The following is a 72,089-nucleotide window of genomic DNA, read 5'->3' on the forward strand; positions in this document are numbered from 1 at the left end:
TTACAAAGTATACATGAATAGCATTTTCTTCTAGTGAAAAACTCAAGCTAATAACAGTAGCTACAATGCATAATAGATATCTAAGACCCCCTCTAGTGTTTTGTAGGGGGTTTTTGGTTTTTTTGAAGCTTCATATGTTCACACCTAGGATTCAGATCATGTTGTTTCCTGATGTAGCACACATGATGTAGAAATCCAAACTTTCATTCAATACATCACATTGGACTTTTAGTCACAAATATAGTAATGCAAAGGCTTCAGCTTAAATGATTAAGTACTATTTCTTATTTTTTTAGGGGTAGTTTAGCTTGATAAAACTTAATCTCAGCTCAATAAATTATAATCAATATATTTATTTAATAGAATGCTTTCCATAGTAAAGCTAAGCTAGTGGAAAAAAATGAAATGGGATTTTTGTTTTTGAGAAAAGGTAGTATAGCATATGAAATGTACCCAAAAAAAAAGGCAGCACTTGGGAACTTTTATTTGGGAGTACCCAAATACAAGTTTTACACACTCAGCTAGGACAAAAACATCTTTTCAGAACTGAGTTTTAAGTCTCATGAGACCAGTTTATTTTGCCTGGGCTTCCACGGGTGTATTCAGTACAGAATCACAGAATATGCTGAGCTGGAAGGGACCCACAAGGATCATTGAGTCCAACTACTGCCCTTGCACAAAACTACTCCAATAGTCACACCATGTGCCCAAGAGCATTCTCCAAATGCTTCTTGAAGTCTCTCAGTCTTGGTGCTCTGACCACTTTTCCCTGGGGAGCCTGTTCCAGTCCCCCACCACCCTGTGGGTGAAAAACCTTTTTCTAATATCCAGCCTAAACCTCCCTGTCACAGCTTCATGCTATTCCCTCAAGTCCTGTCACTGGTCATCACAGAGAGGAGATCAATGCCTGCCCCTGCTCTTCCCCTCCCCAGGCAATTACAACTGCAGTGAGGTCTTCCCTCAGTCTCCTCTGCTCCAGGCTGAACAGACCCAGTGACCTCAGCCACTCCTCACATGGCTTCCTCTCAAGAAACCCTTCACTAGCCTCCTTTGGATGCTCTAATAGTTTAATATCTTCCATGTATTGTGGTTACCAAAATTGCACACAACAAAACAGGCTTGGGTTGGTTGGTTGCAATTTTGTTGTTTCTGGAATTGTGACAGAGCTGGAGAAAAGATGAGTAAATATGAGTTAGAACAACCTTATATGGGTTTCTTGTGCCACACTGTGATCAGAACTCTTGCCCCAGGAGTTCTTCTGATGTATCACTTAATATTTCCTGAAAACTATAGAGCTGGTGGGTATTGAGAAAATCATGCCTTTATTTCTAAAATTTTATATCTCCTCTGTCATCCATTGTTTCAAAGAAATGGACTCTTATAGGGTGGATGCAGAATAAAATCAAGGTTGCATGGATTTAAGCAAAGACAGTTTGCCTTGGTGAATCACTGCTACTAGTGATATTACAGGACAGAAAAGTGACTGAACCCTGAAAACCAACAGTTAGAAAATTTAAATACTGGTTTTTACTTATGAACTTCTTGTTTTGACTGTGGAGTATACTTTGAGAGAAATATGGATCTCCACATATTCATTCTTTACAGAGGAAAACACATTAAGTCACATTTTTGCTGACTACTATTTTTGAGAAAACTTCTGGTGTTGCAGCATGAAACAGAACTTTCCACATTCCCAGTGCATATATGTCAGAAATACCAATACAAGTAATTGTTTTGTTATCCTCAAGGAATAACTATGAATACATTTACCTTATACATAATTTATACACATATTAATACAAAGCTAGCAAGACAAGACATGAAATGAGACACATAAAACCAACAGGTCAGTAGCTGGAAAAACTCATTACCATGTTACCCTTGAGCTAGGACATTGGCCTTTGATATACTTGTTCTTTACGTTCAGATGAGACAGATGTGCAAATTGTAAAGCTTACTGATAAGGAAATGAAAATAATGTACCATGATGAGATGTATTTATCAAGTCACCATCAATGCATTCTCTGTTTGGCACATGATCAGAAAAATGTTAATTTTAACATTGGAGATGTTACATGGTACATTTTGCATAGAGTTGCACCAATCTGTCATCAAATAGCAAAGGAATATTAGCACCAGAACCTTAAGGCTTACACGCACTTCAAATTCTTAGGAAATTTTAAAAAGGAAAAATCTCACTCATGAAGATTACATATCAAATTCATATGCTTCCAGTGCAAACTTGCACAATTTATATTCTGATGTTTGTGCCTTAAGAAGAGCTATGCCATTGTTGATGAAAGAGACAAGTTTTGTAAATAACCTTTTCATGGAAGCATAGATCACTAAGGTTGGAAAATACCTCCAAGATCAGCGAGTTCAGTAGTTAACCCAGAACTGCCAAGTCCACCACTAAGCCATGTTTCCAAGCACCATATCTACAAGTCCTTTGAAAATTTTCAGGGATGGCCATGCCACCAATTCCCTGGGCAGCCTGCTCCAATGCTTGACAACTGTGAAGAAATTTTCTATGAAGAAATTTTTCCTACTATCCAACCTAAATGTCCACAACTAATGGCGAAGCTTGGCCCTACTGCTTTTTCCTTGGGAGAAGAGTTGACTCCCACCTCACTACAACCCTCATTCAGGTTCTTTTGAACAGATGCAGATCTTTGTATATACTTTTTGTGATAAACCAGAAGCATTTTACCAAAAAGTTCATCAAATGAGTGAATTACTGACAGCTGACACATTCACACAGGAAGTGAAGTGGCCACTACAAAAAACCAAAAAAAAAACCCAAAATCAAACCAAAACAAAAATCAACCAACCAAAAAAAACAAAAACCAAAAAACCCACACCAAAAATGCATCAGGAAATAAAGAGCATTGAGCACCATAAAGTACATCTAAAGCCCAGTAGAAATTTACCAAACAAAAGGGAATCAACTGCAAGGAAATACATACCTGAAAATCAATTTGCTTAACTTCTCTTTTATGAGATATGAAAATGTATTTTATTAATTCACAGACTTTTTAATCTCATCAGTGCTTCCATAGACAGAAGTGAGTTGATTGACAAAGCTTCAGAAATTCAATCATATAGCTGAGAAGTTTCAGGACTTGTAACTTTATTTAATATTTCCATTAACAAGTCTGCAATTGTTGTTTAAATTAAGTTAATAATTAAATCTGCTCATAAATCTGGTCTGCATAAAAGGTACTTTTTAAAAAAATCACTCCAAGCTATAAAGAGTACCAACTTTAGTGAAAACAATATGCATTTAAGTAGTTCTGCAGCTCTGACATGAAGGCTGTATCTTGTTTCTGCTTGTTCATCAGGAACAGAATTGGCCACCAGGGATCTGATCTTTCAAACTTGCTTAAAGTCAAACACACCAAGAGTTACACTGGCTTCAGTGGAACTACTCATATCCCAAAAGCTACACATGCAGAAATCCCTATCATCTTACAAATGTGCACAATCAACACGAGATCTTTGTGTGGGTTTGCTCCCAGCTGATGACTGGCTTTCAATGAAGGAGACAAGCATGGTACATTAGATTCCTGTAGCATGGCTGTAGAGCATCTGAGGGCTGAGCTAGAATTGGATCAGATACTATCATATAAAATACAGCAACCCATTTCTTTAGATCTCTATTGGACACGTGACTGTGTGGTATAGGGATAGACAGAGAGTGGCTGCCTCATTACATGGCAGAGTTGAGCTGCTGTGACCTGCTGCGTGCTAATGCAGCACAGCAAGAAGTTTCAAACAGGTTAATTCCCAGACCTGTTGAAGGAACAGGTCCTTGTATTAAATAAGACTCAAGAATGGACCATCAGCTCAGTTTGGGAATGGACATTCCTTAGATAATTTTTACTACTCAAAAAGTACAAATTATGACATACAAAGATTAATGAGATGAGATGCCTTACATCCAACAGGCAAATTTTGAAACAAAACCAGACAAATGACTGATGGAAAAGTAAAGATGAGCAGACAACTTTGGACTCCGACAACAAATTTCTACTAAATCCATCAGAGGGAAAAGAGGCAGAAGGGATTAGAACACCACCAAATTAAGCTAGTAACATTAAAAGAAAAATAAGGACATTGAACAGAACTGTGTCCAACAGATGCCACTTGCATTATTACACAATTTCTCTGATGTAATTACAGTTTTAGGACAGATGTAGAAAGCAAAAATCTTACATTTGAAGCAAGGAGGATTTAGAGTCACAGGACTTAAATTGACCTGAGGCTGAAAACAAAAAACACAAAAGACTAACAAGAGCCTATATAAAATAACGACAGCAGGAACAGGATAGAAATAAATCTCCCACCACCACCAACACAAAAGAGAAATAAAAGACAGATTTCAAGACCGGCTCACTCAGGCCACAGTGAAATAGCAGTAAAGGCAGTGTGCTAGTAACCTCTGATCCTGGCAAATCCTGTGCTCACACAGCAATGAAAATTGTTAAATGGAAAGATGTAGTAAGACTTCTGGAGCTTGGTGGAGGAATGCACCTGCCTGCAGGGAATAGCCTGGAGGTTGATCTGCACATAGTCCTCTGCATAAATAACAAGCTCACCTGTACATATAAAAAAATGCTCCTATGTTTCTGTCCAAGCAGGTACTAAATGTAGGTACAAGTGTAGGAATCTCATCATGCTCTGGAACCTAACCAAACTCTTTTATGGCCTTTGAGACCCCCCATGTTTTTCACCCTGATTAACAGAGAGGCAATACTGGTGGCTGGTTGCATATGGTGGCTGGATCTTTCATTATCATTACATATTCATGGGAAAAGCAGTAGTATTCCCAGCTTAGAAAATTTTTCATATGTTAACAAATTTCCCCTACATCAAGTTTAAGTAGTTTAAAAAGTTTTAGGAGGGGGAAGGTAAAGACCAAACTAATAGTCCAGTGCTATTTGTTGGCACATTTGGATTCTATTTCTGTTATAAACACATAGGACCTTATGTGTTGAAACTTGCTGTTTTCAGGTGTCTAACAGAACATGTATTGTGAACCATCTCAAAATAAATACATTCAGATGTGTTTACAGTTTGATGAGTCATTCTGCAATAGAAAAGCTTTATCAACCAATACCTGACCAGTCCCAACTTAAGAGTATCATGGTCCTTTGAACATCACACTATATTTTTTTAATGAACTAGAATTAAAAAATTAAGGCTGCTCTAACACATCTTTAAAAACTGACACTCTGGGACATTTTCATGCCAGATCTACCTCTCAGGTTTGCATTAGCACTGTCTGTCACATTCAATCAGATGCTTTAAAAAATCATCCAAAGGTGAAGCAACCAGTGCATCCAAAGGTGAGCATCCTGTGCAACCTAACACTGGTGGAAGACATTAGATAACTCTGCAAATGATGCTGACAGAAGACATATCTAAAAGACAGAATTGTATGTATTGATATACATACAGTAATATTTTCTCAGCACATTACAATAAAAATACTTAATCTGTATCCGTGATAAATGCTTACTTAGAATACAACACATTCAAATCACAGAGTCAATTAAGTTGGACAAGACCTCTGCAATCATTGAGTCCAGCCTATGACTGAAACACCACCTTGTCAACCAGACCACGGCACCAAGCGCCACATCCAGTCTTTCCTTAAACACCTCCAGGGACGGTGGGTGACTCCACCACCTCGCCGGGCAGCCCATTCCTAATTCCAAATCTATTTCGAAAGGCTAATTAACCAAACGGCGCGGCGCTGCGCAAGAGCCCGCGGCGGGGCTGCCCGTGCCCGGCACAGCAGCGGCGCCCGGCGGGGCGGGAGGCGCCGGGCGGGGCGGCCAAGGAAGGTGCGGCCCCCTCGGCCAGCGCTGCCGCCGCCGCGCTCCGCCGGCCCCGCGAGTTACGCCATGCAGGGGCGACCTCTGCTGTTCCTTCTGTTTCCTGACCTACAAAAGCGGAAGAAACCCCAAGAAAACAAACCAAACTGAACCACCCCTTTCCTTTCGCGGAGGAGGGGGAAGAGGCTTTCGACATTCTTCCAGTGTGTCGCAAATCATCTTCCCTGCTCCTCTGCGCCAGCTTAGTCTGTTGGCCTCAATATTAGACCTCCGAATACGAGATCATTATTTGAGACAAATATATGGTATTTACATACATGTATTTACATAGCAGATGTCTTATTTGGACAGTGAAAACAAAAGAAATAAAATCACTTGTCCATGCTGACGACAGTTAAGGAACTTCAACAAAAATGCCAGTTAGCTAATATTCTACATGAGCTGGGATTCTACATTTCAAATCATGTCTTATATTCACAGGTTTACTTGGAATGACATTTGGGCAGCTTGATGCAGGAAACAGTTTTCACAAACAGTACTAATTGTGAAACCTCTCTGGATGTTCCCTCAATATCTCCACAACTTGCAGTACAAAAAAGCCACATTTCACACTGAAAGAATATAACAAATTCTGCTCTATTCTTTAGTAATGGAAAAAAACAACAGTAGCACAACAGTAGCACTCCCCATCCCCCCAAATAACCAAAGCTTTCTCCTTATTTCTGTTTAAAGTGTTTTGTTGGCCATCTAAAGCAGCCTTCTAAAATTTTGTGTCTTTCTTTGCTATTTTAATTTAAATTTTATCTAAATTGTGTAGGAAACATTTGCCTGCAAGAACATAAACCTAGAATCTTTTCAACTCTTTAGGGCATATAGAAAATTATCTAAAGGTAACTCCAAGGACTTCTCTACATTCATTGTAAGGAGGTACAAAACACTAAAAAATACTAGACATTAATGTAAAGAGAGGATCAGGACTTCCTTTTTTCACTTATGTAGCTAGGCACAAAAGTTTAAGGTCTTTGCACTTTCAACAAATTTCTTTCACTGGCCATCAAGGAAAATGAAACAAAAGAAAAAGAAAAGAAAAAAAGGAGAAATAAGTTCTATCCGTTTTCAACACATCTACAATGGTGTGAAAACTTACCTTTGACCTTCTACCTTAAGCAAAAAGTATTAATTTCCCCGTTAAATATAAAGCTTTTCCAAAAGCCAGAGTAGAAAAACATAATTGCTGTGCCATCATTGGAAACTACTGTTAAATAGAAACTTGACTTTGTTTCATAAAAATCACCTGGTTTTTAAAGCCCAAAAGAAAAGGACACCACCAGCAGCATTTATATTGACAAGAATGTTCCTAAATGCCTTATCAGGGTGATTTGATTTTCCATCTGTCTGCTGGATTTGCTTTGCATGAAGATCTGGACACATACAAGAATGTGTGTGTTTTCTTTTTCCGCCATACTACTAAGAAAGTAACTCAGGATCACAGAGCAGCCTTTTGCTGCAACTAATCCCTCCGGATCTGGCCGAGCCTTTCAGGCTGCGCTTCCTGTCTCAACCCGCCTATGCCTTCTGAAAGCAGAATGAAAAAACCGAAAAATTTGGCAAACAGCCATTTAAAAAAAAAATGACAAAACATTTGCTATGTAGGTCGAACTTCAAAGAATGCTTAACCCCCCCAAAAATGAACAGTACAGAATCCTAGTTATTCCTTGGTTCGTCACATAGTGTCAAGGTTTTTCCTAGGGTCAGATTTGAACCCTCAGTAGGGGGAAACCCCAATCTCTGTATAGCATTGGGAAGAAAATGCAGGGTTTGCATCATCAGAGTTAAAACAACTTCACTGAGACAAGGCTAAGGACCTGATTATTTTTCCATATGAGCAAGAGTTGATTGAGAAATCCAAAAAATAAACCAAAAAAGCTATTTTTTATCTCTTAAAGTTATCAGTAAGTTATTTAAAAAATATGATTCTTCTCAGTATTTAAACACAGTAGTAGTGACTAATATATGTGAGAACCACATTTACTAAGAACATAATCACAGATCAGAATCCAGGACCAGACTGACCACCTCTGACACAGCAAAGAATCTTATGTTTGCAATTTTCAACTGATTGAGATAATCCCTTATATGGGCAGCAGAGTAAGGAAAGATGTGTGAACCTATCATCTCTTTCTTGGCCCCTATTTTAACTTCAGGCTGTTATATGCAAATACAAATGACAAATGCAAGGTCTTCAAAGCATTCAACAGATCTCTATAGTTCACCTGCTGTGTTTAGGTAAGCAGGCCTTATACAGAAGTGATCAAATGACTGTCACTTGGTGAGCTCTCCTGCGAAGCACCCTCTTATGATTGAGAGGCTATAAGGTCTCTCTCTCTCCCCCTCTGAATTTATGATCTACCCACTCACACTGATTCGGGCAGCCTTGTCACAGCATGGCTAACTTCCCAGCCCACAGTAAAAGCAATAAAGAAAACTCCTCAGTGCCTCAGAAGTCACTAATGTCCATGTGATGTCAATGCTAGCTTTTCCAACAGAACTCCTATTATTAGCCTGCTCCCTTCTCCCACTTATAAAAAGAGAACACAACAGTAAGGAATTGACCAGACCTTACATTTCCATGCACAAGAAGTTGTGCATTCTCCCTTTATATCAATATATGGTGTGTCAACAATACAGAAGTTACTGGTTTTTCTTTGTTTGGGGATGTTGTTACGGATGGGGTTGGGTTTTTCTGTTTGTTTGTTTTGGGTATTTATTCATCTGGTTGTGTGTGCATTTTTTCTGGTTGGTGTTTAATAGTGCCAAGACACACTTCTACTTCCTAAACGGGGCAGAACATTCTATTTAGCTCTCAGAGCAGCATAGATCTCCCTTCATTATTCTTTGGGAATAAATCAGACATATGTTTTCCTCACCTTTTTTGTTTTTCATGATAGAAAGTAAAAACAGTTATTCTTGCCATGTTCTGAAGTTTTTTAAGCTTACAGAAGTGTTTACAGATAGGATGGCTTTTATTTTCATTACATTTTCTTAATAACAAAGAACAAGCAATAGCACTGCAGGTAATGCAAGAAGGCAGCAGAAAAAACCAGGCAGGTGAATATGAGAAAATCGTATCAGTATTCCTTCCTCACAACACAGGAAATACCTATTGTCCATACCACTTTTCATCATGGGCACTGAAGCAGGATTAGAAGAGTGCTTAACCAGACTATTTAACCTTCACTGAAAGAGATAGAGTAACCCAGAAAGTTCCCACTCTGTCATTACCTATGCCCTCCATACCATCTCCTTCCATGGTATGAAATATAACTAGTCATTTCTTTCCTTCCCAGTGATTTACTGTTCTGTAGATAAAATTAATCCTCTCCACTGTCTCCCACATAGTTTTTCTGCAAAAACTTGGATCCAGGAAAGAATTCTTAAAAGGAATATAGATTTGCTATTATAAAGAAAGGCAACAGCCCTACTGCCCCTTAAGCTGTGCTCAGAAGGGTTCACCACACATTGCATTGGCATGTATTGCTCTGTATGTCTCTTGCAGGTTTAAGATTAAAATATTCCTTGGCAAAACAAGGATTGTGGCAAAACTAATGACAGTGGCAAAGAAATGTGATACACACATATTCTGTAATTTTACATGATATTCATAAACATGTTTTATACCAGAATCTCTGATGTAAGGGGAGAACGAAACAATGGCATTTTTTGCTTCACCTTTAAAGAAAATGAGACTTCTCAATGCTTTGGAAGTTTTTTTCTCTGAGGAAAAAGGAATGGACTATTTCCTATGATTGCCAAAGAACTGAGGTCTGCCAAGGAGGCTCATTTTGCTTGCATCATCTTACAGGAATGATCCACCAAGGTATATACTGGCCAGCACAGCATCTGGAAACTTTGCAGCTAAAATTGAATGCCAGAGCTCACTGAGGCAAAATATAAGAAAGCTATTTACAGTGATACATATGACAATAAAGATCAGAACATAGTTTCGGCACAGAAGAAAATTCAACCCTCAACTTTCGGTATGTTTGCCAGTATCTGGTTTAGTACAATTATTCACTTAACAAGGCTATTATTTATTCATCTCAAGAATGAAGATAATGGCCTCAAGTGTTTAATTACAAAGGCAGACTAAAGGGGAAGAAAAAAAACTCCTTAAACCACGTCTTCAGAAAAAAAAAAATTAAGCCAACCCACAAAACCTTTTCAAATACTCTCCTAAACTGTCCCAGAATTCTTTTTATTGATGTTTATCCTATCGTTCTCTGGAAATTCTCCTCATTTTTCTCCAGAATATGTACAATACAAATACTAGGCAGAAACTGAGTAAGTAAGTAATACACACCTACACAAATGGATACACAATTGCTAGATACTTTAATATTCTGTGCCATGGGAAGTGCACATTCTGTGTACTTATGCAGATGGATAGATAAGAAACCAGTTGAGTGGAGAGTACTAAAGAGGAAAATTGTGTCTTGAAATATGACTGGGTGATTATATTTAGACTCAAAGATCCACTGAAGGGGGAATCATCTGCTAAACTGGGTAAACTCCTGGAATAAACACTGGTACAGTATTCATTTGCAACCTAGCAAATCATTGCAATGTAGGCCATTGTGTGGATTATGAACATGCATTAAATTAAATATTTTTATGGACTTTTTCTCCCACCTTAGGATGCACTCAACACTTTCCTCCTTCCTGTCTGACAATATGTTGCCATGCTATAAAAGCTCTAATGCCCATTTCAACGATTAGCTGTACATCAGCATTACTACTTCAAATCCACAAGTTTCACATCAAGCATTAAATGGGATGAATATTGATCTGCTAAAGAGGATTTATTTATTTCTAGCTCTATCCAAAGATCAACTACTAGCAGCTTTTGGTGGATCTGTTGAGCTCTCACAGCACAAAGCTACTGCATACATGACACCGGACTTGACATTTCAGTTCTGGAAGAAAACCAAACAGTAAATTCACTGCAATAATCCTAGATAAATGAGATGATCACTGGAAAAGCTGAGATAGTTAAGTGGTCTATCAGAAAAGTCCAAAGGATGATATTGAATTGTTGCTACATAATAACCTATCTCATGACAACATGGCACAAGATCATCATATCAGATGCCAATATTTTCACCTTATAAAAGCCCCATGACTTCAGATTATCTTGGAATACTTCACAATTATGTTCTGAGCTGAAAATTTTATACTCAGCATGATTATAATCAGATACATATCAATATCACAATATTTACCCGTGCATTCCTTTTTTTGTCCGGTTCAGTCAATACCACACTAATAACTGTATAATGCATTCAAGAAACACAGATAGCTATTTCAACCCTCCCAGCACAGGCAGGAGTTAGTGCTGCCCTCAAAATGTTCTTTTCACTCTATGTCAGTGGGGATCACTTTTTACTTTTTGGCACTGATAAAGGAGGAAAACATACAAATGGGTGGATGAGGACCGCAGGCAGATTAGAGAAGAACTGGCCTTTCCTTTTATACTCAGAAGGCAAGGGCATAAGAGGATGCTATGTTTCCACTAACTTTGACAAGGAGTGCTTCAAATGCCAATGTAAGAAGCAATGAAATTTTTCCTGTGTCACTCACACAGGAAGCTGAAAAAAATCAGTCAAAATATTGCCTCAGTGCTATGATTTCATCAAGACATAATTTCAGTAGCTAATAACATTAATAGTCATCTGTTAAATGTTTCACTTCCATTTATCTTATTCTCTGCATGAACTTTCCCTTATGAGACTATTACTTTAAAGAAAACATGGAGAAGAAACATAAACAATGACATACACTGAGAATATTTGCTGCTTTTAAAGACTGCCTAATTTTTGTCTTCTCATACAAGCACAGTTCTCAAAAAAAAACCTTCCAAAAAACATCAGGAAAAAAACCTGTGCAGCATCTTATCGAGACCAGATCTGAAAACCAATGCTTTGTTTTGTTTGCTTGAACTCTGTGAATTCCTAAATGTCCTTGCCAGAAGTAGCACTCAGTTTAATTAGGTTTTTGTCTGTAGAACAGTGTCTGCTTCACCAAGGATAGAGAATTTTGGGCCAGTTCCAAGTGTCAATGAAAGAGGAGCAAGATGTATTTCAAAATTAGCCCTGCATTTCGACAAACCTAATCTGTTTTGTTCTTTTGTTTTTAAAAATATATATCTTCCATTTCATCTGTATAAAAAATAAGACAGGCTTCTGAAGACAGCATTTAAATGTTGAAATATACTTCAAAGGAAGAAGCTTGTGTTATTTATAAAATCTCTTAAATTAAACAAATCAAAAGAAGTTTAAAAAGGTAATCTGAAATCTGCCCTGGGTAATCTCTGCTTGGTTAAATATCTTTAATGGGATATCATTACTGCAGGGCCCCCAAAAAGTTTTATCTTCCAACAGCCTATGTCATTCTTTTGGAAAAACAAAACAAAATAAAATGAAACAATATAACCATAAGTAAATAGTGTTAGGAGAGTCAGTTCTATATTGCCTGAAGCTTTCAGGCTATTTGTATCTGGAACACATGATACAATACCAAATTCATATCCTGAGAAGTATGAATCTTTTTCCTGTCATTCATATTCTCACAACATGGCTTTTATAAACTACCTTCTAGGAACAGTGTCTACATTTCCAACATAATTTGGTAGAAACTTAATTAAAGTCACTAATTCTTTCAATTTTTTTCCACTACTAAATGAATTTAAAACAACAGTGTAGTATAAGGAAAACTTACATAAAAAGATCATGCCTATAAATATTTCTGTAGTTTGTTTGGAGTACCTATCAGAAGGAAATAGTATCAGGGATATTTGCTTTAATGTAGCACATAGTGCTTTTACCTAGCAATAATTCCTTTCTTCACCAGCACTTCATAACACTTATCAGTCTGAAAAAGGTTGCACTGCTCATGGTTTGAATATAACTGCAAAATTTCAGGCGCGGTGAAACTCCGTATTCTATCTTTTATCCTGACAGTGTCCTTTTGGCATCCCTATGGTAATTTCTGCCTCTGCAACTTGCTGTACAATTTAATTAAAAAAGGCATAAGCTCTTTCTTCTTCCTGCCCTTCCCCCCAACCCTCTGCACTAAATTCCAAAACTGTTGAAAAAGGCTCACATTTTAAAATTATTTGATAGTGAGTTTAAAATTAACCTTTTTATTTTCCCCCTCTACCCCCCTAGATTTACTTACTCTTCCTTAGATCACATCTAATCCTCATGCAGACAATGAAAAAACAAAGATGCCATAAAGCAATATTTGGTGTTGAAACAGAGACACCAGTCATCCTTGGAATAATCACCAACAGAGGTATCACCAAAGGCCAAACTCTTCTGCAGAGCTTCCACCAAGTCATGTGAGAAAAAACCTCAGTGAGCAATTTATAACAGTGCAACTTCTTCAGGCAGCAGCATCTCTCAAATGTGCCACATTAACATGTAAATCACAGATTCTTTTGCGAGTCATATTTCCACACAACAGAACATTTTCTCTTTTGGCACCAAACAACAATTTATATAACTTTATGTGCTAATTAGGAATTTTGTGAAATGTCAGTCTGTCCCATCCCACCTTCCCACCCCCCAAGTACTCATTTTAAAGAATGATCACAATCCAAACAGCACTATATGATGAACTCTGTGTAATACATACACCACGTGAAATACAGATGAGGATTTTTTAATATATTGTGCTACAAATCAAAAATTCTAACACTGCCTAACAAAACTCCTAGCTGCATAAAAAGATGCAATAAACCTCTCTAACAGTAGCTGATTTGTATGCAACATTGACCATAAGGGTAACTCTTCAGTAAACCTGAATCTCATATATAATGCATAGCAGTTAATAAATCATAGTAAAATCAGGTGGCTTAAAGCCAACAATACCCAACTAGTAATGGAAAGGAGGGAAAGATTTATAGAGAAACAGACTCTGTCTGGATTTTGCTTTAAAGAGGCTGACACAGTGCAGTAGGAAGATCTTGCTGTGGTTTCCAAGTGGACACAACTGTGTCATGCTGACTCACTTCATCCTTCCCCCAACATTGCTTCTCACTTACCAGTGATGCCTCTTCTCCAAAATCATCATCTTTGACCTTCCACTGGATTTTTTGCCTATCAGCTCCGCAGCATCTGAGCTGAAAAGGAGAACAAAAACATCCCAGGCTAGATTTCAAACTTAAAGAACACTTAAAAAGAACCTCCCAAAACGGGCTTCTCAAGCCTCAAAAAGCCATGCTATGAATGATTAAAAGTATCACACATTTCCCAGATCCAAAATCCAGCTGCATAGAACGGAGAAAACATACTTCAGCGCTTAGGATCGGAAGAATGTTTTTTTGCTTTAAATATCAAGTGTAAAACTGTTCGCTCTCTTCTCATTGGAGATCCAGAGGAGCAGGATATTAGAGACGATTGCTGCTGCAGAGATCTGAGAAAATTCTTTTCTTGTTGTTTTAGACCTTGTCCATGATGACCAGAGGCACTTAGCCAGGCAAAAGCATTAGTGTAAAGTTAAGGTGCAGCATTTTCACATTAAGCATGCTTGCAGCTTCATCAACAGATAGTGCAATGTCAACTACATATGTGTCAAAACTGGTACAATACACTTATTTCTTAGGAAGCACATTCTGAAGGCATAGATAAATAACTAATGCTGAAGTTCTTCAGTTCTCAGGTACCTTTGTTTATATCATATGCTGACTAAGGGGAAAACATTTCTCTTTTTTGTTTGGTTATGCTAAATTTATGGTTATCACTGCTGAGACCATCCTGGTTCAGGATTTAGCTTGGGAAAACTGCAGCAAAATTTCAAAATCAAATTAAAACCAAATCCCCACTTCTCCGCACTTAAAAGCAAATTACAAAACATCTACGTATGCCAGGTCTTTAAAACTGATTTTGTCACTAAATTACCCGAGTGTCAGACTGGTACCACACCACCACAAGCTTTTTAAAACTAAAAGCCCCTTACAGCGCGTCTGTCCAACGCACAAATACACCACGGCCACGCAGCCAAAACCAATCCAGGTTAGAAGAACCTGGCACAGAGGGAGAGCCTTTCCCCTTGCGGGGTGCGCTCCCGGAGCCCCGTGAGGGGGAGCGAGCTCTGCCCGTGAGGGACCCCGGGCGCGGCGCCGCTTTCCCGGCCGGGAGTCCCTCAGGACGGCGGCCCCGCTGCCGGAGGGGCCCGGGCGGCAGCGGGGCGAATCGGGGGAAGGTGCCCGGGAGCATCGGCCGCTGTCCGGGCACCGCGCTCGGCCGGGGTTCGGCGGCGATCGGCGGCCTCCGGACTGGCGCATTCCCGGCCCGGGCACGAGATGGCAGCACCCGCTTGCGCAATGGCGGGATGGCGGGCAGCGGGCACCGGGAGCGGGCACGGCCCGGCCTCGGCTCCCGGCTGGAGAGCTCAGGCCGGCCTGCGCGGCTGCCGCACCGCCCTGCACCGGGGTACGCAGGGCAATCACAGGATTAATATAAAAAATTACAGCCCCCCCAACCACAGTGAGACGCAGACTGGAGACAAAATGACCACAGCGAAACTGACAGAAATGACGCGAATCTACCATTTCAGACTAGAGAGAAATATTTAAGTATCACCTACTGCCAGGGAAGAGAGTAGGATTTTCTCCACTGATCTCAGTTAGCAGTAGGGTTGAGTGCAAAAGAAGTGGGCACACATGTTTTTCACAGATATCTTGTTTTCGACAAAAAAATTATTCTTTTCTTTACACGAGAAATTATTTTCTTGAAACTTATTTGCAGTATCAAACAGCAGCAATGAAGTCCTTTGAAATGATGGCTAAAAGCCAGTCTCAATAATATTTATTTAGGGACGATCATGATGATAATAGTAAACAAATGAGAGTTCTTACAAAGTGATTAAGTTTGTTCACTGTTTGTGTATAGTTTGGTCTAGTTCATTTTGCAGATTTTTTTGTGATGTAAAGCAAAACAACTAGAACAAATGGTTACCAGCCCAGAGTTTTCCATCTCTGCTGTGCTTTAAAAAGGTAGGAAGATAATTCATGTGAAATAACCTTTACATGAAAGTGTTGTGCAAACAAACATTTGTTGTGAGCCCTACAATTGATGAGCTACCATGCAAGCAGGGGGCTCTCAGCTGCTGCCACTCCGTTCTTCCAGAGGCACAGCAGGGTCCTGGCCTGAGCAATAATCCAGCTCATGACCCCACTGCAGGTCTCCCAACACAACACCCCCTGCAAAACTAACTGCAGGCAGAACCCACTAATTTTTATGCCTTTGCTTCAGAGTATTGCCCATGCAGGGGACAAATCACTGGAATCCCATTTTGTGCAGGTACAACTCACGCAGGTGCTGCTTGAAGGAAGCACAAGCGAGAAGGAATCCACCTTGAAAGCAGCACCCACTCACTGCCATAGTGAGGAATGCACACTGCTGGAAGGTTCTGCCATATCCCTGTTTCATTAAACTGGGAACAACAAGGCCCAGAGGATGTAGAAGTGCAGCATATGCTGATGAATGAAAACACACTGTTCTTACATGCACAACTGACAACAAATAATCATCACAAAGGTTTTTTACATATCAATGCAAGCACTGGATTATGCTTTTCTGGCAAGAAATGTAAACTTACTGACTATATTCCACATTGTCTTTACAAGTAGCCAAGAAAGTGTTATTCCAGAATTCATAGTTAGACTTGGTAATATTTTGCAAGGAACGGTCTGCTGGCAGACTCTGAGGATGTACAGTCTGTACAGTGTCTCGGTCTGTGGTTTGACTGTAGCTCTTAGCCAGAATATTCCACTGTCAATCAATCCTAAGCAGAAAAAGACACTGCTCTGGCTATTTAATAAAAACAAGAATGTGTATGAATTAAGAATTTCAGATGAAAAAGCAGCAAAAATGTATAAAACCCTCAAGTTAATCAAGAAATAAATTATTGGAGAAAAAGTGTAAATAATAAACGTATTTTTTCCTAACATGATCCCTAAAACTAGAACAGAAAAGAGCAAAAATCCTGAATATCTTTTGACCAAAATTACAGTAAAAATATTATTATTTTGTTGGGTAGGTAGAGAGAAAAAATTAAAATCAACTAACACCCTTTTGCCCTGATTCCTCAGCATCTTCTGCAAGAGAGTAATGTGTTCCCTGTTCAGGAGGAGTCCTAATGACACTAACATGGGTTCAGCCTGTCTGCAGTGCATTAAATTGCTGTTTAATTACCATTTATCACTCCCATAATAGATGAGACTCCCTGAGCATGTGGGGACCCCCAAAATCTGTGTTTGCTTCTAACATTTTTTAAGTCCCTAATAGACCATGCATAGAGTGTCAAGCAGACCTAAAATATGCAACTAGAAAATAGTACATTAAGCTTTCATATCAACAGCCATTTGGTAATGGTTTGTAATGTGTGCTGTTTGAAATACTGGTACAAACTCAGCAAAAGATGATGTAAGATTAAATAAAGAGGGTCAGAAGTTTGGGGAGAAGCAGTGAACAGTAGCAGAGTAGCACAGCAGCTGTTACACAGCACACAGCAACACCACAGAATAGTTTATGACAGGAAGTGAAGAAAATTCCACAATCCACCTGAAGCTACAGTGGGAATTATGTAGGCAAAATATAGTTATTAAAATTGGAATGCAACCAAGACTTCAGGGGCTAATAATGCTTCACTTGCAAGAGATAGCAAAAAAATCCCCAAGCATCTTCATTGACCACAAACTGCAAGACCACAGCTTTACATCTCAATTGAAAGACACGACTTTTTCCATGATAAATTGTTACAAGAACGTGATCTTTCTGGGATGTGATTTCCTGGCCAGCAGGCTCCATTTCCTTCCAAAAACTGCAAAAAGATTTAGTGACTTCATGATTTAAAAAAAAAAAAAAAGTAATCTCTCTAATATACATCTCTCTATAAATATACATTCCTTTATATATGTATATACACACCAACATATATATAGAGATATTGTATATAAAATAAATCCTATTTAAAGCTACTGCCAGTGTTTAAAAAATAATTGGCCAGTCTCAATGGTCTCAATGAAATGCAATTTGGCAGTCACAATGTGAATATATTTACCATATATTGTGCCCATTAAATTTCCTTATGCTAAAATTTTATTATTTCTTGCCTAGAAATTGAATTAATTTTACAGCCCAAATAATCACTTCAATGAGGACTTAAAACACCTCACAGAAAAATTAAACTACACAGAGCGTGTAGTGTGTTTTATGCCTGCATCTATAAAACACATACATGTCATGCACAAATATTTAAGTATATAAATGTGCAGATTCTGAAAGTACATATGCATTAGGACCATAAATAGTCCCAGGAGTGGAACACACACATTTATGCAATGTGTATTTGTTTATACAAGTATGACTAAAGTACATAAATGTAGATAAGCCTCGTGTATTATACATTGCAGGTGCTTTACTGTGACATAAAAATTTCTTTTATGATGAAATTTGAGATGCACATGTTTCAAGGAAAACTACATGGAAAATAGCTGTCTAGATCATCTCAGGACTGAACAGATAATGGGTGCTATTCCAATTTGTCAAATCCCTTTTACAGCCACTGTACATACTAGAGAAAAAATTTTTGCAGATGTTTATTTAAAACCAAATTTGTTGTTGCATTTTGCTGCATTGAAAGATACTAATTTCTTGCAGAGAAAAAGCAGCTGTAAAGCAGCATTGATTGCCATAACATCTTACCACATTAAAAAGAAACATGCAATGGTACGCACACAGTTGTCTTTAAAATGGCAATTCTTCTGAATGTATGCTGGTATCAATAACATTGGGTGGCTTAGAAACTCCAATAAAATTGTACCCATAGTAAGTCTTGATAAAGCAGCAGAAAGAATTTTTCTTTTCTTTAAATGTAGCATAGTGAGTACTGAATATGTTAGAAAATAACTACCTATATATAAAACCCCAACTACTATATAGTCCTTCATTACTTGAAAATATTAATTTTCCTTGCTTTATTCACTGCTTTGAGAAAGATCCACTCCTAATGCAATTAATGCTGAACAAATAGATGCAACGTTTAAGACTTTGACTTTGCAACCTTAGTGGCTTTCTTTTATTGTCAAGGGGAATTTTTGAGATACACATTGAGTAAATACGTAAACATTGGGACTTCTCACTGTATCCTTCCTCCTCATAAATTTCTGGCCTTAAATTTTTCTTTTGACTATCACACTAAGTCCAGAGTCTGGACCATAATTTGGAAGTGACTAGAGTCTCTCCATAGATTCCAGTATCCCCTGTTCCTGGCTGTGTCAGACCAGCCAGGTACACACACCCCAGTGAACACACGCTGTGCCCTCCCCCTGCAGGCTGGCCAGCCCAGAGCCAGATTTTCCCTGGGGTTTATGTGACCACAGCAGCTCGTTACAGCTTAGGCTGGGGGAGCTCACGCCTACCCCATCCACACTGTTCGTCTCATCCTGGGAACTGCTACCAGAAGGTGCAATTACAGGCTTGCCTGAAGACACACAGGAGAGTTTTAGCCACAGGGAGTCTCTGTGGGACTCTACCCTCTAGGTACAATTACTGAATTTGCCTCACAAGCGCACTATTAGTGCACACTTAAAATCGGGATGTTATGAGCGTGGATACATGCTCACAGTTTTAGAAGTGTGCCCATTATGCTGACTGCCCAGGGAAGCATCACACACTTCTCTTGTGCCCAAACTGTGGCAATGCTTTTTGTGGTTGTTTTAAGGTAATAATTCTTTTGATGCCTGCAGAAAGAGGCATAAATAACTAGGGTTCAGTTTCATTCCCCAAATTATTTGTACTTACAGCCTGTTGGAAATTTAGCAAGCATTATTTGCAACTATGAACCAGGAACATAAAGATTTACATGACCTTGCCATTCACACCACAATTATCTATAAATTCTGACTCAAGTCATGATTATTTATCATCTTTTTGAAGTGTAAGCATATAGAGACTTTCACAAGGCTAAGCAGAAAACCATCCACAACTTAAAACCGCCTTAAGCAATATTTGCAGTACAGAAGATCTGATTCTCTGATCCTAAGGACAGCTATTCCCAAAATAATCTGATGGAAATACATCATAATCCATCAGAGAGCAAACTCAAATGAAGATTATTCACACAAAGACAGAATTTGAGATTGGGTCCTAGTTTTTAATTTATTACTTTAGACTGCAAATCACAAAATACTTGATTTCTTTGTTATTACTGACCTTTATAGCCTTTTAAGTCCTCAGTTGTCCTGTTTTCATTTCTAATTCTTTGCTTCTGCTGTTTTGCCCTTCCCATACCAGTCATTCCTGTTTTCCTTACCTACACATTTTTGCACAGCTGAAGTGGAGTTGGGATGTTTACAGATGGCAGGTACAGGCGTGGGGGGATGAGCCCACACAAGAAGCAACTTGTTGGTTCAAACAGCAAGTGAGCAAACAGCAGATTTGGACTGCTCATCACAGAGCAAGGGCCTGGACAAGATGACAGCAGCAGTCTGCTTGAAAGCAGGTTGGGACCATTACTGGTAATTACAGTTAATCAGCAACAATTGTCTTGACCAAGATACAGATCAACATTGAGCACTAACCTAACAGGACCTAATGAGTGTAATGGAGGATGAAGACAGCCTGATTAAACTTGCAAGGCCCTGAATGACCTGAGCAGATGAGGCATTATAATTCCCAGACACTCTCTCTCTTTCCCCTTCTCCCTCCAGTCCCCAGTGCCGATGAAAGCGAGTCCTGTAGCTCCCTGGTGATACCGACTTTGTCACAATATGCTCACAGTGGTGGTTAATGGAATTAAACCTTGCACTCTGATGTGACTGGATATATTTATATGCTATATATTTTTTAAAAAGTAACTGATATTATGCTCTAAAGTGATTTCTTAAAACTAATCAATAATGCTGTTCAGCAGTCAATGGCTATTGCAATACCCAGACAATTTTTAAAGCATTTTGGAGAGGTAAGGAATATCTAAGCATTTAAACATAATTGAAAAAGGTGCATGCTTTTCTATATCCTTGTTGGTAGTGCTCTTTCCACTAGAGCCTAAACTGATCAGAGGCTCTTCTACCTCATGAAACTTGTGTGGAAACAAACAATTTTAGTCCTTAAGTTCGTTGTTAAGTATATAGTATTATCATAAAATATCATATTTGTGTCATTTTTGCAGGTAATTAATTCTATGTAAATTTTGATCTGAAAAGTTTCTGATTAAAAATAAATCTGAGGAAAATTCAAGGAATGTATTTTGGCATTTATATTTTAAAAATGCTGCAATAACTGCACATCTTGCAAATTTTACATTTAAAAAGGTATTGCTTCTCACTGTATATGCTTTAAAACAAGTAGTAGTAGTATTAGCATTTCAGGAAAAACATGCCATAAAATTATTTTATCCATTGACTCTTCAGGGTTAAGAAAGTAAATGTGCAAAAGAATGAATTACAGTTCTCTAGACTTTCTCAAAATGTAAGCACAGATGTATAGACTATTTACTGAAACATAGCCCTATCAATACCCCTTCTACTTCAAAGAAAGAGTAATTTGGCCAAAACCAGAAAACCTGGGCTTCTGGTGTGACACAAGCCATCAAAACATCTAAAAGCCAGCCAGTACTTGGTACACCTGTGTTTTGTCAGGCCCTAATGACATGTTTCTCAGCCTAGCCCTATTTTCACATATGTTTCACACTGCACCTACAGATACTTTACAAGAATTGTTTAGCCAGTTTTAGCAGGAGTGAATAGCTGCAAGCAAATCCTTATTTAGCAGAGCATCTCTGTTAAGTCTCACTTTGTTTTCTGTTTGGGTTTTTTTTTGTGTCTGATCTTGATATAATTTTTATTGAGCTGAAAGGACATAATTATAAATGAACATAAATACTATTACCTGTTCTGCACTAAATGCATAGCCTGATGCCGAGTCCTTCCCTGCTATGCCTCTTTCTCAGTCATTAACCTCCCATTTTCCTATTTAAATCCTGCCCAGATTCCTAGCCTGCTGTCAAGCTCTGCTTGGCCATTTGCTCGTGCAAGATGTTCAAGAAAGTTACAGAATCAGGACATGCTACAACTTCCCTCTCCTATACCCCACAAAATGCCCAAACAAGGTAAAAGAAAGGGGAATGGTCACACTGGCCATTTTGTTCAGAGTGGGGATTGCACTGGGGTAGTAGATCTCAAAGTGCTAGGGTAAAAGGAGGACTTAAAAAAAAAAAAAATTGAGAACTCCATTAGACCCCAAAGCCCATCCTGCAGTTCCTGTTTTATTATATTAATCCTATTGAATGACCTACAAACCCCTCAAGACCAGGAAATCATGCTATATCTTATTTTCTAAATAAAACAAGCCAAGTTCATTCTCACAAGATTGCATCACACTGAAGCTTCAGCTACAAACGAGTCTGCCAGAGAAATTCTTCCCATCAAAAGGGACAAACTGATTTAGGAGAATAACACATGAGCCTACAACCACTCTCCTCTGCATGATACAGTCAAGGCCAACTCTCCTGTTATCCAAAGAGTTCAGCAGCATCAGGGTCATGATGTAATCCTGGTACCAGTGTACTGTCTTGTGTCCTTGTGTGAGGATTGGGCTTATCACAAGTGATGTTAGGAGCCTCTGTGCTCCTTTGGGCACTCTCTCCATGGCAAAGAGCCATGGATACACTCAGATTTCTCTGTTGATATACCATGATGAATGACTGAAAGGTAAGAAAAAGCAGCTCCAGGGAGGAATGGAGTTTTCCCTGACCAGCCAAAAGTCTCAATTTGAGCACCAGTTCAGGCCAGCTGTGCACCTAATCTACATTTACCTTTTAGGCAGGCTGGAAGAACAATGTTAGAGACTGGGCAATTTTTAGGCAAATTTAGGGACCAAAAAAAAAAATCTCAAGGTTTGGGGTAAAAGATGAACAAGCTGAGGTTTACTTTTTCACCTAAACATCTCTCTGCAAGAAACGCGGGACAGAAAAAGGTAATGCCTACTATATGTTAATTCTGAAAAAATAGGACCTATAACCAACATAGAGAGACAAAACGATTATTTAAGCAGTTTGGAAAACCTCTAAGATTATGTAAAATTATTGTTAAGTGATCCAAGATATTAATGAAGTCTGCCAGAGGTGCCTAAAAACCCAGTATGCATATAAGGCATCCCATCATTTCAGCTTTATTTTATGAATAAGAAAAAAATCAAAGCAAAATGGAAATAACAAAAACCTCCAACCAACAAAAATGGCCACAAACCTATGAAATTTTAATGATCTAGAAAATATCAGTCTTTTACACTTTCCTAGAAAAGCAATAAAAGCAACTGAAGTGTGTGTTCATTCAAACCAGAAGTCACTTTCTAAGTACAGGATTTGTTCTGGAAATGTATTACTTCTTAAATATAATGTAAAAGATGGAAAATTGACTCATTTGTTGCTGCCAAGGTTTCCCCTCCTACTTGGTCATTCTCTCTCAAACCTTTTTAGTTCATTAACTAGGACATTATTTCATGCTTCTCTACTAGATTGAAAAACCCTTTTATTTTCCAGCCCTCTTCTTCACATAAAGACATTTAACATTGTAATTCAATGATACCTGTGTTTCTTTCTATAAATTAGAATTCCTTAATTGCCTCACCACAGCACATTCGCTCCCTTTGTCCCTAATTCAATTTTATGTCATTTTTGCCCTCTCCAGTTTTTCAACACCATTTTAAACGTGCTGACATAAAAACAGACTAAATGGCATCAGTATCACTTAGTGTTTAGAGACTGCTAAATTCCTAACCAGAGATGACCTAGCCTTGCCTCATAATTTACATGCAAAATTTAAGTATTGTGAGAGTGTGATCCAGAGAAAGGAAGATTTTGAACTAGAAATTATAATTAAGAGAGGATACATTGCCAATAATTCTTTCTCTATCTGTGAATTGAGCTAATTTAATACTAGTCATGTTCAGTATGAAAAACATGGGGTTTAAGAAACAAGAAAATTTACTTAAGATGTATCTCATAAGTCAAACATTTTTAAGGATTTAAAGAAGCCCATTTACTATTGTCAACTTTTTATTGCAAAATACTGCACACAACTGAGATTCCAGTCTCTGTGCAGAACATTAAGGAGAGTGGGTTTAGATTAGATATTAGGAAAAATTTCTCACCTGAGCAGATAGCGAGGCATTGAACAGCTTGCCCAGAGATATTGTGAATGCCTCATGCCCTGCAAGTGTTTAAGGCCAGTTTGGATGGAGCTCTAACCAGCCTAGTCTTGTGTCCCTGTCCATGGCAGGGGGGGGGGTTGAAACTAGGTCTTTAAGGTGCTTTCCAACCCCCACTATTCCATGATAATGTGCTCCCTGACATCCACATTGAAGATTTCTCCCTAACCTTGTGGATTCTGTGCATCTCACTAATTTTGGCAGCATTCTTTACTGTGCTTAAATCAGAGGTTGGTCTGAAGCAAATACAAAAGTTTTGGGTACCCTGTAAACCAAGCTAAAGAAAACCTTAAGCCCTTATAAAGACCTTAAAAGGCCTTATAGCCAAGTATTGACAGGGTGAGAGCAGTATCAGTCATGTTCGCTATTAAAGGTTCCAATGGTTTTCACGGCTTTTTCATCCTGAAATTTAAATATTCTCAATGCTACCTTGATTAAAATTGTACCAGCACAAGATTATTTCAGTAGAGTTATCCCTGACTCACATCATGCAAAAGAGTATAAGCATTTGCAGGACTGATTTAGTTTACCTACACCAGTTTTACATTACATGCTTGTGAGGATTGCTTGAAAGAATGGAGCTCCTCCTCAATATATAACATATTTACAGAATTGGAGATGCTTTATTTGAACTTTCTTTCAGAGCATCTAGTATAGGCTAGCATGAAAGTAAGACAAATTTAGTAGATCTTATTTCAGTTGCTAAGCAAATTAATTCATGAATCTTGCTATTTGCCTATGTGCAGTTTATTCCCAGTCTAGTTTTTCAGTTTGTGCTCTTCTGTTTGTGCAGGGAAAAAAAAAGGGTTGTATCTCTTTACAGTTTATCAAATATGCCTGTCTTGTACTTCAGCACTTTTTATCCAATTCTTACTAAAATGATACATTTTCTGAGTGATGAAGAGGTTCTCACTTTTACATAAGGGAAGTGTTATTAAATGAAGTACAAACCCTGTCTGGACATATCCAAACATGTTCCACACTTTTGAAGGTAAGAGCAATTGTTAGATGTTGTTTAAATAATATACAATTTTTAATGAACAATACACTAGCAGTTTTACTGAAACTTACAAAAATTAAACTGGAACCAAGTAAGCAAAAAACCAGGGGCTCAGTCATGTGAAGATTCAATGTAATAGGAATAACAGGAAAAAAAGAGAAAATCTAAAATTGCAACCACAGAAACACCCCTGGCCTCAAGTTCCAAGAGAAATGCAATGAAAATATGAGTACTAATGGACTGGTGAGCTAGAAGGACACCTGCTTTTTTCAAATTTCTTGGCTTACCCTGTAAAGGACCAAAAGAATGCATATACTAACTGAATGTTTCTTTTTCAGATTTTCCTTTTAAATGAGATATCTCAGAACCTGCATTTAAAAAGTAATTGACAATCAAAGTCTGTAGGCTCTTCTTACATAAATATTGGTGTAATAGTTCTCAATTCACTGCATCTGGAAATGATGAAATCAGTTGGCTTTTAACCCTGATAGCAAATCATCATGATGTATTTGTATGAATATATACAAAATTCATTCGTGTTTTGTCCTTCCATGATGAATGTTTCACTGTATAGAAGGAATAACTGATAATGCTGCATATTTGGCCTAGCCAAGATGCTCAAGGTGAACTGCAACAACAGTTTCCAAGGGAGAGAGCAGGATAAACTAAGCTTAATTTTAGATGCAAGTGTGCCTGAAACATAAACTTCCAAAAATGGGGATTTTTTTTCAGATTGGATAAGAACTTGAATTTTGGTCAAACCTCTTTCAACCTGAATATTTAGGCAGAAATCATGATTCAGACAGACTCCTGTAGGAGCCTAGTCACATTGTGCTTCAGAGAAGGATCAAAACCACTGAGCCATTTGCCTTCCCCCCAAAAAAAGTACAAGAGAAGAGATTAAGACCATAATTTGATAGAAGAAACCACAGAATCATTTAGGTTGGAGGAGACCTCAAGGATAAGGTCTCTTCTGAGCCTCCTTTTCTTCAGGGAGTACAAGCCCAGCTCCCTAACCATTCCTAAAGTTTTTGCCTTAAACTTCTGTGGCCGTGATTCATCTTAAACCTTACCTGGTTCATCTTTACCGTATCAAGGTAAATTTAATTTGAGGCCTAGACACAGGCATTTTATTCACTGCATAAATCTTGCAGTGTTTATAAATTCCAGTTTAGACTGGGAAAAAAATCTATTTGACCAAGTAATTTACTCCATTATTATAAAAAACATTTTCCTATTCAAAGGCTGAAGAATTACTATATATAGATATAGTTTAAGTAGGTTATATTAATTTTGGTTTTAAGCAAACACATTTTTGGTCACTATTTCTCTTTTGCAAATGGAAACCATCTGTCATATTTTTCTTTTTCAGATACTAGGAAAAAGTTTTCTTAGTGGTTGCTTTTTCTTATACTTGAGTTAAAAAAAGCTCATGGGGTTTTTTTTTATGTTTAAACAATACCAGTGTTTCCTGAATGTAATTTTATTGGTATACTTTTGTTTTAGAAGTTCCTGACAAAGAGTCAATTGGAAATAACTGAACCAGTTATAGTGTGTTCATACTTGTCTAATACCCTATTAGTTCAGAAATAACTAACTCTAATCCCCAAAAAAGGGAAAGTGCTGAATTGTCTTTGTTTTACTTGAACTCTCCTTACAATTATAAAGGCAATCCTACTGGCTCAGAGATTTGTGTTGCCATGTGCCAGTACTGGGATGCCTGGTAATCAGCTACCGCCTGCCACAGCCAGCCTCTGATTCTTCCAGGAAACACTAAATATTTTAGTGTGGTTGCATCCCCTTGTCCCTTGTTGCCATTTAAATCACCCTTCATTCTCTCTAACCTGCTTTGGGATGCTGTGCAGCACACATAACATCTGATTTTAGCTCAGTATGAGGGCTGTGTGTATATAATTTTTCAGCTGCTTCACTTGGTTTGTGTAGAGGTAGACAGGGTCCAGTTGCCAACACTCACATCTGAAATGAAGAATATTCTTAGTCTCATTCTACTTGTTTGTTCTGTCTGGTACATTCTGCCTGTGAGCTCTCTTACAACTACATTTTACAGGGTCCTCTCCTAGCAAAGTTTCCGTTGATACATTATTATTATATGGCCATTTATATGGACCCAACTGTGTTATTTCCATTTTATTGCAAGGACATAAAAGCTGGAAATTTACCAAAAGTACAGAAAGGAGACTAAGAGCCTTTGAAAGAAAATGCCTTAGGGAAATACTGGGTATTAAATGAAGTTGATTTATAGCTGTTGCCAGAATTTGTCAAAGCTTGAGGACTCCTAAATACAAAGTTATCCAGAAGAAAATGTAGAAATACTTTTGTTAGCAATAGCAGCCATATCATTGTTAGATATGCTGTTTAATCATTGCCAGGATACATGCTGGCATGATCAGTGAGATGATCCCAGCCAGAATGCTCCCTCCACCTTAGTTCCACACAGTTCTTACAGAGGCAGAACTAATTAAAAATAGGAACCTGGAGGCTGCACAGACAAAAAAAGCCCTTGTAGTACACCACAGAATAAGATCTGTTTGCTTAGGAAGAGTTCAGATTTGTAATATCAGAACCAACAACAATATTAGACATGCAGGAAAATGAGAACATGTAAAACGAGTATTCCTTTCCAGAAATCTCTCTCTCTCATCCTTACCAATGAGTCCTGGCTCTATTTGCCCATTAGGGCTTGGCTTGTCTAGGTTACAGCCATGAGAACAGGTGACAGCAGCTGACTTGTAACAACAAGTCACTTGTACACTCTTTGTCCACATCAATACTCTCCATCCCTGGGAGTGTTCAAAGCCAGGCTGGATGCAGCTTTGAACCACCTGGTCTAATAGAAGATGTCCATGTCTATGGCAGCAGGGTTGGAATTAGATGGTCTTTAACGTCCCTTCCAACCCACACCATTCTATAATTCTAAAACTGCAAGTTAACATGGTTTAGCTCTTAGTAATTCACATGATCTTGCTGTCACAGCATGGGTAGAGAAATTACATGGAGAGTTGCTCACAGTAGAGTAGGGAAGCCTTTATAACTGAATTATGCCCCAGACCCTCAATCTGCACATCAATCATTTAGGATAAAAAAAAAAAAAATAAAAAAAACCTTCTGATAACCACTAGTCTTTCCTCCCCACATTTTTACATTTCTTTCTCAGCTACTTCTCTCATTCTTACTTCTCACAGTCATTTTTACCTTCCTTTCTCTGTAGCCAGCTCCTCTTTCATTTATGCTATTTGGAGACTGGCTTCCAGAGACTATCCTTTGAAGACTCCTGTTGCCCATTTAAGGCAAGGAATGAATTCTTGCTCCTATTAAGTATTTCATTCACTGATAGGCATTGATGTTCTGTCCTTCTGAAAGAACTCTGTACATGTCTCAAGCCTCTGGGCAATGCTTTAATGCACATAAATTAAGGAAAACAAATGGTAGACATCAGCATCACAGAGGCCAAATTAATAAAATAGAGCCTAATGACTTCAAGTTGGACACAGTCTCAACACTTAAGTTCTCAGAATAAGAGAATTTTCTCACAGATTAGAAGACTAATAGTTCTTGGGAAATTGTCTTTTCAGAGAGCTTGGTTTACCTCCTATTCTGTGTTATGCAATGCTCCAAATCATGCTAAATATTGTATGTCTGGGACAGAGTCAGCAGCACTTGGGACTTGCTGGTAATTGAAAACAGGTTCTGAAGCAATGATTATCACACAGTGGAACTACAGTACCTCACATGCTGCACAGAGCCAGCCAGTAACCCTAGCCATTTTCTTTTCATCTGAGAGAACAGAACCATGCACTGGAATTATTTTTTTTTTTTGCAGTCAAGCAGTAAATACACTGTGAACTTTATTTTCAAACTGTGTTGATATCTCCTGGATTTACTAATCATCAAATATCAACTCTGCACTAAAGCAAGACACATGGTTACAAGTTCCAAGACAGTAAGTCAAAAGACTATTATGCATTAGGCAACTGTAAGCTTCCTAAAAAACTTCCATCTACTTTAGCCTAGTGTCAGGCTTTAAGAGGTGTGATTCACTGATTCTGAGAAAGAGGTGTGAGTAGTATACCTGGATTTCATAAAGCATTGCATCAGGTTTCTCAAAACAGTTCAAATTCCTATCCAAATTCGCTTACGCACATTTTCACTTAAACACTCCTGAGGATCTTCTTTAAGCATAATTCATCTCCTGAGATCACAGCCAGAGAATCAGCCAACTACTATTTCTTTCCTGGATTTGGAAGGAAGCTGCAGCTGAAAGTATTTGGTAAGACACCTAGAAATTTGCACACCCCTTACCAAAAGAACCAAGTTAAGACACCCTTTAAGGATCCAGTTTCCCTTTTCAGTAGAAGAATACGATTCAGGGAAGATAACCAAAAAGTTACCTCAGTGGATGCCTGGGTGTTGTGCTTCCAGATATTTCCTCTCTCACCTTAAGCAACTCACAAAGCAGAGCTCTGTAAAAATGGAGTTGCAGATCCAAGAGCACTGTCTTACTTTATTTCCAGGTGTGAGTCATTGACTACTGAACAGAAAATGTCCTTCCCCCTCAGCTCTGTAGATTTCCCTGAATGTTTGTTGTTCATTTTTATTGCTACTGCCAGTCGGTATTTCAAAGGCTGAGCAAGGCCATGGTTAACCTCTTTATAATGTTATTGCCACCCATGGCTGGCATGGACAGATAGAAATAAGAAAACTGCATGGATGATACAGAAAGTCTGAACTCCCTTTCAAATCGCTATCATGGCTTTGCAGAGTGAGCAGGATTAAAGGGTAGTAAGAATTGATTTTCTCACAGGAGTCAGGCATAGCTATCTACACAGCAATCAGGTTTCTGGAGCAAGAGAACATAATTTGTAGAATGACTTGATTTTTCAGGCCAGGACTTCACCTGATATATGTCTGTGCTTTTTTTTGTCATTCTCTAGTGAACAAAGAAGATGGCAGCTGAAAGTTGGCAGTCTGATGTCTGAGACAGTTTTGCAGACAATTATTGAATGATCTTTTGGTATTTGAATTTTACATAAATAATTTCCGTATATCTGTGTGTGTTTGCGCTTATAATATTAAATTTCTGACAATGTGAGTATAAATTCTGTATTACTACAATTTATAAAACAGTATAAACTTGATAACTAAATTTCTTCCTCAGGTATTAGCATCACAAAACAGCTGCATTGAAGATGTTTTAAATAAGCTTTTTACATCTCTCATAGTTTTGCAAAGGTGCTGCAATTCATTTTATTACTAAAGTTTGAACTCCTTAAAACATTTCAAAATTTCTATTCTGAACTTCAGCTGTCTCTAAAGTCATTTTTTGGTGGTCTTCCACTATTGATGAAATGCAAGTTCTCTTCTTGAGGGTTTCCATTAGTCTGTAGCTTTCTCTGCTTATTAGCCATAAATCATTGGTTTTGCTGGAGTGATTTTAAAGGCAAATACTTACATTTGCACAACTGGATCCTCCCATAAACTTATTTTTGTTAGCGGTTTTGAATTTTGTGATGAACTAAGATAATGTGTTCAGCCTCTCAGCTCTTATTGGTCAGTTATTTTTTTAGCTACAAAGCCAAGCAATTGTCAAAGACTTCTGTTGCATAAACTTTTTAAGCTGAGCTCTAGAGCATTTAATGAAACAGAAAAAAGTAGTTTCAGACTATTAAAATGGTCCAGGTGCCTTTCATGATTTTATAGCCAACTTTTTCCTACTTAAAAAAGTCTTTCAAATTTTTCCTTTGCATGGTCTTTTTCACTGAAAAAAAAGTAGAAGGAAACTTGGAACTGAAATTATTTGGGGAAAGAAAAAGGTTTAAATAAGCAAAGTCAATGATCTAAAAAATAGATCCACATTCTCTTGGCTGCAAAAGCTTCTTTAAAAACCTCTGATGTTATTGAAACACTAATGGATAAAAAATTTAACTGGAAAGTATAATTTTTTCATCTTGACAGTAGCTATGCAAGATGAGTAAGTCTGGACCTGTTTCAATGATTTACACTGACAGAAGGCAGTGGAAGAGTTAACAATGTCTTCTTTTCTCTTCACCTTGGAAAATAAGGAAACAACAGGATACTGGAGAGATTAGAAACTAGATCCCAGGATTTAACAATCTTAAAAAGAAAAGTTCCATCCCTGAAGTGCTGCAGCTTCCCAAGCTCTGAAAAAAGAGCTGCCTATAATGTGCAAAGAAGGTACAATTTACCACATAAAATACACACTCTAGTGAAAATAGTTCACTGAATGGGTGAGTCCTAGCTGAAGCCTTGTATTTTGTGGCTTAGATGTGCATCACTTGAATGCACACAAGATTTTACACATTCCTGCTGCATTAGCCTAGTGCTGCGTGTGCCAGAGAACGTGAGCATTTGTGGGATAACCAATCAATGAAACAGAGTATCATAACTTCTGTTCAGTTTAAAGGGAAAAACATCACCTTTTTTCTGACAAAACCTGAAGTTATAAAAACAGGCATAAGAGCAAGTGTATCACTTCAAGTTTCAGATACTTGCTATTGGAAGAACTTTTTTCAGGTTCATTTTCCTTCTGCTGTCAGCAGAGGTTTTTAAAAGGATAGTTTTGATTATGCTTTATTAAGCACTTATTTCATTAAGGAATTGGTCAAGGGAGTTGCTAATCTGGATTCAAACCAGAGCTCTATTACAGAAATCCATTTATCTCCTGGGAAAAACACTAAACTTTGCTAGGCTATGGTTCTAAGTCCATAAAATAACAAGTCTTCATTATCCAACATTTTACACATCATCTGTGCCTACATTGCAAGTTTTGTGGAGAAAGACTGTCTTCATACAGTGCCTGGCACAGTGTGGTTTGGATAATCTATGTTTATGCTCATGGAAGTTCTTAGAGGCTCTGTCTGCTGACAATTCCTAGAGTACTGCCTCAAACACAAGCTCTGGGTAAGTCATATCTCTCCTTTAACAGTCTCACAAATCCTTGTGATACACATTATTCACACCAGCACCATTTCTGATGTACCCTGTTCTCTTGGGAACTGCCTCTGAATGTCATATTTACAGACTTGCACTAAAGTATATTGAAATAGGTATCAAGCCCAGGGAGATAAATGCTGCAGTGGGTTAATGCATTAACCTTTCACATCTGGAGACCTGAGGTGAAGCCCTGGTTCTGTTGAAGTCCACAGCAAAGTCTCGCTGATGTCAGCAAAGCCAGAAACTGACAATAAAAGTTCAAGCACAGCTCCAGTCATGAATAAAATTGTTCTTTAGTAGCAGCCAAATGTCCAGCAAGCACCCACCCACTTTGCACTGAGCTACCAAAGGGCCTGATGCATCACATCAGCGATTTGGCATGGCAACAACTCCCCAAGAGCTGGAATAACAGAGAGAGCTTTCCATTGTGACATGAGATGCTACAAAAGTTCTTCGAGAAGCCTTTTACTTGTCTCTTATCAATACTCTCAAGCTTTATGCTTCTCCCTTTGCACAGACAACCCACACACATATATCCCATATCCTTGCCAGCACACCCAAATCTAAGTATGATGACTTCCTGAATTAGAATTTTCTCTAGAGAGCAGGAAACAAATTCCTTACTATGATTTCCTTTGAGTTATTTGATCAAGAATTTTAAAACAAAGTTAACATGAACTGAAGAATTTAAAACTGCCATACGTTTAGCTTAGAAAAGTGTGCATCACATCTTGCTCTAAAGCTTGAACTAACCTCTAGAGAGCAGTAGAAGAAATACTCAAGATTTTTTCTATTTAAAAGTGTCGTGACCCCATTCTGTCCAAGATTGAGACTCTGGATCCAAAATAATGCACTTTCCCTCTGTGACCACTCAGTATGATTTCCACAACAATTTCTGAGTCAGAGCTATTTTAAGAAAATATACCTTAAGAAACATCAAACTCAGGACATCAACTTCCAGAAGACAGTAGTCTCTCTATTAACTTCCTGACACTGCAGATATTCACTAACCCAGACAACATATTTCCTCCCTTTTCATGGTTAACTCCAGCATGGTGTGAAAAGTTCCCTCTTCTCTTCATAAAATTTAGGAAGAAAACTATCTAGATTTGAGATCTTTCTCTCAAATCCTCTCAAATTCCTTAGGGAATCCTAAGGTTCAAAGGAATTATTGCAAATAAAAGGTTAAAAACATTTTGTTTATTCTTAAAGAGAAATATAAAGCTGTTTGGTAAAGTGTTTTGCATAATACTGTTCTCAACAGTCATGTTTTTAGTTATTTGAATAATAACTTATTGAAAAGCACTTTCTCTCCCACATTCAATTTAATAATGTCTGTCATTTTAATCTGTAGCAAACTGACATATTTCTGGGACATGGCTCACAAAGAACCCTACTTGTGTGTGTTCTCTAGCCTTCAATATGTCAAAGGCTTTGACAAAGAATATTTGATGTATACCAGACAAGAATCATCCTCCCATCAGCCCTTCTGCCTGGTGCCAAGGAGAGTAATGATCACCCAGTATATTGACAGCTCCTTACTTTCACACAAATGAGAAATGTGGCTTAAACCCCCATCCAGAGCTGTATCCAACACTTGGCCTTCAGCAATGAAAGCAAGGAACAGAAATCACAGGTAGCCATGAAATGCAAACCAGGTGCAGAACTGCTGCCACCGGCCACACAAGGGCAGTGACGGCATCTACAGTCAGGTGCAGCAGCTGTAATACCCAAAGGAAGCTGATTAACAGTCATTATTAATTGCCCCAGACACAGTATCTGAAGCTGCATAGACCCATTTCTTACTTTAAAATTAATGAGGTTATTATTATTATTCCTGCTTTTAAAAAAGTGTGATTCCTAGACACTCAGTGGAGCTTTCCCCTAAGGAATGTGTTTTTGAGAGGAATATTAAAAATTTGAACCTCTTGTTACTTCTCCAGGGAAGGAGACAAGACCTATCTATTTTATGGCCATACAATTTCTTATATTCATTTTGAGGGCAGTGAAATTCATTGTGGCAGAATCACAGAACCTAGCAGCAGGAGGATCAAGCTAGGCCTGAACACCAACATAAACATGTAAGTGTTTGGGGTTTTTTTTGACTGAACTCTCCTTGCCATGACTTAAACAATTCAAAATCTGAAGGTTTCACCACTTTTTTTTGGAAAGCATTTTGCACCCTGATGGAAATGACATCAATTATCTAAATACGGCATAGGATGCTAGAATATTTGGGGAAGAAACAGAACCACAAAAACCACAGAGATTTTTGTTGTAGCCAAGTACTTTAAGTCTGCAAACCATCTGTGCAGCTACTTTTTCAAAGAATGTGAGTCCCAGAGGTATAACCTGGCTCATGTGAAAAAACACATCTAGCATGTTATTAAACTGAATTCTCCTCTCTGTTAACATAATTCAATAGCATATAACAAGGGCACGCATTTAAACAATTTTGATTTCTCATTGCAGCTTGCCTCTCTGTTGCCATGCCTGTGACACTACAACTAACATGTTAGGCATTGTGGAAAGAACACTCTTAAGTGATATAAAAAATATATATCTATTAAATGGTTCCCAAACCCAGAGCATTTGGATTGCATAACTGAATTTTGGGCATCTAAACCAATTTTGCTCTTATAGCTTGTCCATAACTGAAGTAGTACAGTATTATATTCTTGTGTACTTTATACTCTGACTGGTTTGTTCTAGGTAGTTCATCCTCCCTACAAACACAGGAGCCAGTAGGAGGAACTACAGTTTCTTGGATCTTGAGAAACAATTTTGAAAGTGTTCTGTGGCTTGAAAGTCTCCCTGTTGAGCTGATGAATTGTTTAAAACTGTTGGCACTAAGGGCTGTTACTATTTTGGCTAGAGCCATCTGTTGATATGCACTACACACACGTGTGTATATATATACACATGCACACCCACAAAGGAAACAAAAAGAAATTAACTATTTAGCAAAGGCAATGTGAAATCATATTTGCTGACTGATTGCCAGAGCTCATAGTCTGAAGTAAACTCCTGAATTCATCAGTCTTTTTCTGATAGCTTTGTCTCTTCTGGACTTGGGTGTGAACTGCTGGCCCAAGATAGAAACAGAGACATTGCTGAACATACTGGACTAGCAATTAAACAGACTGGGACACTGAACTTACACATGGGGCTTCCTGACCTCATATGAAATATTTTTACAGTCAAACACATTCATACATTCAGGAGTTTCACACAGCATTGGAGAGAATGCAATTTCCTTATCTGCTGATATAGGGGATAAAGTCCGGGTTTCAATTATTCACTGCTATCTTAATACATCATGTAGAGATAAAAAGAAAAAAAAAAGTAGCAAGTAAACCTCTGTAAAAATTAAGTCTCTTTCTATGTTGTGTTTTCTACTGCATCAGGATATACTGCTTTTAGCACTGCTGAATCAAATGTAACCTAGTCTGTCAAGAATTGCTGGTAGAAGCACACACCCTGGAGGGAAGTTGTCCGGGTTCCTGGCTGGGTACAGCAGGGGGAACAGGTTTCTGTCTGAATGGAGACTCAAGGTGTTTGCTGTTCACTGAACAGAGCAGGAGGGGTTTTCAGGCCCACGTGGCCCAGGGCCTGTTGTGAGAACCCTTCATCAAGCTGCTGACAACACTCCCAGGTTGGTGGCCTTCCAGGAAGGTGGCCTGCAGAGTAAGAAATCAGGTCCCACTGCAGGGACACTCAACACACAGGCACCGATGTGCTGGCAGCAGCCAGGCTGAGCTCCCACATAGCAATGGCAGAGTTCTGCTGGGTGTAAATAAACCACAGGACCTCTGATGCCAAAGTATTAAAACCTAATTATCATAAACCAAAGTAAATATTCTAATGTGGACAGCAATCAGTTGCTCATAACTGATAACAGCACACTCCTTCCATCAGCTAAATCCCATCTGTTCAACATTATAGACCAGCTACTGCACTGTGATTAATATTTATGATAGAGACTAACTTTTCCAAAGGTTATATCTCCAACAGAATCTCAGCATTTCCAACATTTTTCTTCCTGAAGGCCTGAAGAAAGCATCAATAATAAGAGGTCGGGTCCTGCCACATCTGAAATCCATAGCCAAAAGTCTCCAACATTTCAACAGAAAGGACAACATGAGATTCTTGGACTAAGCAGAAAAAACCCCCAAAACCCAACAAATAACACCTGGCAAAAATCAGCTGAACATAATGATCTTTATACCTGACAGTCATTCTGTCTTTTTAAAAATTTTGTATACAAAATCAGCCAACTAAATTTAAAATGTATGAAATTTTAAACTTTAGAGAAGTAAGTTGGCATTTCCAGTGAAATAGTTTTTTAAAAACTAGATCTGAAAAATTTTCATAGGTTTTGAAAGTAAACAGAAGCCAGTGTAGATTCCTTTATTTTTTCATTCAGATTACAGTATTTCATTCATTCCTTTAATTCTACACTTATCACAATTTAAAGCAGGTGTTTCAAAACCTGTAATTTATTGTGTTTTTAAGTACAGGAAGCTAAACAATTTGTCAAGCATAGTATTCTAACAGCTTTTGCCAAGTTCAGATATGAGAGCATATCTATCAATTATACATTTTTGCAGACAAGAGGGTGAATTGCATTCTCCCATAGCCAATTTTGAGCTGCTTGTACTACAAGAAGAAGCACTGACTCCTTTCTGGAATGGTTAATTTATTCTCTAATTTAATTATAGTAATTGCTCAGGAAACATCATCATCCTCACCCTTCAAAGCTGCACTTATGTCTGCACATGGAGGTGTGGGATTGATTCTCTTCTACACAAGACATGCTGGAAAAATGAGACCAGAAAAAGACAACCTGTCATTCTGGAAATTAATATTCACTTAATCACAAAATAAGCTGTCCAGAGAACAAGTTAACTTGTGCTACGCTAAATAGCAATAACAGAGTATAGGACTGTCTTTCCAAGTAGCACAAAATGTACGTGGTTTAATTGTAACTCACACAACATTACACAAATGTGCATAGATCAAATTCTGAGGTTTTGTTTGCATTGTTTCCATGCCTTTAGAACCACATACAAGTTAAAACCTGTTTCCTGAAGGTTACTAGATATACAGCTATATAATCAATGAAATATGAAAGAAAAAATAATTAAAATTAATTTATTGTTCTTATGAAGCCAGACAAAAGGGTCTATTATTATTATTATTTGACAGCAATGAGCAATGTCTAACTTTATTTAAGCTGGAGAACTGAGTTGTTGTAGTTTATCTGAACCTTTACAGGTTAATTTTATTCTTTGGAGAAGAGGTTAATGCTTACAGGCAGCTTTTGACTCACACTGAACAGCAGTAGAGCAGCTAACAGCAAAACAACTGCTTGGCTGGTTTCACCCAGCAGGACTGCCTCCAGAGTCCCAGTAGCACCTGTACAGAAGAGCTCTGGCACTCCCAGACTGGGCAGCTCTGCAGCCCAGGGCTCCTGGGTAATGCCCAGGTGAGCACATCATTCCAGCACAGCACCTCAAGGAAAGGAAGAAAGGAACACTTACACTGAGGATTTTACATGGGGACCTTACTGGATTACAGCATACACAAACCACTTCAAGCACACTGAGGAATGATAAAAACCCAAGGAAAACAAATTTTTCCTGATTCTTAGCAGGACATGCAGGTATGGAGCTGTTGCTCACTGCAGTAGCTGCCTGTCTCTCCAACCACTCTCAAGTGTCTCCTTCGTAGGTCTAGACACACCATGCCTTCAGAAGGCTGAGGGTGACACAACTTTCCATGTATGAGGACAGGAAACCTGTCCTCATGTCACACTCATGTCCTGAGAGGGTCACTGTGAAGCACCTTTGCACTGAAATCACCTTCCTGGTAAACACAAGGGCAAAGGAAACCCGGCATCACACCACGGAACAATCGGGCAGCAGGAGCTCTATCAGATTTGCCAGCACTGGGTGCAGTGCAGCTGGGTCAGAACTCCAGATCCCTGCAAAGCCACTTCTTTGCCCACCTGAGGGGTTTCCTGAGCAGCTCCCAGTGGCCCTGCTCCCACACTCTCCAGTGCTCAGAGCAACAATGCCAATGAAGGGCTCTGAGAAATACTGTGGCTGCCAGAATGGCCTCCTCTTCCAAAGCCCCTCTGCTTCAGTTCTGCGTCCAAGTTTGTAAAACAAGGCACAGAGAAGTGATTGAGTGTCCATGAAGTTCAATGAATGGAAGCCAGATACCAAAAAATGAAGCAAATGACTTAATAAAGGAAAACATTGACTCCTCCCCTTTTTCTTTTTTAAAGTTTCAATTCTACATAGAAAATTTTCAAAGGGCTTTATTTAAATTAGAACCACATAACCTCTTTGAATATTTTTGAAACATGTTTCATCCTAGCATCTAGAAAGACACCTCAGAATGGAAAAAATTTCAAATGCTACAGCCAAGGTTGATCATGGACAAAGTTAAATAGCCTTGATTCTGCTTTGTGGATGAGTGGTCTCCTCCAAATTTTCTCCAAAGAGACTGATAAACAAGGGGTGCTTTTTTCTGAGCTAGAATTGGTATTAACAACATTTGTGTATTTAGGATAGAGTAAAAATTTACAAAATTCTTTTAAACAAAAAATAAAATTTCAGCAAGAAACAAGTGACACGGATTTATTTATCCTTTCATCCTTCTCAGCCAGTAACATGACTTTTGGCTTAGTATTTTCTATTAACAAGAAGCTAAATGCTTTCCATGTATCTTTGCAGATATGTCATAATTCATAACTTCATGACTGGGGATATGGCAAACAGACTGCACAAAAATATTATTTATATTTCCATATCAGGAGGGTGCCCATTCAATCAGTAACTAATCTTCCTGCAAAGGCATGTTTTCCATGAATAGGAAAACCGTTTAAAGGTTCTGATGAACATTTCACATTCCTAAAATATCATGGTCCATCTCCCGACCCCTATAGAAAATATTTTTTAAATTTACATTATTAATAATAGATTATATCTAAGACAGTGTATTTGCAGTTATGTATTTTCTAAACTCAAAGAGAACAGAAGAATGCCTCATATTTCATCTACTGATTTCCTACAAATTGACAAAAGATATTTTCAGATATAATGTGAGATACACATCTGTCTAATCTGCAGAATGAGCTTTAATGCATGGGGATACATCATGTCATTATAGGAAATTGAAAACACTCAGTTGGTGACAACAGTCTGCTTGACTGTCCTGTGATATGATTTAGAAGAGTTACCTAAAATGGGAAATGTAGCACTTTTTCTCCAGTATCATGACTGCCATGTTCTCGATTAGTATAAACAAGTGACATTCTCAAATGTTCTCCCCACCATAAAGCCATCCATGGCCAGCTGGGTGATGTTAAATAAGAACTAATCATAAACATGTGCTTAGTGTGCATAAATGTTGCTTTTATTCCAGATTTTCCTAAAAGAAAATATACTGTCAAGCTACATACACATATTTTAGTCATCCTTTTTTTTTCTTCTTAACCACACAGCTCCATTAATATACTTCAATCTATAGAGGAACATATTATTTGATCTGACACAAAGACTAACAAGCATGCTATGTTTGAGTTTTGGTTTCCCTTTTCTAGCACTTAAAGAGGTCAAATCCCTTGTATCAATCTGTCCAGGTTGACACCACCTTTTTTGTTGCTGCCAGTCCTCCCGTGGCGTTGCACTCCGGGGGAGGAGCAGTGACCCACTGCCTGCACCCCCCACACACTTCTCCAGCACCACTGAGAGTGCTCCATGATTTCTGTAACCCACTTTAGGAGTGAGAACTGATGTAACGTGTTACATTGGATACAAATTCCTGATTGCCTTAATTTGTCTTTAAGTATTACACTTTCCTATTGCAGACTAGACCAGGTTCAGCCCTGGGCTGCTGTAAATCCTGCAGCTTCACAGCAACCACATCTCCAGGTGCATCAGCCCAGCCACAAACTCATCAAAGACCATATTGGCATAAATTCCATGGGGTTTGACTCTTATCTAATTTTTCAAGTCTCTTCTTTAATTTATAAAGCAGAGAAGAAAACTTCCTTAATCTAAATGTGTGCCCTAAGTGCAATGAATACCTTCTGGAGTCATCCTACAGGAGAGGAGAAGCAGTGCCCTAGAGGAGACATCCCTGTGCCAAGTCCATACAATTGTTAGACTCCCTATTACCCAGAGAGGGGCTGGCTGAAGTCCACAGTACAGTTCAGGTGTAGCTGCAGCGGTAACAGAACAGAAATTGGTTCATCAGCTATTTTTATGCCTCCAAAATTCACACTGAGAAGTTTTTATTCAATTTTTATCCTTTCAGAAGCTGGAGTTTTTCCTCTTTTACAACCAAAGTTAGTATGCAAAAGTGAAATCTAAACTTTCCCATCATCATTAATCATTTCTCTAACAAAACACAAAAACGTAGTAAAGAGGGATAGACAGCTTCGAGAAGATCCTGCCCAAGCAACTATCACTCAGCTGGGCTGCAATTTCCCAACAGTGTTGCACAGTATCTCACAATAGTTTAGAAAGACAAAAACATTTTTATTCAATTGGTTTGCTGCTCTACAAACTCAAAAGATATTCGTATTATCATTGAAGACCAGGCTGGGGAGAGAGACTCCTAAGGAATTGGGATACTTGCTAAAATTTCACCAAGGTAAACTCTTTGCCATTAATTTAGAGCAGGTGTGGTCTACTACCTATCTTTCACCACATTTCATTTCTAAAGATGAGCCTTAACATCTGTGTTCTGCTTTCAGGGCAAAACTGTCCTTCTTCCCCCAAAAAGTGGCCAGGAAGGAATACAGCCTTACAGTAAAGGAAAACATGGTGAGACTGGAGTGAAAAAGCATTTCATGTATCTGAGTGGTAGGCTGGTAGTTTCAGAACATGATTAGAGGACCCATAGCTGCTTTTACAGACTTTACTGCTTTTTTCTTTGCTCTTCTTTACTCAGACCTTGCAACTTTGCTTGAGATTAGAAATTAATACTGATCCTGTTTCACAAAGGTTTTGCGCAATCCACGTGAGGAAGAGCCTAGAGGCTTTCCACATGTGTCTGTCTCACCTCTGCAGGCAGAGCAGCAGCGCTGTGACAGACCGGGTGTCCCTGGCAGCCACTGTGTGCTCTCGCAGGGACTCCTCCTCACACTGCTGCTCTCTTTAGGCAGCTTAGCCCCAGGAATCAGGGCTGTGGGCTGCTGCTACACAGGTGTCATTCTCACATGTATGAAAACTATAATAATTACACAAAGTCTAAATCTTCCTGATACAGAAGATTACTTTCATTTACTAGTAAGTTGCACTGAACACAAAATTTTGCTGGGAGAAGGATATAAAATACCACTATAGGACTTCAAGACTAGTCAGGATTCTGAATCAGTAAGACCTGCTTCTGCCTATTGATGGCACACAATAAAAGCTCATACCAAAGAGCTATTGAGGATATATCACGGGCTTTGCCAGCTTTAGGTTTGGGACTTCTAGAAGGAAGCTTGCTTATAGCACAAAAAGGCAGCAAATCTCCTGCTCCTTTGAAATTTGATGATATCAACTTCCTTTAAAGAGCATAAGTCACACTTTTAAAGCAAGTGTTCTGTCTGAATGACTTAGAAAACTCATTCAACAAGCTTTCTAAAAGCAGCCTGTTGACAGGAATTTTAGATGTGCAACAACAAAATATTTCAGATGTACTAGATATCTTACAAATACCTATTTCTAGTAAAAAATGATAATAAAAAGTGACAACTTCAAGTCAACAACTTTCAAGCAGGACATCAAGGGCCAAATACCGATCCCCTGAAAGCACAGCAATTCTCCCACAGATATCAACAGGGCTAGAATCTGGCCCTCTACGAAATGTATTTCACACTTTCAACAGCTCGGGAACTTTATCTATATTCAGTGAGACAGCACTGTGAGTACTCTTCAGTACCACAGTTTGCATGAAATCATCAGCCAAAATTAACTAACAAGACTGTGAAAGAAAGCGAACATGTGTCCAGCTGCTTACTCTTTCCATTTGAACTTTACTTGGTGCATTCTCTTCAGTCAAATCAATTAATCAAGCACTGTAATTTGAACTGCAGGAAAATGTATGGGGAGAATTTATACATGGGGTGCCTGCTATCAGAAAGGGCCATTCACGAAATGAGTCTTGCTGAACCCATCTCTGTGTAATTCTTAGAAACCAGGGTGTGCGATGATGATTGAGTAAACATCTGTGACTCAGTGTCTAAAGCATGGCTATGACAGCCTCTGGGAGAAGTGTTACTAACTTCACTGCCTCAAGTATTTTCCTGGCCAAAAGATCACATGCCAAGTCAAACACCATGGGAAAAATTAATGATTCTCCATGCTTCCGCAGCTTTTCCTTCACAGCCCCAGCCCACTGCAGTTTGTACACAATTGTTGCAGTTATCTTCACAGGCAGTTTTAAAAGCTCACACGAGATAACCCAAGTGCAGCAGTGTTGCACTGTTGCAGAGGTGCAGCACGGAGCACATCCAGGTTTCAAGTGCTGTTTGTAGGAGCTGCGGGGCTTTGTCACTGTGCCAGTAACATCTGCCCACTCTTGACGCAGGCCCAGCACCACTTCAGGGTAAAGAAAACTGTGTATCCTCCTCTAGAGACCAATTACCAGGTGAGGACAGTCAAATCACATATTGTCTTAATCATTCCTGCCCTTTTGCCCTGACATATGTTCTACTGCCCTGGGTGTTTACAGGAGAGCGTGGGGTTTCCTCTGGTAGCAATATCTGCACAGGTATGTCTGTGCTGAAAAGAAAAAATTCTCCCATTTCAAAAATATCCACAGCAGACCCCTTTGTATTCTCTGTTCAGCTTGTACCACTGAGAAAATGATCTGCTCTGTGCTCCCAATTCAAACACAAGCAAAAGGGAAAACACATCATTTAAGGCTAACACATTAGATGCTACAGGTAAGGACATTTAAGAGTTCAGAAAGACCAAGTTTTTAAGTGAATTAAAGTGCATCTCAAGATAACTACGTAATGAGGATGCTTAAGTATAATCTGTAATTTAAGATATCATAATAGATGTTTTATTAGCAGACCATAGGAGGAGAATTTTTTCCTCCTAGATGTTACACATGCAGGTCAGAATGTTGTATGCAGCAACACCAATCTGTTCTTTAGACAAGGCAGATGTGGCAATAACAGTGTCCACGGTTGTTGTCCCAGAACCAGCAGTGAATCTGAAGATTGCTTACAGCTCTAAGTATGACTTGTCAAGCACTGTGCTCATAAACTGAAGTAAAGTCAACACAGTCTTGCCCTTTGCAAAGAACCAAGTGCTGCTTTCTCACCCATACTTCTGGCAAACTCTGATGTAGGCATTTCACATGGAAGAGCTGAGCCTGCATCTCTGAGCTTGGCAATGAGCAACACAACCTAAAACTTGCTATCACAGAAATAATGAAGAGGTAGGGAGGGTGATATCTGTATATTTGGAGTCATTACAGACTTTTTAATTAAAAATTTAATTCATCTTGTTAGCTGAGGAAAGTCAACTGTTGCATAACATACACTACTGGCATAGCCTGGTTTCCCTTAAATTTGTCCCCTACATCTTTAGAGATTCCCACTTAGCTATCCCCGAATGGTTCTCTTTCAAAAGCTGCAGGTGTCAAGTGGGCAAGCAACGTGCATGTTGTGACTTGGGCAAGTGCCTTTTTTGCAGAGCTTTTTTGCATTTTGTTTCTTTGATAAAGCTTGTGCAAGGATCATCTCTCTGATTTTCAGCTTTTGTCAGCTTGTATCAAAATGGGCTGGAGGGTGCAAACTGGTACGTAGTTTGGAAACAGAGGGAACTGGCAAGGACAAGCAAAAGTCACTCTGCTACAACAAGTCTTAAAAAACAAAAAAAACAAAACCCCTTCACAACCAGTGCAACGTGATGGTCTTTTTGTGATCCCCCTTGGATATTTGCCTATAACATAACTACTCCATACAGTCTGACATGTGTTTACATGCCAGTCTTTACACAGGAGAGTGAGACAGACAGAACAAGCTTTCCTGGAAGGACAGAGAGAGGAAAAAGATCCCAGTAAAAGTGCAGTGCCCAAGAGCATTTGCACCCTGTTCTTTAATGCAAGCAGGAGCATGCACAGTTTATGAAAAGGTGAGACAACTGTGTGCTCATTCCTCAAGCTGTCATTTGCACATTTGTATCAAGACTGCCCTTTCATTGTGTGGAAAGAACATTATCTGAATAACCAACTAAGAGCCTCAACTCATGGCTCTGCTGCAACTGGATTGTTGCAACTCTTTGCAGCACTCAGAAGATGTAAAGCAGCTGCAAGCTGCTTTAACACTTACTTGGAGTGTTAAAACTGAGTTTATGGCCAGGCTGCATTACCAGAACTAAGCTGCTGGAGCTTACCAGCAAATCTTTTCCTTTTCGGTGTTGCCCAGTTGTTTTTTGGCTTACCCCCATTGTCCACTAAATAGTCCTATCCCTTTTCTATACTTGATTTTTTTTAAAAAAATTAAACACTTTCTTTCCCCTCTCCCCATGTAACAGACAGCTGATATTTACTCATTTTGGGAAACAAGTCCTTTCTTCTCAAATTAGTTAATTGATTAATAGTTGAAAAAAGGACTACTTATTTCTCATACCTTGACAGGGAACAATATTCATGCTTGTGTAAGTAAAGAGCTTTTAATTTTTAACAAGCAAAGTGAAAGCATATATTTTAGCACATGATGATACCATAATATCATCTGATGTATATTCTGATGTTCATTAGAGTAGCGGGACTCCCTCTGATGTTCATTAGAGTAGCAGCACTCCTCTCAGCAGCTATTAGAGGGTTTTTTGGAAATTAAGGTATATTTTTTGTTTTCTTTCTACCTAAGCTATTTTTGCTTCCTTAAGTCACAGGTGAAAAGAACCTGTTTCTTCTTTTGAAGTTTCAAGTTGTGCAGGAATCTACTGGCCATGCATAACCACAGGAGAGTGGATGGTTAATTAGCTTCGCGTCAGCTTTGAGCAGACAATGTTTAAACTGCCTCTAACATCAATAAGATGATTGCCATGAGGATGATTAGCAGCACACCACAGCAGAAAGCTTTCATCATTCCTGTTGACCTAGTTCTTCGTTTTTGTGGACTGTCATCAAAACCTACAGTGAACACAGAAGGACTAAGTATTGCCATTTCTACCAACAGTACAATTTGTTCTCTGCTTTGCTCAATGGAGAGGAGAAAGCTTACTTATTTTGAGAGAAAACAGATCAACACCACAAGGTCTTCCTTTACAGACCATAAAAGTGGCAGCAGTGCAAGACATCCCAAACTGTTGCTCCAAAATGCCTTTGATTTCTCTCTCCTGCAAGGAAACTTCTAGAGTTGAAAGGTTACTTCAGATTTCCCTAGCCAATAGTCAGCCTCTGACATGCACACCTGGCACCCTGAAAGCAGCTGTAACTTTGCTGTTTACCAGGATATCCCAGGGTTTTCCAGTATCTCTGCTGCATCTGTCGAAGTCACCCTACAGTGACAAAGGACTTTGAACAATAGATTAAATTCTCCACTTGCAACAGGCTGAGGTTAAGTATCCAACTAGACCAAAAACTAATTGTCACCAGTGAACTGACCCAAGTAACCTCTTAAAGAAAGTATTTTTTTGCCATACTGAAACCATTTAACAAAGGAGGCTAATACTGTACAGAGGTACACATTTGGAAAAATCATTCAACATTTCAGAGCTGTAAAACTCCATTTCACTCAAAATTTGCAACCCATTCTTCCCTCTCAGTACAGATTCTTATTATTTTCTAAAGTGTAACAAATCAGAGATGCCACCTAAATTATAAGCTGTAGACACAGATAACACCTTGTATTTCCATCACATAGTGCACAGCTATCACATAATGCACAGCTATCAATATCAAAATGCTGCAGGTAAGTGGTCGGAAACACAATTAAGTACAAGTCTGGTTCTGTTGGAAGAGCATTTATATACACACCTGACTTCATATCAGAAACTTTTATTTGCTGCTAAGGCTCAAGTCTACAGTATTTGACTCAACATTCACTGGCTAATTTTAAACTGGAGTGAAATAAAATTAGCAGTTACCTGATAATTAACTGCTCTGCAATTTCAAGGTAGAATATTTTAATGGAAGTATTTCAAATACTAATACCAGTGGGAAGGGATGTCTCACCAGTGTTCTTAATTTCCATTCTTGTCTTTATGATCAACTATGTAATATGCATTTGTACATAAATGAGTGTTGAAGATGTTTTCCATCCAAGGGTTTAGATAATTAGGCAGGCACATGAAATAATAACAAAAGTCTCAGCAAAAAAATAAACGCAGGCACTTCATCTTGAGAGCTTGGGCATGAAAGCCTTACTGGTAAACCACCAATTGCTATTGCTCTGGTAGAGAAATATTGGAAATATTTAAGGCAGGAGCAGCTATGCCTGGTAGTATTCTTTTGTGTGCAAAACCATTTATCTGCAGAAGCTTCTGGATGTTTTGCAGATATCTTTCCATGCTAGTCAATTCTGGCACGTCAGGGAGATGAGGCCCAGACCTCTTCTCTCTACCAAAACCAGTTAACTATGAATATTTTGTGCATCAAAAATAAAAAGAAATAAAAGGGCTCTCATGGCAGTCAACCTAAACAAGAAATTTTATTGATAGAATTGAAATTCCTTAAAACCATGTACAAACTTAAAAAATGTCTCAAACTCATAGAAATGAAAATTTCAAGATATGATTAGCACCTCATTTGATGACTGAAAGACCCTGAATACACATGAATGATTTAGTTGTTTTTTGGTTTGTACTAGCTTCCTTGGTGAGGTTAGAGGATGTTGAAGACTGTTACTCCTCACAGCTTTCAATTTATTGGTACATTAGCTTCCAGTGATACTATTTTGGAACAGCCCCTTTACCTGGTTGCATAGTTCACATATATCCTCCCACCTTAATAACCCTTCTCATCAAAAAGCGAGGAGTGCAAACCAAAAGATTCAGCGAAATGAATTTACATATTTTAGTAGCATCAAAAGGACTAGTGCCATGTTTGCAGAGTAACATTATCTTCCTCCCTAGCATCAGTCTGAAGAACCTGGTGCATTTTTCTGGTGTTTGGTGCTGCAAAATCTACTTGCACAGTCCACAAAAGGAAAATAGACTATAAGAGAAAAATATTGAGTAAAGATTGCACTGAAAATGACATGTGAGGCTCTGTTGAAACTAGACAATAATAAGGTAACTTCGAAAAATGGCAGTGGATAGGACAGTTTCAACATCTGAAGAGTTTAATAAGCTGCCTAGCCCCACTTCTGCTGTTGGTTACACTGGTGTATATGGGGGATCAGTGCTTTGAATGTCCCAGAGCTAACTCCAGATTTATTCCAGGTGCAATAGAGAGCAGGATGCAACACAACAAATACGTGGAAAGGAAAGGATATTGCCTTTCTTATCCAATGTAATTTCAAACTTTATGCTTTGGACTCCATGGAAGACTTTAAAAAAAAACTCTAAAAATCACCGTCCTTACTTTAGGACTGCAATAGTTGACTTCAGTTACACTGCAAATAAAGAGCCTTGAACAGCAAATCTCTTCATAATCAATGGCTTTGGTATATGCCCAGCCAATACCTCCTGACACCTACTTATGTTCAACTGCAATTTTTCCAACAGGTCCCTTCTCCCCTCAATGCTCCAGGCTGGTGATAACCCAGGAGTGTCACTAAGTGCCCACCACACAGCCCATTGTCACCTCCAAACCCCAGCAGTTGTCTCAGCATCCCAAACATTTCACTCATCTTTCAGTAAAGTCAGGCAGCCCCATGCAGCTTTGAAAATGAAACAAGATTGTAGGTACTGGTAAAATTACCATATACAGAAGTTAAATTCAGGGAGAAACTTCTCAGTCACAGCTGTACAGAGCCTCCACACTTGGCATCAAATGTAACCAATACCACTTTTTCTGGACTACACACTCTGACCTTCTGAGAGGGCTAAGGAGCCCTTTGAAAGGGGTGTACAAACAGATAATCAGATAAACAGATAAGATTTTTTTCTGTGGAAACTCAATGCAGAAAGGGGTGTTTTTTCTGAGGGTAGAACCACAGAAGCACGCAAAACAGATCTCAATAATGTAAGGTGGCAGATAAACAGCATTTTGTCTGCATGCCTTTCCTTCCTTACTGGAGTTCCTCGTAATATTTCCAAAGCCTTTCTTCTATGCACAAACACCTAGGTTGGACATGGATATTTATGAGGGCAGGAAATTTACATTAAAATGATGCTATGAGACCAATATTTTTGTCCAGATGTGCAAATACCATTATGAACATAAATTAAGCATGGATTAATTTCAGTGAATTAATTATTTTCTGATTTCCTTGTGTGTTTGGCACTAAACAGGGAACCATGGCACAACCAATGACCTCAGACAAGCAGTTGAAAGTGTAGAAGTTGGATGAGTAAATAGCTGGTTTTTGTAAATAGAAGTTATTTTTTATTATACAATTATGTGCAAGAAAAAGCAGCAACTGCTTCAAAGGACACAAAACCACCCTTACAAAGACCACACAAGGACTGGGAAAAATACTCTGTTTATGAATAACTTGCTCTTATTATACACATCTGATAAAAAACTAGTTAGCTATCACTAACATTTATAACAATAAAATTTACAAGATTTCATTCACATTGTAAGTGTAGATGCACATAGCTGTAGGTGGCCAATATGCATTTACTCACACAAGAATTTTGTGCCTTCATCACTTCCATGGATATCTAAGACATCTGTATGCTGATGATTATCTGCAGCTAACTAACACAATCCCAAAGTTTTAGGGACCCAACAATCAACCAGCCAATCTTACTTGTGGTTTGCTGTGTCGAGTTTTTTTACTTGAAAACTTAACTTTGTGTTGTGCTTAATGTAAATTTTTTAAAATTGAAAAACAAAAAAAAAAAGGAGATAATTTTGTCAATGTTCTATTAAAAAGGAAAGGACTGTAACAGACTAACCCACCCATTACTTTATGGTTCCTTTATAAGGGGAGCCTGTTTTATCTCAGCACAGCCTTGGTACCCTGTTTGTAATTAAGGGGACAGCTCTATAGGATTCACATAACCATACCAAGAAAACAACTATCTGATAAATATCTGCATGCCATTATTTGGCTCATTTAAGGTTACTGATCAGCCTCACCTTTTCTTAAAGATTATTAAAAACATAAAACATTTATTTTTTTAATGTTTTTTCAGATTTTGACTAATTTGAAAAGAAAATCTGTCAATATTGTTCTCTGCATTAGAAAAAAAAAAAAAAAAAGAATGACTTTACCTGAATGGATTGTCAGAGCCCAACACTACCACAAAACTTTGCCCCATAAGCAGAAACTCTTGCTGCTCTGAGGATATGTCTAACCCTCTCTAGGGTTTCAAATGTTTCAAAGAAATGAAATATATGGGGAGACACAGGAGAGGGGAAGAAGGAAATGGTATCTTGGCTCCTGTCAATTTTGGCCCAGGAGATGTGACCTGCACTGGTAGGTGAAAAAACCTTGCTCTTCATTTCTAGTTTTACTACAAACAATAGAAGCCTAATTTTCAGTAGTTTTACTCTCCATCTCCCATCCAAAATACTGTGTGTGAGATTTAAACAGTTGGGGAAAATTTTTGTCTATTGTACATAACAAACAGGCTGGCTCAGCTGTCAAAATATTTTGTTTCCTTGAAAGGAATTAGTGTACAAAAATATTATTAGACTGAGTCAGAAGATGGGGAGGAATATTACAAAGACCATGGATAGTGACATTGAAATAGGAAAACATGAAATTATGAATCGGAAAAAACACATCTGGAATCACCCTCTACATGATTTGCAAGTTTAGGAAATACAGCAAGAGATAGAAATGGATATAGGAAAGGCATGTACAGAGTTATAGCTCCATTTCACATACGTTGGTCTTTTCACAGTGATGTGAAAGAGCACAGATGCTTCAGTAGTCCAGTGCCTTTCCCTGTTAGGCATTTAGGGATAGACAGAAGGATTAAAAACCCCAGTGTGTCATATACAGTAGTTTTTCTTTGTGATTAAAAAAAAAATCTGATTTTTGATGGAAATTTCTGAGCCTAGAGATCTGGTTTGAATGCTTTGAGGAACTTACTGCAATGTGTCACAATTTTTAAAGTATGTTTTCACTCATTTTTGTCACCTAGTCTCTTAACTTCAAAACCCCTCTACAAAACAAACCTAAACTAAAATCCCAACAACATGGGATTTTCACAGATTTATCTCCAGTTAGCATTTGTTTGATACAATTTAGATGTCTATTTATATAATATATAAATAATATATAATACTGCATGAGGTTTTCCAAGTATACTTTCAATGAATTAAAAGAAGCTTCTGTGGTACAGTAGAAGCCCTGTGTGAAATACAGGCAAGTCACCTGAAACACAGAAAAGCTCAACAGTAATAAAAAAGTCCATTAAGATCAGCTAATAATACACTGAGGTATTGAGTAATACATCAAGCCATAAGAAGAATAAACACAGATTAAGCATAGCCTTTAAGCCTAATGACATCATGCCTCAAATTATAACACAGATAAACAAACACCAGAGCTCAATCATGGACTACTTTATCATTGCTTAAACTGTAATAAACAAAATATTCCTTGTGTGGAGCGAGGCAGACAACAGGGATTCCAGGCATAGCCTTGCAGATGTCTCAACAAAAAAAGTTCTATTTTACACAAGCCAGCATTCTACTTTTTGCTTGTTTGCTTTTTTTTTTTTTGGTTTTAACCTTTCCTAAATATTTTTATGTTGATGTAGGAGACTTGAATCATATATAACCAATCAAGAACCAGAATACTGACAATAATCCCACATTATGCTTTATTCCCTGAATAGGAACTCAGACAGCTTTCAGTATTTTAAAGGAATGCCAGTGATATTAAAATCATTGTGCGCATTCAAAAACTTGGTTCTCTTCAGTATTAAGTCTTTTGGCTGTGTGTGAAGCCATTACAAAGCAGTGTGGGGGAGGGACTGAGCAGTTCTGCCCTTGATGTCAAAGCAAGGACCCTTATCTGAGAGTTTCCACAATAACGTTCACTTAAGAAAAGCGTTTCCTCCTCTGTAAAGCCTGCAAGGCAGCAGCCATCTCACATAACAAACATGACTATAGGCCAGATAGATGAAAACAACCACAGTATGATACATCCATAACAGGGGAGCAGAGGCCACTGGTGCCCTTTCAGCTGTACTAATCCAATGGTAAAGAACAGATCTGGGCCAGTGGAAGCTTCTGCAGTTAAAGTGACCCAACAGATCCAAAACTCGCTAAGTAGTAAGAGCTAAAGATAAAATTAAGAAAGGTAACAAAAGGCAGTCATGTCCAGTTAACGGTTATTTCTTTTCAGGGCTGAACTCTGGGAACTCAAGAGTTTTAAGCACAAACTCAGTGAGTGATGTTATATTCATTTGGTGCAACACCTAAGGGACGTTTCCTCATCTATTAACTTCCATGGCAATTAGAAATATTTACCATATTGGCCTAGATGACTGCTGAGGAAAGCACATTTTCCATCACTGTGAATTGATTTTTGAGGGTGTCTTGCACAAAGACTTAAGAGTCAGTATTGCAAAAGCACAAGCTCCCTTTAAAGTTCATTCTATCAGCTTTGCTTTGCTAGGCTAAGAAATTAATATTTATTCCACTTTGCTTCCATGAACTTCCAATGTCTCTAAAGCTGTGCCACTGTTTTCCTTCCCTTTGCCCCAGTGGTAATAAGAAAACTTAAGCAAGACTACCCATAGATGGAGTCCACTTTATTTTACTAACCCATGCTCTGCTTCCAGCTGACAGCCCATCCTTTCTTTATACTAGTAGAGGAAGGGGCTGCCCTATCCTGCTACCAATGAACTCTAAAGAAATCCCCCAAACAGCAGATGAAGCCCAGAAGGCCTCACAGTTTTGTTTCAGATGAGAACTGAGGCCAATATATGTCACTTTAGATTTTTATCTAAGTATTACACATGAACACATGTGACATCCCCATGAGCTGGTGGTGTGAGATTGCTCCTGCCTCATCACAGGAAAATGACATAAATGAGAAAACTGAAATAGTTTCCTGATTGAGTTGATGAAAGAACAAGGGCCCTGAATGTTTTAAGTTTTCTCCTCTGACTTTAGCGATGGTTTAGAACATCAAAGAATTAACCAGGTGCCACAAATATTAGCCATGTTGCATAGGCCACAGTGCGGTTAAATACAACAGAATTAAAAAAACCTTCCAAAACATAACATGAGATTTTAGACATAAATGAGAACCGTGCTTCAAACCAAAGGGCTTTGGTACCCAAGTGGCTCCGTACCTTTCCATAATTAAATGTTAATATGATATTTGGACAAACATTTTATTAAAGAAAACAAAAAAAACCCAAAAAACTTTACCCATTCTCCAACTAGAAGCTGTTTCTAGACACTTCCGTTCTGGGCTTGGCTTTGGAAAGTTACCTGTCTAAGTAACACAGCATTTTTGGAGTGATGAAGACACAAATAGAAATAGTTATAGGGGAAAACCTCTTCTTGGAGTTCCAGATCAATGTTTTGGGCAATTAACCAGCATTTTGACAACTAACTTGTGAGCTTGGCTTTTAATTACTTAACTAATAAGAAATATACTCAGCATATTCAAGTTCCTTAAATGAAAACAATGTCATCATCCCTGATTCTTCAGAAAAACGTGTAGAGAAATTCTCCTTTTTAAATGGACGGTATTAATTTGTATATTAAGGAAAAATCATCAACACCTGCTATCTATAAGTTTTGTAATACATATGCAGCCTTTATTCATAGAAGAAAAATACTTTTTTAAGAACATGTTTTTATAGAACCTTTTTGTCTTCTGTGTTTGTGCACACATACCAAGAGACTGTAAAGAATTGCTGCTGCTTTTTCAGCTGTGCTGTACACTGGTTCAGGAGTCTCATTGGAAAAGACCCTTTCTCAGTGTCTGTGGTGTGAGATTGACAGAGGTCTATGAAATACCATTGATAATTTGCAAACCTGCTTTAAAAAACAGGTTCCACTTAACACACATTGTTCCACGACTATCAAAAGTGTTTGCTTCCTATTTGTGTGCAATAACTGGTCAATACATTCCCAAGAGAGAAGCAGATTTTTTTTGCAAAATTTCATCATCTCTAACTAAAAATATATAAAGCAAATTAAGACATCCAGGAACACATCTAGGCATTGAACTGAGATATGATTTTGCTTCAGTGGCCCCTTGGCTTGCTCCAGATACTCTTTCCCCCTTGAGTTACCCAAACATAAGTGGATTACCACATACCCTCTTTGCTTCCCGAGGACTGTGATAACCTTACTGCATTTAAATGGTGATATACATACATACGTATATATATATACACACATATATATATAAAAATATATATATAGACTCTTTTACTATGAGTACAAGTATGATATATTTATATATATATATATATACACCATACTCTTTTACTCCATCAAGATATGAACACTTGAATAACTTCAGCACCCAATGCATCCTCTAACACTAAGTTTGGTAATTATAACCCACCATTTACCATGGGTAAAAAAAACCCAAACCACTCTAGATTTACCATGGGTAAGAAAAAATGCCTCACTGTAGCTGTTTTAAATGTGCTGCTTAGCGTTATTTTTAGTAGTACACCCTAGTTCATTGCATTACAGGCAATACCACTGCTTTTCATCTAATCTCCCTCACAATCAATAACTGTCTTGGCTTCTGTGAACAGCCATTCCAATCTGTATTTTTAAACTGAAAAATTAAAATTAGCTAAACCTCTTGAGAAATTGTCCTGTCCCTCTCATCTTGCCTCCTTTCTTTCACACTTCATGAAAGTATTTTCCTCTTGGTTCTATGACAACTTGGCTTACTTCATTGTTTTTTGAGATTTCCTTGTGTTTTTTTTCCTCCCCTTCCAGTGGCTGGACAAGAAGCCCCCTGCTATTCTTCAGTAATTAGAGCAGTGCTTATATGACTTAAGATCAGTAAACTTGTCCCAACCCAGGCCTGAAGGCAGCTGACCCCTGATCCTGCCTCCTTGCCCTGGCAAGGCTGGTGCTTGTATTTGCCTTCCATGAAAAGGAACTCAAGTGTTGGGGCTGGAGACGTGCAAGGATGATTTCCAGCCCAGGCCACTGGGAGATACACCTGCCAGTACAGCCTGTAGCAGCCTCCATTGCTGGCAGTTTCCAAAAAACCCTGTGGGAATTATAGTTCATTGTCCTCCTCTGAAAGAGCAATGCTGACTAACATGTCACATTCAAAGTGTTCATAAGTTTCCTTATTATAATCATGCCAGATTCTTTTTGCAGACAGTCACTCTTAAACACCTGCCACCCTGTGGGCAGTGCCTGAACCCTTCTAAGAAGGGCCAGGCTGTGCTCACCACCTTCCCATCCCCTGCTTGCAAGGCCTGAAGCCACTGTGCACAGCTCAAAACGTTTGTGCAGAGTCCCTTTAAACTCAGGGTAAGTTCTGTCTGGCCCTGTCAATTTGTAGCACCCATTTTACAGATTTGATCCAAAAACATCTTTTTCTGGAACTTTGACTTGATGTGTACCCTCGTGTCCCCAAAGCCACAAGGCTTCATGGCCAGAGCATAACAAAGTGCCTCCAGAGCAAGTGGTACTTGCTGACAGATCATCAACTTGGCTGTAATCACCTTTCATTATGGCCCTCACAATCCTAAATGCTTGTTTTCCTCTTCAGTTATTCACTGGCTTAGACAATTCTACAATTCTCTGTGTCATCGGGTTTGAGTAATTTATTATTAACAACATTGAGTCATTTGTTTTTTAATCTTGACCTATTAGACTGCAGGATAATATTTTAATTGTATCTAATTGAGCCTATTTTTCTCTTTTGGACATCCCTTCTACAGTTTAAGGAGTATCTTTTTACCTGTAACAGATTCCTATGAGGATTGTACAATTACTCTTCCTAGTTATCCTGGATTAAAATATTTTAAATAGTTTTCTGATTGATACCAGAAGTGCTTATACTGTTAAGCAGAAGCTCCACCACACAAAGGTCTATTGAATCAAGATGTAGATCTCTGGTGAGGGCTGATAGAGGAATAAGTGTATCTGCAGCTTTAAATGGAATAAAATACCATCCTATATGGAGCAACATTCTCTAAAAGGATACAGTTTGGTTGGGTTTGTTTTGGTTTTTTCTTGATGAAAAGTGGCCTAATTATTGACCTCTCTGCCTTGACAGAGCAAAACAATACAGTTTTCTAAGTTTAACTGTAAAAGCCCAATGATGTGTAAAATGAGCCTTGAGTAAGATTATTAGATACTATCAGCTTTTCAAAGCGAGTGTGTGACAAGATCTGATAATGCGTTGAGGATCAATGCATCTGTCCTTCTTGCATCTCTGCTCTCCTGGAGAGAAAGCAACTGTCAGACCTAGTGAAGAGATCACAGTTGCTGAGCAACAGTAACAACACAAATATGCTCCTGGCATTGGCTTGGCAGCAGAAAAAAAAAAAAATCTGTTGAAATAATAACCACTGATAGAAGAGAGAAGGAGCCACATCACACAAACTTAATGCTGAAATATTAGCTGCACTTTCCATCAGAAATCCTGCTACAGATACAATTATCACATGGCAAAGTGTACTCAGAGAGCAAATATCACTGCTATGAAAAACATGGAATACAGTGTGAGAATAAGTGAGGAAAGATTAATTTGAGTTCTGTGGAAGTTATCCACAGAAATTACTACATTATCTAGAAATTATAACATGACCCAGTAAAATGCCAAAAGAAATTTCTTCTAGCAAGTGTATCGGATGTTTTAAATAACCCATAAAAAGATCATAATTTGTATTAGATTATGTAGGGCTTTCTCCTAAGGATCAGTTGCCACTTTGAGTTAAGCAGAGTAGACTTAATTTAATCAAGCCACAGGGGCTGGAAACCCTCTGGACTAATAGATAATTCACATTATTTGTCATCTTGATTTTGGGCAATTGCTTGCCATTTGGTAATTATGAATTGCAGGCTGATGAACAAAAGCCTCCCAGAGCATTCCTCTGTGTTGCTTAAATTCAGAAAATGGAACTTAGGGGACAAATCTCCATGTGCAAATCAAGCAGGCAAAAATTAAGTGATCTAATGTAACAAAGGAACAAAATGAACTTATTTCTTTCACTATTATTTGTTTGTCTATCCTTAACTGCTAGCTTAGAGAAGTGTAAATTAAAAGCTGAAGTTATTTATTTCAAAAATGAAATCAAGCACACAACTATTTTTCCATTTCTTTATGTACTTTCACTTCCTGATTTCTTCCCTTCCCCTTGAAAGAGCTATTTCAACAAGAGCAAGTAAATGTCTATAATTGCAAATGAAAATGTTAATATAACATTTACACAGTTCAACAGCTTCAAAGCTGTTTCACTGAATGAATCCACCTAAAAAGAGACTTAGAGGCAGGGGGCAAAAATCCAAAAAATTGCTGCTTCAGTGGGAAATTTTGCAGTGAAACCTTAAATGCAGAAACAAAAAAATAAAGGGGAAGAAAAAAAATAAATCAAAGTCTCATCATCTACCTAATTCAAACCATTTAGGTGCTCTGTGCCTAAGCCAAGGATTACCAGTGATACCATCTCCTTCAGTTTGCTGTGCCTAAAGAAAGCATCCTTCTTATTAAAAAGAAAAAAAAGTTTAAAGCCAAATAATTCAGGCTTGCATAAATCTTTAATAGGAGCTGCCCTTCCAGGATTGGCTGCACTTTCTTTTCTCTGCCCAAGGGAAACACAATATGCCTTAGAAAAGAATAATAGTAACTCCATCTTGTGTGTTATATGATATCTTCCAGTAATCCCGAGGATTTTGCCTTTGTCTGTCATAAACAAAAGGCCACCCATACATAATGTGCCCAGGCTTTTTCAGGCTCCTCACCTTAGCAGGTGACACTCAGGAGATGGATGAGGAATACTTAGCCCACCAGTTGCTGCAGGCAACTTTACTCTCATGGCAATTTAGAAATGGAAAAAACGACTCAAGAGAAAAGCACAGATTCTCCCTGTGTAAGAACAAAGCATTATTTGCACCCTGCAGTTGTCCTGATTTTCCAGGGATCTTTTAAAAGAAGTTATGCTACTGGTCTAAAAAGACATGATTTCATTATGTTGTTTTATCTTGAGTGGGTTTTTTTTGTTTGTTTCTACTCATAAAGAAAATTTACTTTTAAAAAATATCCCTCTTTACAAATTATCTGTAAAAACTAGAGAATGAAAGAATAGTTTAGGTGGAAGTTTAAAGCCTCAAGATTGGCACTTAAATATTTAAGTAAACCACTAGCCGCAAGTAATAAAAGCCATTCTCCTACTGCAAAGAAAATACCTGAGATGCTCAACAAACTATCATAACAGCTCATTCAAGAATGTAGCAAGAAATGATGTGAAATGTAACAAAGCATCAGTGTCCAAAATAAACAGAATAATTAAGAAGGGGGGGGGCTATATTTTTTGACTGGGTGAGGATGGCAACAGGAGGAACAGAGCAGCCCCCAGATGTGTCACCCTGTTGGAGTTTGGCCAGGAACCTGCTTTGCAAACCCAAGGTTTTTCAGCCAGAAAACCAAAGTGCTCTCTTGGAAACAGGGAGTTTAAGTAGTGCTAGAGCAGACCTGGCCTGATGGCAGAGCCCAGGGGCAAGCAGGGGCACTGCTTCTGCAATGGACAGGACCTGCTAGGGAGGGATGCTCTCGGACAAGTCTCCAGGCTACAGGGCCAAGTGTGGCTAGATTATAGAATAAAGGAGTCCCTGAGAATATTTTAAATCAATTTTTGTACATATGCTAAGTAGTAATTGGTGTGAAATGAGGCTTCATGGGTCTTTTGTTGACGAGCATTGAATGGCCTGTTAAAATTTTAGTGATGGGCACTGGCTATCAGATGACAGCTACAGAAATTGAGGCCTGTCACCCTCAGCAGCTTCAGGGCAAGTGCAAATGGGCATTAACTGGAATAGTTTTTCAGGCCAATGACAAGATAAAGCTTTAGCACAAGTAGAGCTTATAGCTTGTGACAATAAATAATTTTGCTACTTAACTGAGGGTGGATGGATTCTGTCTCATCTGACATAATCACGAAGGAAAGTGATGTCATACTGCAATCTCCAAAGGCTACCATGAGCTAAGATACTAACAGCTTCTAATATTTCTAGGAGAAAATGAGCATCAGAATCCAGTTTTGTTTAGTTAAAAAGTATTAATGATGCCACTAAACCCACATCACTAACAAGCTTGGATTGGACTATGTATATCTCACATATTGCTTGCAGAATTACATTTAAACATATACTCTTCCCACAGCACACAGATTTCTCCAGGATATTACCTCTACTGTAAATACATGCATCAAGCAAACATCTTTTAGGATAGCAAAGGGGAACAAAAATCCCAGATATTTAGCATGTCAAAATGCTCAGTACTACTGTAAGGATGCTCGTAAAAGCATCACCACCCTACAGCCACAGGCAGCAAGAGTGCAGGGCAGTCAATCCTGCTGCATCACCCCACCACCATTTCCCCCATATGCTGTCTATACCCTCGCACTACAGCCTCTCCCAAACATCATGCTTCTGCCCTTACTCAGACTTCTGCACTAAAAAGTATCTGGCACACCCTGAGCTGCAGCTGGTGGAGGGAATACAGTGAGGCAATGGTATGTGTGCAAATGCAGTTACAGAGCTGACTTTGTTCCATGGCAGTCCTTGAGCTTTAATGTAATCAAAATTGTGCCAGCAGCCTTACTGGGCAAATATGTTACTGAGTGAGTACTGTGAAACAGACACCCAGAGCTGACCTTTACATCAGCTCTAAGGTGAGTCTCCAAGGAGCCAGCTTTGTATTGTTCCATACAGGGGTTTATGCTTGAATATTCTGAGATTTCAGGAGCATAACTGGGGCCATAATGGCCACCTGCCTATGAGAATGCCCAACGAGATGTGGGACTCACAGCTATCAGCATCCTCCTCTGGCTGACTGATGTACTGGACTAGGCTTATAGTTCATTATAGTCCTATTGACCACCAGTAATCTATTCACACTGAAATATTGCACTATTCAATACTAACTTTTCCAAAAGAAAGTACACATATAAATTGATTTAATGTTTGTAATGTCTGGAATATCAAGTTTTGCATGGTTGGTGCTAATTCCATGAAATAATTGAAGTATCACAGAACTGTGACCTATCTTTAGTTGTTTAACTCCTATATTCTTGATCCTGAAGCAGGGCCCATAACTCAAGTCAGGCCTACAAAACATCTAAACAACCCCTGTGTCATGTATTGCTTCTTTAAAGAATTGGTTTCAATACCAGCAATGAAGTGATTGTATTGGGTGGTACCAGCAGCTCTTGCAGGGAGCCAAGTACATTTCTGTGCCAAAGGCAGAGTTAGCTACTAGATCAGCAAGATTTGTAGAACTTGACCTCCTGCCCTCCTACTCTCTTCTTTTCCTTCCCCAAGTGACATGATGGGGCACTACTTTGGATCAGAGAAACCCACTTGTCGTGAGCCAATTAAAAGTATGAAAGTCCTCTAAGTGGTTTCAGATGGATCAAGAAAGTGAGCAGACTCCAAAGTACCTGCCTTTGATGATTACACAGCTCAGGATTCATCTCAAAGTCAGCTGAGTTCTATATTAGAGAGCACAATTTTACCAGAATGTGAGAAACAGTTCCTTTGAAAAAAAAAATTAAAGTAAAAACAAAAATCTTACCTCTTGGGCAGAAGAAAAGAAACCTCAGAATCAATTAACCTGGTGTTTTCTATACTTGAACAATACTAACCCAACTCTGTCAGAAATCTTTCACTTGCCCAAGCCTCTGATCTGTTCTTCTGTGTTGCCCAAGTCCATGCCCTGATAATCCAACCCAATGTAACCAAAGACTGACACTGCCTTGTGAGGCAGACCTGCTGCCCTGTTTGCTGTGTGCTCTTTGGCAGCACTAACTCTTCACCTAAGACACACACTATTGCTTTTGTTCCCTGATCGATTGACTGAACCTTTTATAAACAGGAGTAGGGAACTCAAGATTGTCTTGCAAAGGTTCATGGCATGAACCCTTGCATACATCCAGGGATATGCCACTCCACACAGACTTTCTTGCAAACACAAACACTCACATAAATGCTTACAGAAAATGTTACTGAGGTGAGTTCATCACTTGCTATTTTTCTGCACTATTTGTCTTGTTCTTGTATCAACTCCCATTTGTCACAAGACACCTAGGAGGCACTGCAAGCATTTCAAGGCCAACGTGCACAGTGCTGGTTACGTGACAGGCAAGCCACAGACATTACCAGAATACAGGATTTTTCTCACTTTTTTAAAACCATTGTTGTATTGTGTCAGGAAAGCAACTATATTTCATCATATATTAAAAAAGAATAATAAGAAATCAAAACAAACAAGGCTGTTTATACTGCTTACTGTTCTTTTTTCACCCTTCTCCATTAATTCCCATGGTTCATTGATGGTTTGCCCTGGATTGCAGGGATCAGTGAGTTTAACTGGGCACATTGCTAGGTGCAGGCTGTGAATTCCTCCATGAAGAAGCCAGGGTTTTCCTTATTGTGATATAGTTACCTGGCAGCCACACTTGGAGCAAGATTAGGATGGTAGACCCCATTACATCTGAAGCAGCATTACCCTGTTGTAAATATCCTCATCCTTTTCTGGTGCTGTGTTCTGAGGTTCAGCTCTCTCAAAGCCATGCCATAAGGACAGTGACCTCCTTGGGAAGCTGTTTTAGGAGGGTCAGTTTTCTTTCTCCTGGCATTGAAAGAAGTTACAGTATGGGACTGCAGTGCATGTCAGCATCCTCCTTTATGAGAAGCATCTTTTTCATGGAAATGATAGAAATTTCTGATTTGCTTCCTATCAGATCATCACACACCTCTGGTTCCTCAGCCAATTTACCATCATTCACACATCACACAACACTCTTTTCAATGTTTCTCCACTACAAGGACCAATTCCATTATACAGTTTATCTGCATCCACAAACATTATCCAGATTTACCCTACTACCTCAACAAACAATTAGTCTTTTGATATTTAACACCTTAGAAAGTCCCATTTTGCTAACATTGAAAAAAAAACCCAAGGCAGAAAATTCTCCATTCAAACCAAAACGCAAGCCATTCTGGATCAGTCAATGTTTTATGTACTCAGCAAGGGAAATTGTTTAGTAAGAAAACAATTTCTTTATCCTATTTGCAAAACTCAGGTAAACCATGACCAGTCAGATGTCTTGATAAAATTTAAGCCAGTCATTTTGAAAGCACGTAGAGTAACACAGCTATTAGATATTGTTAAACACTTTGGTTTATCTCTTGTGAGGAAAGTTCTATTCACCATGAATCGTTTTATGTACCTAAGTACCACTTTCCATTATCCACTTGGTTGTTCTCAAAATTTCAGTACTCAAGCCTGTCCATGCACTTTTTTTTCAGTTCTTTTTTAGCCAATAATATTAGATGTTCCTTTACTCCACCCAAGGGTAGGTCCCATTCCAGAAGAATATTCTCATTGCTGTAAAACCCAAGTTTTTAATTTCTGTGCCAACAGCATTTATTTTAGAGCTTAAATCACTATTTCTAGCAGTCTGTTGGCTTTGATATAGTTAGGCACAATTACTCTATAAAAGCCTTTAAAAGCTTTCCTTAGCTACATATTGCTTCTACACCCAGCATCAACACTCCTGTAAAGGAATTGTCTGAGCAACTGGAATTGTTTTCACCTTCTTTGTAAAACCACAGAATTGTGTACTCAGTTAGGTTGGAAAAGACCTCTGAGCTCATCGAGTCCAACCTATGACCAAAACCCACCTTGTCAACCATACCATGGCACTGAGTGCCACATCCAATCTTTCCCTAAACACCTCTGGAAGGGTGACCACCAACTCCCCGCCAAACCCTTCTTTCTGTGGAACTCCTCCTTAACACCCACGTGAACCTTCCCTGGTACAGCCTGAGGCCATTTCCTTTCTTCCTTTATTTGGATTTCTTTCCAGAGGCCTAGGCTACTGTGGAGTCTGCCCTGTACACAGCCCTGCAATTCTTGCTGCACACCTGATTTGAAGGTGCTCTGGCAGTTTTGCTGTAGCTTGGCAGCAGGCTTGCAATGCCCAGCAACAATGCCCTTATAGCTCAGCTGTAAGTTTATGGTCTCTCTAGTCTGGCAGAATCTATTTTTTGGTGGAGATCAGACCAGGATATTTCAAAAGAAAGAACAGACTGGGAACAGAACTTGTATTAGGATCCTTTGGAACTTTTAATAAGCCCATGAAATTTTTGATCCCTTAGGGTATGAAATTCTTTTCATCCTAGCTGAAACCAAAATATTATGTCCTTTACATTTTTAGATGTTTTAAAATCAAGTGCAGAATTCTTCACATTCCTCTAGCTATTTAATCTTTCCATTTCTTCTACTTAACCATAAAATTATTTTATAACAAGAATTTCCACTACTTTCAATGCTTTTTTACTCCCTCTCCTTTATCAGATGCAAACCCATAGGCAGGGGTCACTGAATAACATGGGGACACCAGCAGAAAACCTGGAGTTTGGATCCAGGGAAGATATTTAACTGTTGATTTGTCACACTACTTTTTCTAGGCTTTCCCTTCCCTCTGTATCCTTTTCTAATTGACCTCTCAAGAAGCTGCAAATAACCATGTTCAACACACACAAGCAAAACACCAGGGTTGTGCATCAGCTGACACGAATCAGGCAAACTTGTTTCCAAGCTTTTAAAAGGTTCAGTCCCCCACAGAAAACCTTGAGTTGCTATTCTGAATGTAATGCAAAACCAGGAGAGGCGGTATGTAGAGCACAAGCAATGTTTGTTTGCCTTGGATGAAAGAGCTAATGCTACAGTATTATCCCTTGCAAAGTATTTTTCAGCATACTTTTTTCTTATCTATGAATCTTCCATAAATCGTTGCTGTGATTCATTATACACCTATTAGTTATTTATAACAATAAATTCACAGATTAACATGAGCAGTTTGGGGCTATGAAATATTAAAACCATTTAACAGTTGTAAGGCACAAGGAATAAGAGTGCGCTTGTTTGTTCCATAATTGAAAATTAAATGAGGAAATTACAAGCCTGAGAGCGAGCAACACTCCAAATTTTATGTTTTGGGAATAATTTCAACAGATAATTTTGCACCCCAGATAGATGCAAACAAGCCCCATGCTCAGAAGTTAATGCCTGCATTGAGAAACTGGATACTTTTTAGATGTTCGTAACACTTGGTTGTACTGCATGCCTCCAAGGTTTTCTATATTTAATAAGAAGGCTCAAAAATCGTTTTCCTGGACAGCAAGCACCAGGCTGACATTCAACAGGGACCAGTACAGAAGCTACCATGTGCAGCTACAAGCAGAGTTACAAGTGGAGCAATCCAAACACTGGGTAAGGCAGCATCAATCTGGCAGCTCCCTTGGTGCAGAGCCACCAGAAGAGCTGGGTTTGAGCACTTTCCAGAAGAAACTCATCCCACAGCAGAGGTAGTGTTTGGGGCAGGCTACAGGGAAGCACTACTGGGAGGGGTAGTGCTTGGTAAAACAAAAGCCAAGCAGAAATACCATAGCCAGAAACCACCCTCTCTCCAGAGGGACAACCCAGACCGAGGCCAGGGACACCAGGATACATTTCTCACTGCAGCCTCCCCTGTTTTCTAGCAGCAAGACTCCAAAGACACTCACCAGCAGCTGCAGCCCTCCTGGCTGGGTCAGGCATATTCCCACAGTCTTCACACCATTCAGGACTTGGCACATCCACTCAGAAGTCAGTTAACTCCTTTTTACATTGCATTCCCCTTTATAGAGGATTCTTTATAAGCACCTTCAAGTTTTAAATTCCCCCACAAGAGTGTTTTCCAGGAAAGCAACATCTCCAGCCACCCTGAGGCAGCAGAAGTCATTTTTAAGAGGCATCCACCCCCTCTGCTTCCCCCACAGGGCAGCTGCCCTAATGCAATAGGCAGCAGCTGCCATCAGGAAGACTGATTGCATAAACCAGTCCCTCTTTACTTGCTCCTTAAAAGGCTTCAGGTGAAGCTTCAGGTAAGCCTTATGTTCTTAATGAATTGCAATCCCAATCAGTGTTTGCTGTTTGGGGTTAGCTAGTGCTACTCAGCACTAAGCAAAGAGGAAACACAGTGGTAATGAAGTAGCAGTTGGAGGGATCCTGACTTGGAAAAAATTCCCTTTGCTTACAGCAGGAGAAAACTGCTCTGGATCTTTTTTTGGTCAGTTTTTTTTTCCTGCTTTATATAATTCATACATCTTTATGCCAAGCCAGTACTGCTGTTTTGGATGTGGTCAGCCCAGAGTCATGTCAGCACAGTGGTGATGATCCCATGCACTCCCACACACACATGCTAATCAAGAGAAAAAGCCTATTTCTAGGCTGTGCATCCTTTAGAACCCATCTTTGCTTTCAGCTTGCAGCCGAGAACCCAGCTGGAAAAAAATCTAACCTTAACAACAGGACAAGGAAAAATGTGTTTCTAAATGCACCTCTGAGGCACAGACTCAAGCAATCTACAGAGCCAACAGGTGTTTCTTCAGATGATACTTTTCATATGTTACCTTCAGGTTAAAACCATAACCCCACTACAGCCTGGCCTTGACTGGAGAGTGCAGCACAGCCAGACAAGCAGTGGGCATCCCTTCAGCTAACTGGTTTTACATTGCCAAATGAGTAGTAAGGCTGGGACCTCAAAGACACCAGGGCAGACTCTGGTCATAGCAGGTGTGGACTTTTTTATTCCCTCTGACTTCAGCTGGAGTTATTCCACCCTTTACATGGTATTGTCAGGAGGAGATGGAAACCAACACCACTGACTCTATTCTTTTACAGCATCATATTTATTGAGGTTGAATGTAAATAGGGTGTTCTGCCCTATTGACTTTAGGAGCTGGTTTTCCTGGAGCTATCCAGCTCTAGCTGTAGGAGAGCTACCATTCTCTATTTTGTCTCTTTTTAGGTGGTCCAACTTTACTATGATCACTCTTAAGCATTCAACATGAAGGATTTCCACAGAGCTCATTGTAGTCCTCATGGCAGGCACAGGAATCACATCCCCCTCCAAAAGTCCTCAGCAGCTTTTGTCTGGAGCAGCTAGGGATCATCCATCTGTCATTAAAGTGTTAATTTGATTCATTAACATAGAAAATATTCAACATTTCCCACTTTGGAGGAGATGGGCTGTGCCGTCCTTTTAATAGAACTCTGCTGGAAATCAAACACAATTTTTTTTCAGGGGAATGATTACTGTGTCTTGTTTAATTCTTGCCTAACAAATGTCAGCACTAATGTATTACAGATTATTCAGTCAATTTGATGGTTCCAGGTGAAAGAAAGGAACACAAATCTCTTCTTTTAGTGTAAAAAGGGTCAGCTGGATGACTTCCACTGCAGGAGCCGAGATGAGGCTTGACATGAATCAATCAAGCAGGCTCAATTTTACAGTTATAGTGCCTAATGCCTAAACATGAGCGTATGGGTGAAAATTAGCACCCGATTATGAGCATACATGATCTTCCCTTGGAAGACAATAATATTGGCATTAAGCTTCTCAAGAGGGAAGATGCTGCTGGTTTTTAATATGTCTTAAATTATGTCAGGAAAAACACTGGAACATCACACAAAAGCCACAGTCAGTGTATATTGCTATCTCATAGAGCTGGAGATCTTTACAACAATATTGACACAGGAGCAGGCAAGCAAATGTCAGCCAATATAACATATGAAATACTTAACGTAACCAATTTTCAGCTGTCAATCAGCAGGGAATAATGACTGATGCAAGGAATCAATACACCACAATTGAATTCCAGCTCACAAACTTGTTTCGTTCTGCGCTATAAAAGACTGTCAAATGTCACACCCCAAGAGATGCAACAGGATTCCAAAGATTTATTTATTTCAAGCTCTGAAGTCTATTAGCAATAGTGCTCCTTGTGCTATTGGAAAAAGAGCTTTGATGACATTAAATTTTCAGAAATGACAACTCATTGTATCAGGAGACAATTAGTTATCATTGTATCATATTTCAACAATCTTTCACCATTTTACTAATAAGTGATTTCACATAATTATGGTCAACCATAATTGTGACTTTAAAGCTGCAAATATTTGATTGCAGTGTAGTATATTAACTTAATATTTTTAAATAAGTTGTTTCATACTTTTGATAAAAATAGTGTGAAAAGGAACCTCACTCTATCCATGGCTCTATTTCATTCAGGCAGCTTAAATGTTTAAATTAGGAGATAATTCTCTCTGAGCTGAATGAATAAGATTTACTATAGAAATTTAGAAAGCTGCGTATTATCCTGTATATTATCCTGCACTGTTGGAGTTTTAAAAAAATTATTTAATAAATACAAAGGAAAAAATATTAATTTTCATACTCCACAGTATTGTAGTCTGACAAGGCAATGGAGATATCAAAAGGGAAAACTGAAAGGATGCAAAGGTGAAACCTGCAAGAGTCATAATAGCCCAAGAGCGTATATTGTTTTCTCGAAAAAGCACATGGAATATACCCAACAAAAAAGCAAAAAGTTAAATCCATAGAGAAGGCTGATTGTAAAGTATCTGAAGCATAAAAATGTGCTTGTTCCATAACAAAACCTGGTTTTGGTAGGAGATTACACATTCACTGCTTCATTCCTGACTTCTACTTCTTGTACCTTTCCATTTTTTCTTTTCTGCATTTCTGGAAAATGGCAAGGCAGCAGCCCTTTTCTCTCTCTTTAGCACAGCTGAAGCTGGGGAAGCTCTGTGCAAGACTGGGTACCCTTCTGAATTTGGACAGTGAAATCTGCTTCACAGTAATTATAAGACTATTAAAATTAGCATAGCATATTTTCTTTACCTGAAGCTGAGTGCTAATTAAAATCTGACAGTACAATGCATACAGAAGATAAACACTACTCTATTTTCTTTCCAATACATGGATATATAGTAATTCATTTAAGACAGAGAAGCTCATGCTGTTGAATGTGCTTATTAAAAACAGCAAGGAAGGTCAGGGGCAGTGCTTGCTGTATCCTTCATTTGTTCTTCACTGAAAATGATATAACTGAACTGCAAAAGTTGAGATTGAAAAGCCGCTAGCGTGTTGTCTAATTTCAGCCACAGAAGCTGCTGTGCACTCCATGACTTTATGAGGGAATAAGATTACAGGTCACAAGAGCTTCTTTATTTCCCACCTGTAGCTTCTAACAACATTTTATTAAGGATTTTCCCATCTTCTCTCTCTGACCTAGAGGGGACAAAATTCTAACAGCTGTTACAGGACCTGTACCGAAGTGGCATTAACACAGATTAGCAGTTCTGGAAAGTAGTATCATTTTATCAGGACTCTATTTATGACTGCTAACTAATTTTTTATGGTGCTTCTAAGATAAACACAGCATATCATTATGTAAACAGGAAAAAAGGCATTTAATACACTTAAACACTTAATGCATCGTGCTTTTCTTAATGCATCTTGCTGTCTAAAATCACGCTAAGCTGCTGTTTGAAGTTTTAATATTCATTTACAAAACAAACAGTTGAGTAGCCCATGCATCCATCTATATATATTTACACACATACATATATATATATATATATATATATATATATAAATGTATTACTTTTCCATGTATTGCTTATGGAGGACTTGTTATTAATCAAGCAGAGTCTATGTTTACTAATACACCCAAGCAGGGATAGACCTTCTGCCAAAGGTTAAGATAGATTAATACAGGTCCAGTGCTCAGCCTTTCCTTTACTTCTTCAGTGCAGGGTTAGGACCTTTCAGTGTATTGCAGAAACAAAAATCTTTGTTATTGAGGCTACTTGTTATGCCAGATTTTTTTATTCATGCAGATGCAACAGCAAGAAAGAGAGAGAAGGAGAAAAAGAATAAGGGATGAAGGACAAAAAAGAAAAGCTACATGATAATGTTATAAAATTCTAAAATGATTCTCTATGAATTATCAAAAAAGAGCTTATTTTTTCAACTCAGTATCTTCAAGGAAACACAAAGTACATGTCAAGCATATCTACAATTGAGCTTTTTGACACCTTCTATACGTGCATTTGTGATGGAAAACAAAACCCAAACAGCTTTCTAAAAGTTCATATTAGGCATCTGGAAGACTGGGATAGATTATTTCTTGACATCATCCTTCTAAATGCAGCTGCTAGGCTAATCAAGTTGTATTATTATTGCACTAGAGAATTAAGAAACTCAAGTCCAGACTAATATCAGAAGCCAGACCAAGATACTACATATGCATTGCAACATTCAATGGGTCTTTTTTACCTTCCCCAGGGACGTATTTTTAGCTATTATGAAAATAAAATATTGCTTTATTTCACATTACTGTGACTGATAAAGGACTGGGAGGGAAAGTAGATGTGTTCAAATGGGGTTGTAAGGCTCCTGCACAGTAAAGTGAGAGTTTTTAAAATGCCACAATAATCATAGCTGAGTTCAGATTGAGTACCTGAGAAGGACACATAAATTTCTAAAAATTTCACACGTACCACAATGAAATGTTTTGAAAATCTGCACATAAAAAAATGCCATATGATAGCAATAGCTCTGTACTTCTGACAATCTGGCTGTGTGTGTAATTGTACTGAGTCTTTCAGTAATATGAGAGATACAGCCAGATATGACCAATAATAAAACCATGACACAATAAAACAATTAAACTTTAATTAAAAATCTGTGATAAGAAGTGATCTGAGACACCTGTTCAGCTCATTTCTCTGTGAATTGCCCCAGAGCAGAGATGCCAAACTTTTGAAAGACATTTCCCAACAAAAGCATCTGTATGCTGGCAGACACTGCAGCCAGTTGTGCTCACTCCTTTGGAAGGGCTTCCCCACACCTGCCAGTCGTCAGACTGCTACTGATAGATCATGTCTGGGCTGGACACGCCTTTTACTTAGAGTTGCTCAGCCTGTCACCTGTATTTTTGATATTCAAAAGTAAATTTGGGGCCAAATTTTTGATTACAGGACTTTGGCAGAACTAAAAAATGCTGTATTTTGTTGTTGTTATACAGATCTTGGGTTTCTTCTTGGATTCCCATCATTATTTTGAACCTTTTATCTGTTTAAATAAAGGCTCCCATTCTCTGCTGAGGAGTGGAAATTGTATTCATTTGACATGACTGCTGGGAACCTTGCCTTATTTTTCCTTTAGATCTATCTGGAAGAACGACAGAAATGACTACAGCATTTTTCTGTCTGTCAGTGACAGGGGTCAGGTGGTATCAGCAGAAAACAGCAGAAATATCCTGTGTGGGCCATGGGAAGAAGGCAATGGCACAGGCATCATTTGGGAGGATGAGAGAGTGACTTGTGCTTTAAGTAGAATTGACAAATTATGAATCTGCATGGTTTATTCCCAAATCCTTTCTTATGAAAACCCAGCTCAAACTATGACTGCTACAGGAAGCTCAGACTGGCTTAGGACAAGCTCCCCAAGTGTGAGGTACAAGTTGGAGCCTGGGTGCAGCCTCTGACCTGGCAGGCAAACACCAGCATGGGTCTCTCAGGCTGCACAAAGTTTATTTTCAGCAATCGCTTTCTGTTGTTGTTGCTGCTGTTGTAGTTTTGGTGGGATGCAACATATTCCCTTTGCCAACAAAACTGGTCCTGTTGTTGTAGTAGTGATTTATGGAAAATAAATGTACAGAAGTACACAGTGGAATATTATTGTCCTGGAAACTGACCAGATGAAATTGTACCCAGTCTACCAGAAGTCCTTGGCAACAGCCCCCTTCTTGCTCCGAAGACATTAAACCATTTCAAACATGTGAAAGTAGAAAAGTCTCTTGCAAAATATAGGAAAACTGTTAATGCTGCTATTTGCTGATCTTCTGTAACTTCTGATTTTTGCATTAGGAATCTGCTTTGACTAAGTAAAGTAACATAATATAAGCCAAGGCATCTGTCCACAGCTCTAGGTCTTAATTACTTTCAGTGTTTTTGTAGGCTTTCAAATTCTTATTGCTATTTATTTTATAAGCCATTAAGTATTGCTGGCTCTATGTGCTGAATGGAGAGGATAAAAGAAGTACAAGAAATAGGAACAGGACTAGCTTCCTACATTTAGTTAAGAGAAAGCTTGGTTTATATATTTCTAATAAAAACTGACATATCTAAAGTTAGAAATTAAGACTGCTGTAGTATTTTCTCATGCTAAGAAAACCCTGACACACCAGCAGCAGCAACGTATGGCGAGGTTAGCAAATTAGCAGAGATATTTAGTGTTGTAAACTAGTAATTATGTCTGCAAATTTGGGTCAAATCATGGGCCTAATTCAATGTCTTTCATGCAAAGATACTTCCCAATATAATCACTGTATAAACAGTCTGGGATTAAGCCAATGTGCTATCCTGTAACTAGTTAGCAATTCTTTGAGGTATTTTTTCTGTATAGGTGTATTTCTAAACATACACACTTGAAAAAACTCCAGGGATGTCCAGACTGCAGTGTGCAAATGAAGAATATTTTTTTTTCCTGAGAACAGCTGAAGGGCTTGCTGCTGTGGTTTTCCCTTTTTCCTTTTTGCTTGGTATCTGAGGTTTCTATAGCATTAAACTTTAGTTGAAAAAGAAATGGTAACAGTAGTTAAAAATAAAAATTCCCTGTAATCAAGCACTTTTTTGAAGCTTTGATTAATAAAAGACGCACAGTTGTAGTGCCAGTTCCAGAACAGCTACCAAAGGATTACACCAACCATTACTAATAAAGCTCACTCATTGCCAAAAAAAAAAAAAAAAAAATTAAAAAATCATAAATTTGTGCAGTCTGTCCTTTCACTAGTTTCAGACATTATAGCCATAAACAATTTTTAAGTCTGGTTATTCATGTTAAATACTCATAAAACAATCCCAATGGTCATCTTGTTGTATATTTTTCTTTAACAGTTTTGATATAAGGTTTTATGTCCTTAAAGGATGTTAAAGCTTGTTAAAAGGCCCAGCTATTTTATAATGTGTAATATCCAGTAAAACCATCTTAATCTACAACACTGTGTGATAACCATTTCATCCTTCTGAATGACTGTAGCTCCTAGTATAGGTGGCTCCTAATAGGGGTAGCTCCTAATATAAATAATCATCTCTTTTGCAGGAAGAGAATTAACCAGGGGGAGTTCTCTGAGCTGCAGTCCATTTTCTGGAATGTTTTCTTTTCTTTACATGATGTGTAAGTACACCTCTAAACACGCTTATCCTTTAATTATAAAAATAGAAATCAGTGCCTTTAACTCCTATTGAGCAAGAGTTACCCCAACAATGATACAGAAAATTATTCTCTGTACAGATCCAACACATTATACACAGGTATATTTGCATCTGAGGAAAAAGATGACATCACAACATTCCTCTCCTGGTTTATCAATTTACAGACTTATTCTGTAAATTAATTCCTTGCTTCATTCATGATCTTAGGCCATCTGTGAAAATCAATTGAAAAGTTCCAGTGAAATAAAGGTATTTTCCAATGGGCTTAGAAGACATATTCACAGCTTTAAAATCACAGCTTATGCTCTCTCCACTGAACTTGTCTTAGTGAGCATACTGATTACCTTCTACTGCAATACTGGTGTGTACAGTAATAGATCCAGATTTATCCTATGGGTTCCAATCACTAAAGTTAGGGAAAGAACAGTGGTTGACTGTCAGTGGTAGGAGATAGGAACTGCAGTCTAAAGCACCTAAAAATTTCCTTGCCAGACCTGCCAATATCCAACTATTTCTCCCAGCCTTCTTTCAGCCAGCACAGCTACAAGCTGAAGCCATTTGTCCTTCATTTCCCTGCCTAGGGACTGAGAAAGCAAAGCCAAAAC

Source organism: Agelaius tricolor, unplaced genomic scaffold (assembly GCF_023055355.1).
Source record: "Agelaius tricolor isolate 1412-34295 unplaced genomic scaffold, bAgeTri1.0.p SCAF_8, whole genome shotgun sequence".
Classification (NCBI taxonomy): domain Eukaryota; kingdom Metazoa; phylum Chordata; class Aves; order Passeriformes; family Icteridae; genus Agelaius; species Agelaius tricolor.